Raw genomic sequence first — 72,089 nt, forward strand, 5'->3', positions numbered from 1 at the left:
TTCTGCATGGGAGTAGTGTCCCAAACTGTCAACGCTTTGATAGATTTCTGGGAGCAAAGTAGTAGTTTCCGAAGCACATCTGGAGGCATTCTGTAATCTATGGACATTCAGTATGTTGATGAAACACAGATATTGCATCGGGATTGAATACAATAAGCACCATGCGGACTTTTCTCAATGGGAGTTATGTCTCAAACTGTCTACACTTTGGTCTATTCCTGGGAGACCGTTAGTAGTTTCCGAAGCACATCTGGAGGCATTCAGTAATCTGTGGACATTCAGAGTGTTGATGAAACTCAGAAATTGAATCGGCATTGATTACAACAGGGACCTTGCGGACTGTGCTCCATGGGAGTAATGTCTCAAACTGTCTACGCTCTGATCTTTCCCTGGGAGACCGGTAGTGGAATCCGAAGCACATCTGGAGGCTTCCTGTAATCTGTGGACGTTCAGAGTGTTGATGAAACACAGATATTGCATCGGGATTGAATACAACAGTCACCATGTGGACTTTTCACCATGGGTGTAATGTCTCAAACGGTCTACGATTTGATTGTTTCCTGGGAGACCGGTAGTGGAATCCGAAGCACATCTGGAGGCCTCCTGTAATCTGTGGACGTTCAGAGTGTTAATGAAACACTGAAATTACATCGGGATTGAATATAACAGACACCATGAAAACTTTTGTCATAGTGAGTAATGTCTCAAACTCTCAACGCTTTTATCGATTCCTGGGAGACAGTAGTAGTTTCCACAGCACATCTGGAGGCATTCTGTAATCTGTGGAAGTTCAGAGTGTTGATGAAACACAGAAATTGCATCGGGATTGAATACAAAGTGCACCATGCAAACTTTTCACTTTAAGAGTAATGTCTCAAACTGTGTACGCTTTAATCGTACCCTGGTAGAACAGTAGTACTTTAGGAAACACATCTGGAGGCTTGCTGTAATCTGTAGATGTTCAGAGTGTTGATGAAACACAGAGATTGCATCGGGATTGAATACAACAGGGCAAATGCGCACTTTTCTCATTGGGAGTTATGTCTCAAACTGTCTACACTTTGGTCGATTCCTGGGAGACCATTAGTAGGTTCCGAAGCACATCTGGAGGCATTCTGTAATCTGTGGACATTCAGAGTGTTGATGAAACACAGAGATTGCATTGGGATTGAATACAACATGGCAAATGCGGACATTTCTCCATGGGAGTAATGTCTCAAACTGTCTGCGATTTGAATGATTCCTGGGAGACCAGTAATAGTTTCCGAAGCACATCTGGGGAGCATTCTGTAATCGGTGACTTTTCAGAGTGTTGGTGAAATACAGAAATACCATAGGGATGGAATACAACAGTCATCTTGATTACTTTTCTCCATGGGAGTAATGTCTCAAACTGTCTACGCTTTGAACGTTCCCTGGAAGATCAGTAGTAGTTTAAGAAGCACATCTGGAGGCTTTATGTAATTTGTGGACGTTCAGAGTATGGTTGAAACACAGAAAATTCATCGTAATTCAATAGAGCAGGCCAAATGCGGACTTTTAACCATGGGAGTAATTTCTCAAACTGTCTACCATTTGACCGATGCCTGGGAGACCAGTAGTAGTTTCCGAAGCACATCTGGAGGATTAATGTAATCTGTGGACATTCAGAGTGTTGATAAAACACAGAAATTTCTTCGGGATTGAATACAACAGGCACCATGCAGACTTTTCTCCATGGGAGTAATGTCTCAAACTGTCTACGTTTTGATCGACTCCTGGGATACCAGTAGTTGTTTCCGAAGCACAACTGGAGGCTTCATGTAATCTGTGGACGATCAGAGCGTTCATGAAGCACAGAAATTGTATCGGGATTGAATACAACAGGCACCATGCGGACTTTTCTCCATGGGAGTAATGTCTCAAACTGTCTACGCGTTGATCGATTAATGGGAGACCAGAAGCAGCTTCCCATGCACATCTGGAGCATCCTGTAATCTGTGGTCCTTCTCAGTGTTGATAAAAAACAGAAATTGCATCGGGATTGAATACAAGCACTATACGGACATTTATAAATGGGAGTAATGTCTCAAACGGTCTACGCTTTGATCGATTCCTGGGAGATCATTAGTAGTTTCCGAAGCACATCTGGAAGCTTCCTGTAATCTGTGGGCGTTTAGAGTGTTGATGAAACACAGAAATTGCATCGGGTTTGAATACAAGCACTATGCGGATATTGCTAAATGGGAGTAATGTCTCAAACTGTCTACACTTTGATCGATTCCTGGGAGACCAGTAGTAGATTTCGCACCACATCTGGCAGCTTCCTGTAATCTGTGGCTCTTCAGAGTGTTGATGAAACACAGAAATTGCATCGGGATTGAATACAACAGGCACTATGCGGACTTTTCTCCATGGGAGTAATGTCTCAAACTGTCTACGCTTTGATCGTACAATGGTAGACCAGTAGTATTCTAAGAAACACATCTGGAGGCTCGCTGTAATCTGTAGATGTTCAGAGTGTTGATGAAACACAGAAATTACACCGGCATTGAATACAACAGCCACTATGCGGACATTTCTCCATGGGAGTAATGTCTCAAACTGTCTACGCTTTGATCGATTCCTGGGAGGCCAGTAGTAGTTTCCGAAGGACATCTGGGAGCTTCATGTAATCTGTGGACGTTCAGCGTGTTGATGAAACACAGAAATTGGTTCGGGATTGAATACAACAGGCACCATGCGGAAATTTCTGCATGGGAGTAGTGTCCCAAACTGTCAACGCTTTGATAGATTTCTGGGAGCAAAGTAGTAGTTTCCGAAGCACATCTGGAGGCATTCTGTAATCTATGGACATTCAGTATGTTGATGAAACACAGATATTGCATCGGGATTGAATACAATAAGCACCATGCGGACTTTTCTCAATGGGAGTTATGTCTCAAACTGTCTACACTTTGGTCTATTCCTGGGAGACCGTTAGTAGTTTCCGAAGCACATCTGGAGGCATTCAGTAATCTGTGGACATTCAGAGTGTTGATGAAACTCAGAAATTGAATCGGCATTGATTACAACAGGGACCTTGCGGACTGTGCTCCATGGGAGTAATGTCTCAAACTGTCTACGCTCTGATCTTTCCCTGGGAGACCGGTAGTGGAATCCGAAGCACATCTGGAGGCTTCCTGTAATCTGTGGACGTTCAGAGTGTTGATGAAACACAGATATTGCATCGGGATTGAATACAACAGTCACCATGTGGACTTTTCACCATGGGTGTAATGTCTCAAACGGTCTACGATTTGATTGTTTCCTGGGAGACCGGTAGTGGAATCCGAAGCACATCTGGAGGCCTCCTGTAATCTGTGGACGTTCAGAGTGTTAATGAAACACTGAAATTACATCGGGATTGAATATAACAGACACCATGAAAACTTTTGTCATAGTGAGTAATGTCTCAAACTCTCAACGCTTTTATCGATTCCTGGGAGACAGTAGTAGTTTCCACAGCACATCTGGAGGCATTCTGTAATCTGTGGAAGTTCAGAGTGTTGATGAAACACAGAAATTGCATCGGGATTGAATACAAAGTGCACCATGCAAACTTTTCACTTTAAGAGTAATGTCTCAAACTGTGTACGCTTTAATCGTACCCTGGTAGAACAGTAGTACTTTAGGAAACACATCTGGAGGCTTGCTGTAATCTGTAGATGTTCAGAGTGTTGATGAAACACAGAGATTGCATCGGGATTGAATACAACAGGGCAAATGCGCACTTTTCTCATTGGGAGTTATGTCTCAAACTGTCTACACTTTGGTCGATTCCTGGGAGACCATTAGTAGGTTCCGAAGCACATCTGGAGGCATTCTGTAATCTGTGGACATTCAGAGTGTTGATGAAACACAGAGATTGCATCGGGAATGAATACAACAGGGCAAATGCGCACTCTCCTCCACGGGAGTAATGTCTCAAACTGTCTACGATTTGATCGATTCCTGGGAGACCAGTAATAGATTCCGAAGCACATCTGGGGGGCATTCTGTAATCGGGGGACTTTCAGAGTGTTGATGAAATACAGAAATTCCATAGGGATTGAATACAACAGGCATCATGATTACTTTTCTCCATGGGAGTCATGTCTCAAACTGTCGACGCTTTGAACGTTTCCTGGAAGATCAGTAGTAGTTTAAGAAGTACATGTGGAGGCTTCATGTAATCTGTGGACGTTCAGAGTATGGTTGAAACACAGAAAATTCATCGTAATTGAATAGAGCAGTCCAAATGCGGACTTTTAACCATGGGAGTAATTTCTCAAACTGTCTACCAATTGTTCGATTCCTGGGAGACCAGTAGTAGTTTCCGAAACACATCTGGAGTCCTAATGTAATCTGTGGACATTCAGAGTGTTGATAAAACACAGAATTTGCTTCGGGATTGAATACAACAGGCACCATGCAGACTTTTCTCCATGGAAGTAATGTCTCAAATTGTCTACGCTTTGATCGTTCCCTGGGAGACCGATAGTGGGATCCGAAGAACAACTGGAGGCTTCATGTAATCTGTGGACGATCAGAGCGTTCATGAAGCACAGAAATTGAATCGGGATTGAATACAACAGGCACCATGCGGACTTTCCTCCATGGGAGTAATGTCTCAAACGGTCTACGCTTTGATCGATTCCTGGGAGACCAGTAGTAGTTTCCGAAGCACATCTGGAAGCTTCCTGTAATCTTTGGGCGTTTAGAGTGTTCATGAAACACAGAAATTGCATCGGGGTTGAATACAAGCACTATGCGGACATTACTAAATGGGAGTAATGTCTCAAACTCACTACGCTTTCATCGATTCCTGGGAGACCAGTAGTAGATTTCGCAGCATATCTGGCAGCTTCCTGTAATCTGTGGACCTTCAGAGTGTTGATGAAACACAGTAATTGCATCGGGATTGAATACAACAGGATTGATGCGGTCTTTTCTCAATTCTAGTAATGTCTCAAACAGTCTACGCTTTTATCGATTCCTGGGAGACCAGTAGCAGTTTCCCAAGCACATCTGGAGGCATTCTGTAATCAGTGGACGTTCACAGTGTTGATGAAACACATAAATTGCATCGGGATTGAATAGAAACACTATGCGTACATTTCTAAATGGGAGTAATGTCTCAAACTGTCTACGCTTTGATCGTACCCTGGTAGAAAAGTAGTATTTAGGAAACACATCTGGAGGCTTGCTGTAATCTGTAGATGTTCAGAGTGTTGATGAAACACAGAGATTGCATCGGGATTGAATACAACAGGGAAAATGCGGACTTTTCTCCATAGGAGTAATGTCTCAAACTGTCTACGATTTGATCGATTCCTAGGAGACCAGTAATAGTATCCGAGGCACATCTGGGGGGCATTCTGCAATCGGTGGACTTTCAGAGTGTTGATGAAATACAGAAATTCCATAGTGATTGAATACAACAGGCACATAATTACTTTTCTCCATGGGAGTAATGTCTCAAACTGTCTACGCTTTGAACGTTCCCTGGAAGATCATTACTAGTTTAAGAAGCACATCTGGAGGCTTCAGGTAATCTGTGGACGTTCAGAGTATGGTTGAAACACAGAAAATTTATCGTAATTGGATAGAGCAGGCCAAATGCGGACTTTTAACCATGGGAGTAATTTCTCATCTCTCTACCATTTGATCGATTCCTGGGAGACCAGTAGTAGTTTCTGAAGCACATCTGGAGGCTTAATGTAATCTGTGGACATTCAGAGTGTTGATAAAACACAGAAATTTCTTCGGGATTCAATACAACAGGCACCATGCAGACTTTTCTCCATGGGAGTAATGTCTCAAACTGTCTACGATTTGATTGACTCCTGGGATACCAGTAGTTGTTTCCGAAACACAACTGGAGGCTTCATGTAATCTGTGGACGATCAGAGCGTTCATGAAGCACAGAAATTGTATCGGGATTGAATACAACAGGCACCATGCGGACTTTTCTCCGTGAGAGTAATGTCTCAAACTGTCTACGAGTTGATCGATTAATGGGAGACCAGTAGCAGCTTCCCAAGCACATCTGGAGGCATCCTGTAATCTGTGGTCTCTCTCAGTGTTGAAAAAAAAAATTGCATCGGGATTGAATACAACAGGCACCTAGGGGACTTTTCTCCATGGGAGTAATGTCTCAAACTGTCTACGATTTGATCGACTCCTGGGATACCAGTAGTTGTTTCCGAAGCACAACTGGAGGCTTCATGTAATCTGTGGACGATCAGAGCGTTCATAAAGCACAGAAATTGTATCGGGATTGAATACAACAGGCACCCTGCGGACTTTTCTCCATGGGAGTAATATCTCAAACTGTCTACGCGTTGATCGATTAATGGGAGACCAGTAGTAGTTTCCGAAGCACATCTGGAGGCTTAATTTAATCTGTGGACATTCAGATTGTTGATAAAACACAGAAATTGCTTCGGGATTGAATACAACAGGCACCATGCAGACTTTTCTCCATGGGAGTAATGTCTCAAACTGTCTACGATTTGATCGACTCCTGAGATACCAGTAGTTGTTTCAGAAGCACAACTGGAGGCTTCATGTAATCTGTGGACGATCAGAGCGTTCATGAAGCACAGAAATTGTATCGGGATTGAATACAACAGGCACCATGCGGACTTTTCTCCGTGAGAGTAATGTCTCAAACTGTCTACGAGTTGATCGATTAATGGGAGACCAGTAGCAGCTTCCCAAGCACATCTGGAGGCATCCTGTAATCTGTGGTCTCTCTCAGTGTTGAAAAAAAAAAAAAACAGAAATTGCATCGGGATTGAATACAACAGGCACCTAGGGGACTTTTCTCCATGGGAGTAATGTCTCAAACTGTCTACGATTTGATCGACTCCTGGGATACCAGTAGTTGTTTCCGAAGCACAACTGGAGGCTTCATGTAATCTGTGGACGATCAGAGCGTTCATGAAGCACAGAAATTGTATCGGGATTGAATACAACAGGCACCATGCAGACTTTTCTCCATGGGAGTAATGTCTCAAACTGTCTACGATTTGATCGACTCCTGAGATACCAGTAGTTGTTTCAGAAGCACAACTGGAGGATTCGTGTAATCTGTGGACGATCAGAGTGTTGATGAAACACAGAAATTGACCCGCCATTGAATACAAGAGCCGCTATGCGGAGATTTCTCCATGGGAGTAATGTCTCAAACCGTCTAAGCTTTGTTCGATTTCTGGGAGACCAGTAGTAATTTCCAAAGCACATATGGAGGCATTCTGTAAACTGTGAACGTTCAGAGTGTAGATGAAACACAGAAATTGCATCTTGATTGAATACAACAGGCACCTAGGGGACTTTTCTCCACGGAATAAGGTCTCAAACTGTCTACGCTTTTAAACTTCTTGGCTGATTAAAACTGTGTGCTCGTTCGAAACTTGAACTCGGAACCTTTGCCTTTCGCGGGCGAGTGCTCTACCATCTGAGCTACCGAACCACGACTCCCGCCCAGTACTCAGATTTTAACTTGTGCCAGTATCTCATCTCCTATCTTCCAAACTTTACAGAAGCTCTAATGCGAAACTTGCAGATCTATCACCCCTGACAGAAAGGATATAGCGGAGACATGGCTTGGCCACAGCCTGGGGGAAGTTTCCAGAATTAGAGCATCTGTAAAGTTTGGAAGGTAGGAGACTAGATAGTGGCTGGAGTAAAGCTTTGGGTACCGGGCGTGAGTCGGGCTTCGGTAGCTCAGATGGTAGAGCACTTGCCCGCAAAAGGCAAATGTCCCTAGTTTGAGTCTCGGTCGGGCACACAGTTGTAATCCGCCAGGATGATTCATATCAGCGCACACTCCGCTGAAGAGTGAAAATCTCATTGTGTCTACGCTTTGATCGTACCCTAGGAGACCAGTAGTAGTTTCCAAAGCACATCTGAAGGCTTCCTGTAATCTATGGACGTTCAGAGTGCTGATGAAGCACAGAACTTGCATCGAGATTGAATACAACAGGCACCATGGGGAAATTTCTGCATAGCAGTAATGTCCCAAACTGTCTACGCTTTGATAGATTCCTTTGAGACCAGTAGTAGTTTCCGAAGCACATCTGGAGGCATTCTGAATCTATGGACGTTCAGAGTGTTGATGAAACACGGAAACTGCAACGGGATTGAATACAACAGGCACCATGTGGACTGTTCTCAATGGGAGTTACGTCTCAAACTGTCTACGCTTTGGTAGATTCCTGGGAGACCAGTAGTAGTTTCCGAAGCACAACTGGAATCATTCTGTAATCTGTGGACATTCAGAGTGTTGATGAACCACTGAAATTGCATCGGGATTTAATACAACACGCTAAATGCGGACTTTTGTCCATGGGAGTAATGTCTCAAACTGTCTACGCTTTGTTTGTTTACTGGGAGACCAGTACTAGTTTCCGAAGCACATCTGGAGGCAATCTGTAATCTGTGGACCTTCAGAGTGTTGATGAAACACAGAAATTGCATTGGGATTGAATACAACAGCACCATGTTGACTGTGCTCAATGGGAGTAACGTCTCAAACTGTCTACGTTTTGATCGATTCCTGGGAGACCAGTAGTAGTTTACGAAGCACATCTTGGGGCATTCTGTAATCTGTGTACGTCTAGAGTGTTGGTGAAACAAACATATTGCAACGGGATTGAATACAGCAGTCACCATGAGGACTATACTCCATGGGAGTAATGTCTCAAACTGTCTATGCTTTGATTGTTCCCTGGGAGACCAGTAGTAGTTACCGAAGTGCATCTGGAGGCATTCTGTATTCCATGAACGTTCAGTGTGTTGATAAACACAGAATGCGCATCGGGATTGAATACAACAGTGACTATGCGGACTTTTCTCAATGGGAGTTATGTCTCACACTTTCTACACTTTGTTCGATTCCTGGGAGACCATTAGTAGGGTAGTAGGTTACGAAGCACACCTGGAGGTTTCCTGTAGTCTGTAGACGTTCAGAGTGTCAATGAAACACTGAAATTGCATCGGGATTGAATACAACAGGCACCATGCGGACTTTTCTCCATGGGAGTAATGTCTCTAAATGTCTACGATTTGATCGACGCCTGAGATACCAGTAGTAGTTTCCGAAGCACAACTGGAGGCTTCATGTAATCTGTGGACGATCTGAGCGTTGATGAAGCACAGAAATTGAATCGGGATTGAATACAACAGGCACCATGCGGACTTTTCTCCATAGAAGTAATGTCTCTAACTGTTTAAATTGATCGTTCCCTGGGAGACCAGTAGTAGTTTCCGAAGCACATCTGAAGGCTTCCTGTAATCTGTGTACGTTCTGAGTGTTGATGAAACACAGAAATTGAATCGGAATTGCATACAACAGGCACCATGAGGACTTTTATCCGTGGGAGTACTGTCTCAAATTGTCTGTGCTTTGTTCGATTCCTGGGAGACCAGTAGTACGCTCCCAAGCACATCTGGAGGCATCCTGTAATCTGTGGTCCTTCAGAGTGCTGATGAAACACAGAAATTGCATCGGGATTGATTACAAGCACTATGCGGATATTTCTAAATGGGAGTAATGTCTCAAACTGTCTACGCTTTGATCAAAACCTGGGAGACCAGTAGTAGTTTCCGCTTCACATTACGAAGCTTCCTGTAATCTGTGGACGTTCAGAGTGTTGATGAAACACAGAAATTGCATCGGGATTGAATACAACAGACACCATGTAGACTCTTGTCAGGTCGAGTAATGTCTCAAACTCTCTACTGTTTAATCGATTCCTGGGAGACCAGTAGTAGTTTCCGAAGCATATCTGGAATTATTCTGTAATATATGGACGTTCAGTGTGTTGAAGAAACGTAGATATTGCATCGGGATTGAATACAACGGGCACTATGCGGACTTTTCTCAATGGGAGTAATGTCTCAAACTGTCTACACTTTGGTCGATTCCTAGGAGACCAGCACTAGGTTCCGAAGCACATCGGGAGGCATTCTGTAATCTGTGGACATGCAGAGTGTTTATGAAACACACAGATAGCATCGGGACTCAATACAACACCCCAAATGCGGAATTTTCGAAATTTGACTAATGTCTCAAACTGTCTATGCTTTGATCGTTCCCTGGGATACCAGTAGTAGTTTCCGAAGCACATCTGTAGGCTTTCTGTGATCTTTGGACGTTCAGTGTGTTGATTAAACACAGAAATTGCATCGGGATTGAATACAACAGGCACCATGCGGACTTTTCTCAATGGGAGTTATGTCTCAAACTTTCTACACTTTGGTCGATTCCTGGGAGACCAGTAGTAGTTTCCGAAGCACAACTGGAGGCTTCATGTAATCTGTGGAGGATCAGAGTGTTGATGAAGCACAGAAATTGAATCGGGATCGAATACAACAGGCACCATGCGGTTTTTTCACAATGGGAGTAATGTCTCAAACTGTCTACGCTTTGATCGTACCCTGGGCGACCAGTAGTATTTTAGGTAACACATCTGAGGGCTTGCTGTAATCTGTGGACGTTCAGAGAGTTGATGAAACACAGAAATTGCATCGGGATTGAATACAACAGTCACTATGCGGACATATCTCCATGGGAGTAATGTCTCTAACTTTCTAAGGTTTGATTGATTCCTGGGAGACCAGTAGTAGTTTCCGAAGCACATCTGGAGGCAATCTGTAATCTGTGGACCTTCAGAGTGTTGATGAAACACAGAAATTGCATTGGGATTGAATACAAGAGCACCATGCGGACTTTGCTCAATGGGAGTAATGTCTCAAACTTTCTACGCTTTGATAGATTCCTGGGAGACCAGCAGTAGTTTCCGAGGCACATCTGAAGGCTTCATATAAACTATGCACGTTCAGAGAGTTAATTAATCACAGAAATTGCATCGGGATTGAATACAACAGGCACCATGCGGACCTTTCTCCATGGGAGTAATGTCTCAACCTGTCTACAATTTTATCGTTTCCTGGGAAACCTGTTACAGTTTCCGGAGCACATCTGAAGGCTTCCTGTAATCTGTGGACGTTCAGAGTGTTAATAAATCACAGAAATTGCATCGGGATTGAATACAACAGACACCATGCGACTTTTCTCCATGGGAGTAATGTCTCAAACTGTCTACACTTTTATCGTTCCCTGGGAAACCAGTAGTAGCTTCCGAAGCACATCTGAAGGCTTCCTGTAATCTGTGGACGTTCAGAGTGTTGATGAAACACAGAAATTGAATCGGGATTGAAAACAAAGGGCCAAATGCGGACTTTTCTCCAGGGGAGTAATGTCTCAATCAGTCTACGCTTTGATCGATTCCTGGGAGACCAGTAGTAGTTTTCGAAGCACATCTGGAGTCATTATGTAATCTGTGGACCTAAAGAGTGTTGATGAAAGACAGAAATTGCATCGGTATTAAATACAACAGCCACCATGCGGACATTGCTCAATTGGACTAATGTCTCAAACTATCTACGCTTTGATCGATTCCTGGGAGACTAGTAGTAGCTTCCCAAGCGTATTTCATTGGGATTGAATACAACAGGCACCATGCGGTCTTTTTCCAATGGGAGTTACGTTTCAAACTGTCTACACTTTGGTCGATACCTGGGAGGCCAGTAGTAGCTTCAGAAGCACATCTGGGATCATCTTGTAACCTGTTGTTGTTTGGAATATCGATGTAACACAGAAATTGAATCGGGATTGAAAACAAAAGGACAAATGATGATTTTTCTCCATATGGTTTCATCGATTCCTGGGAGACCAGTAGTAGTTTTCGAAGCACATCTGTAGGAATGCTGTAATCTGTGGACCTAAAGAGTGTTGATGAAAGACAGAAATTGCATCGGGATTGAATACAACAGGCACAATGGGGACTTTTCTCCATGGCAGTAGTGTCTCAAACTGTCTACGCTTTGATTGTTCCCTTTGAGACCACAAGTAGTTTCTGAAGCAAATCTGGAGGCATCCTATAATCTGTCGACGTTCAGAGTGTTGATTAAAACAAAAATTGCATCGGGATTGAATAGAATAGGCACCATGCGAACGTTTCCCTATGGGAGTAATGTCACGAGCTGTCTACGCTTAGATCGTCGTTTGGGAGACCAGTTGAAGTTTCCAAAGCACATCGGGAGGCTTCCTGTAATCTGTGGACGTGCAGAGTGTTGATGAAACACCGAAATGGCATCGGGATTGAATACAAGCACTATGCGGATATTTCTAAATGGGAGTAATGTCTCAAACTGTCTACGCTTTGATCGACTCCTCGAAGACCAGTAGTAGTTTCCGCAGCACATCTCGAAGCTTCCTGTAATCTGTGCACGTTCAGAGTGTTGGTGAAACACAGAGATTGCATCGAGATTGAATACAACAGACACAATGAAGACTTTTGTCATAGGGAGTAAAGTCGCAAACTCTCCACCCTTTAATCCAAACCTCGGAGAACAGTAGTACTTTCCGAAGCATATCTGGTGGCATTGTGTAATATATGGACGAACAGTGTGTTGATGAAACACAGATATTTCATCGGGATTGAATACAACCGGCACCATGCGGTCTTTTCCCAATAGGAGTTACGTTTCAAACACTTTAGTCGATACCTGGGAGACCAGTAGTAGCTTCCGAAGCACATCTGGGATCTTCTTGTAATCTGTGGACGTTTGGAATATAGATGAAACACAGAAATTGAATCGGGATTGAAAACAAAAGGTCAAATGATGACTTTTCTCCATGGGAGTAATGTCCCAAACAGTCTATGGATTCATAGATTCCTGGGAAACCAGTAGTAGTTTTCGAAGCACATGGGGAGGCTTCCTGTAATCTGTTGAAGTTCAGAGTGTGGATGAAACACAGAAATTTCATCGGCATTGTTTACAAAACTTACCATGCGGACTTTTCGCCATGGGAGTAATGTCTCAAACTGCCAACGCTTTGATCGTTCCCTGGGAGACCAGTAGTAGTTTCTGAGGCATATCTGGAGGCTTTCTGTAATCTGTGGACGTTTAGAATATTGATGAAACACAGAAATTGAATCGGGATTGAAACCAAAGGGCCAAATGCGGACTTTTCTCCATGGGAGTAATGTCTCAAACAGTCTACGCTTTGATCGATTCCTGGGAGACCAGTAGTAGTTTTCGAAGCACATCTGGAGGCATTATGTAATATGTGGACCTAAATAGTGTTGATGAAAGACAGAAATTGCATCGGGATTAAATACTACAGGCTCCATGCGGATATTGCTCAATGGGACTAATGTCTCAAACTGTCTACACTTTGATCGATTCTTGGGAGACTAGTAGTAGCTTCCCAAGCACATCTGGAGGGATCCTGCAATCTGTGGTCCTTCACAGTGTTGATGAAACACAGAAATTGCATCGGGATTAAATACAAGCACTATGCGGACATTTCTAAATGGGAGTAATGTCGCAAACTGTCTACGCTTTGACCGTACCCTGGGAGACCAGTAGTATTTTAAGTAACAAATCTGGGAGCTTGCTGTAATCTGTGGACGTTCAGAGTGATGATGAAACACAGAATTTGCATCGGGATTGAATACAACAGGCCTAATGCGTACTTTTCTCCATGGGAGTAATGTCTCAAACTGTCTAAGCTTTGATCGATTCCTGGGAGACATGTAGTGGTTTCCGAAGCACATATGGAGGCATTCGGTAATCTGTGGATGTTCAGGGTGTAGATGAAACACAGAAATTGCGGCGGGATTGAATACAACAGTCACCATGCGGACTATCCTGCACGGGAATAAAGTCTCAAACTGTCTACACTTTGAAACTTCCTGGCAGATTAAAACTGTATGCCCGACCGTAACTCGAACTCGGGACCTTTGCCTTTCGCGGGCAAGTGCTCTACCATCTGAGCTACCGAAGCACAACTCATGCCCGGTACTCATTGCTTTACTTCTGCCAGTATCTCGTCTCCTACCTTCCAAACTTTACAGAAACTCTAATGCGAAACTTGCAGATCTAACACCCCTGAAAGAAAGGATGTAGCCGAGACATGGCTTAGCCACAGCCTGGGGGATGTTTCCAGAATTAGAGCTTCTGTAAGGTTTGGAAGGTAGGAGACGAGATACTGGCAGAAGTAAAGCTGTGAGTACCGGGCGAGAGTCGTGCTTCGGTAGCTCAGATGGTAGAGCACTTGCCCGCAAAAGGCAAATGTCCCTAGTTCGAGTCTCGGTCGGGCACACAGTTGTAATCCGCCAGGAAAATTCATATCAGCGCACAATCCGCAGCAGAGTGAAAATCTCATTCTGTCTACGCTTTGATCGTTCCCTGGAAGACCAGTAGTAGTTTCCAAAGCACATATGAAGGCTTCCTGTAATCTGTGGACGTTCAGAATATTGACGAAACAGAGAAATTTCATCGGGATTGAATACAATAGGCACCATGCGGAAATTTCTGCATGGGAGTAATATCCTAAACTGTCTACGCTTTGATAGATTCCTGGGAGACCAGCAGTAGTTTCCGAAGCACATCTGGATGCTTCATATAAACTATGGACGTTCAGAGTGATAATTAATCACAGAAATTGCATCGGGATTGAATACAACAGGCACTATGCGGACTTTTCTCCATTGGAGTAATGTCTCAAAATGTCTACACTTTTATCGTTCCCTGGGAAACCTGTTACAGTTTCCGAAGCACATCTGAAGGCTTCCTTTAATCTGTCTACGTGCAGAGTGTTGATGAGTCACAGAAATTGAATCGGGATTGAATACAACAGGCACTATGCGGTCTTTTCTCAATGGGAGTTACGTTTCAAACTGTCTCCAATTTGGTCGATTCCTGGGAGACCAGTACTAGATTCCGAAGCACATCTGGAAGCATTCTGTAATCTGTGGACATTCAGAGTGTTTATGAAAAAAAGAGATTGCATCGGGATTGAATACAACACGCCAATTGCGGACTTTTCTCCTTGGCAGTAATGTCTCAAACTTTCTACGATTTGATCGTTCCCTGGGAGACCAGCAGTAGTTTCCGAAGCACATCTGGAGGCTTCCTGTGATCTGTGGACGTTCAGAGTGTTGATGAAGCACAGAAATTGCATCGGGATTGAATGCAACAAGCACCATGCAGTCTTTTCTCCATGGGAGTAATGTCTCAAACTGTCTACGCTTTGATCGTTCCATGGGGGACCAGTATTACTTTCCGAATGACATCTGGTGGCTTCATGTAATCTGTGGACGTTCCGAATGTTGATAAAACACAGAAATTGCATCGGGATTGAATACAACAGGCATCATGCGGACTTTTCTCCATGTCTATACTTCGATCGTTCCCTGGAATACCAGTAGTAGTTTCCGAAGCACATCTGAAGCTTCCTGTAATCTGTGGACGTTCAGAGTGTTGATCAAACACAGAAATTGCATCGGGATTGAATACAACAGGCACCATGCTGACTTTTCTCCATGGGAGTAATGTCTCTAACTGTATACGATTTGATCGACGCCTGAGATACCAGTAGTAGTTTCCGAAGCACAACTGGAGGCTTCATGTAATCTGTGGACGATCAGAGCGTTGATGAAGCACAGAAATTGAATCGGGATTGAATACAACAGGCACCATGCGGACTTTTCTCCATAGAAGTAATGTCTCTAACTGTTTAAATTGATCGTTCCCTGGGAGACCAGTAGTAGTTTCCGAAGCACATCTGAAGGCTTCCTGTAATCTGTGTACGTTCTGAGTGTTGATGAAACACAGAAATTGAATCGGAATTGCATACAACAGGCACCATGAGGACTTTTATCCGTGGGAGTACTGTCTCAAATTGTCTGTGCTTTGTTCGATTCCTGGGAGACCAGTAGTACGCTCCCAAGCACATCTGGAGGCATCCTGTAATCTGTGGTCCTTCAGAGTGTTGATGAAACACAGAAATTGCATCGGGAGTGAATACAAGCACTATGCGGATATTTCTAAATGGGAGTAATGTATCAAACTGTCTACGCTTTGATCAAAACCTGGGAGACCAGTAGTAGTTTCCGCAGCACATTTCGAAGCTTCCTGTAATCTGTGGACGTTCAGAGTGTTGATGAAACACTGAAATTGCATCGGGATTGAATTCAACAGACACCATGTAGACTCTTGTCAGGTCGAGTAATGTCTCAAACTCTCTACTGTTTAATCGATTCCTGGGAGACCAGTAGTAGTTTCCGAAGCATATCTGGAATTATTCTGTAATATATGGACGTTCAGTGTGTTGATGAAACGTAGATATTGCATCGGGATTGAATACAACGGGCACTATGCGGACTTTTCTCAATGGGAGTAATGCCTCAAACTGTCTACACTTTGGTCGATTCCTAGGAGACCAGCACTAGGTTCCGAAGCACATCGGGAGGCATTCTGTAAACTGTGGACATGCAGAGTGTTTATGAAACACACAGATTGCATCGGGACTCAATACAACACCCCAAATGCGGAATTTTCGAAATTTGACTAATGTCTCAAACTGTCTATGCTTTGATCGTTCCCTGGGATACCAGTAGTAGTTTCCGAAGCACATCTGTAGGCTTCCTGTGATCTTTGGACGTTCAGTGTGTTGATGAAACACAGAAATTGCATCGGGATTGAATACAACAGGCACCATGCGGACTTTTCTCAATGGGAGTTATGTCTCAAACTTTCTACACTTTGGTCGATTCCTGGGAGACCAGTAGTAGTTTCCGAAGCACAACTGGAGGCTTCATGTAATCTGTGGAGGATCAGAGTGTTGATGAAGCACAGAAATTGAATCGGGATCGAATACAACAGGCACCATGCGGTTTTTTCACAATGGGAGTAATGTCTCAAACTGTCTACGCTTTGATCGTACCCTGGGCAACCAGTAGTATTTTAGGTAACACATCTGAGGGCTTGCTGTAATCTGTGGACGTTCAGAGAGTTGATGAAACACAGAAATTGCATCGGGATTGAATACAACAGTCACTATGCGGACATATCTCCATGGGAGTAATGTCTCTAACTTTCTAAGGTTTGATTGATTCCTGGGAGACCAGTAGTAGTTTCCGAAGCACATCTGGAGGCAATCTGTAATCTGTGGACCTTCAGAGTGTTGATGAAACACAGAAATTGCATTGGGATTGAATACAAGAGCACCATGCGGACTTTGCTCAATGGGAGTAATGTCTCAAACTTTCTACGCTTTGATAGATTCCTGGGAGACCAGCAGTAGTTTCCGAGGCACATCTGAAGGCTTCATATAAACTATGCACGTTCAGAGAGTTAATTAATCACAGAAATTGCATCGGGATTGAATACAACAGGCACCATGCGGACCTTTCTCCATGGGAGTAATGTCTCAACCTGTCTACAATTTTATCGTTTCCTGGGAAACCTGTTACAGTTTCCGGAGCACATCTGAAGGCTTCCTGTAATCTGTGGACGTTCAGAGTGTTAATAAATCACAGAAATTGCATCGGGATTGAATACAACAGACACCATGCGACTTTTCTCCATGGGAGTAATGTCTCAAACTGTCTACACTTTTATCGTTCCCTGGGAAACCAGTAGTAGCTTCCGAAGCACATCTGAAGGCTTCCTGTAATCTGTGGACGTTCAGAGTGTTGATGAAACACAGAAATTGAATCGGAATTGAAAACAAAGGGCCAAATGCGGACTCTTCTCCAGGGGAGTAATGTCTCAATCAGTCTACGCTTTGATCGATTCCTGGGAGACCAGTAGTAGTTTTCGAAGCACATCTGGAGTCATTATGTAATCTGTGGACCTAAAGAGTGTTGATGAAAGACAGAAATTGCATCGGTATTAAATACAACAGCCACCATGCGGACATTGCTCAATTGGACTAATGTCTCAAACTATCTACGCTTTGATCGATTCCTGGGAGACTAGTAGTAGCTTCCCAAGCGTATTTCATCGGGATTGAATACAACAGGCACCATGCGGTCTTTTTCCAATGGAAGTTACGTTTCAAACTGTCTACACTTTGGTCGATACCTGGGAGGCCAGTAGTAGCTTCAGAAGCACATCTGGGATCATCCTGTAATCTGTAGATGTTTGGAATATCGATGTAACACAGAAATTGAATCGGGATTGAAAACAAAAGGACAAATGATGATTTTTCTCCATATGGTTTCATCGATTCCTGGGAGACCAGTAGTAGTTTTCGAAGCACATCTGTAGGAATGCTGTAATCTGTGGACCTAAAGAGTGTTGATGAAAGACAGAAATTGCATCGGGATTGAATACAACAGGCACAATGGGGACTTTTCTCCATTGCAGTAGTGTCTCAAACTGTCTACGCTTTGATTGTTCCCTTTGAGACCACAAGTAGTTTCTGAAGCAAATCTGGAGGCATCCTATAATCTGTCGACGTTCAGAGTGTTGATTAAACACAAAAATTGCATCGGGATTGAATAGAATAGGCACCATGCGAACGTTTCCCTATGGGAGTAATGTCACGAGCTGTCTACGCTTAGATCGTCGTTTGGGAGACCAGTTGAAGTTTCCAAAGCACATCGGGAGGCTTCCTGTAATCTGTGGACGTGCAGAGTGTTGATGAAACACCGAAATGGCATCGGGATTGAATACAAGCACTATGCGGATATTTCTAAATGGGAGTAATGGCTCAAACTGTCTACGCTTTGATCGACTCCTCGAAGACCAGTAGTAGTTTCCGCAGCACATCTCGAAGCTTCCTGTAATCTGTGAACGTTCAGAGTGTTGGTGAAACACAGAGATTGCATCGAGATTGAATACAACAGACACAATGAAGACTTTTGTCATAGGGAGTAAAGTCACAAACTCTCCACCCTTTAATCCAAACCTCGGAGAACAGTAGTACTTTCCGAAGCATATCTGGTGGCATTGTGTAATATATGGACGAACAGTGTGTTGATGAAACACAGATATTTCATCGGGATTGAATACAACCGGCACCATGCGGTCTTTTCCCAATAGGAGTTACGTTTCAAACACTTTAGTCGATACCTGGGAGACCAGTAGTAGCTTCCGAAGCACATCTGGGATCTTCTTGTAATCTGTGGACGTTTGGAATATAGATGAAACACAGAAATTGAATCGGGATTGAAAACAAAAGGTCAAATGATGTCTTTTCTCCATGGGAGTAATGTCCCAAACAGTCTATGGATTCATAGATTCCTGGGAAACCAGTAGCAGTTTTCGAAGCACATGGGGAGGCTTCCTGTAATCTGTTGAAGTTCAGAGTGTGGATGAAACACAGAAATTTCATCGGCATTGTTTACAAAACTAACCATGCGGACTTTTCGCCATGGGAGTAATGTCTCAAACTGTCAACGCTTTGATCGTTCCCTGGGAGACCAGTAGTAGTTTCTGAGGCATATCTGGAGGCTTTCTGTAATCTGTGGACGTTTAGAATATTGATGAAACACAGAAATTGAATCGGGATTGAAACCAAAGGGCCAAATGCGGACTTTTCTCCATGGGAGTAATGTCTCAAACAGTCTACGCTTTGATCGATTCCTGGGAGACCAGTAGTAGTTTTCGAAGCACATCTGGAGGCATTATGTAATATGTGGACCTAAATAGTGTTGATGAAAGACAGAAATTGCATCGGGATTAAATACTACAGGCTCCATGCGGATATTGCTCAATGGGACTAATGTCTCAAACTGTCTACACTTTGATCGATTCTTGGGAGACTAGTAGTAGCTTCCCAAGCACATCTGGAGGGATCCTGCAATCTGTGGTCCTTCACAGTGTTGATGAAACACAGAAATTGCATCGGGATTAAATACAAGCACTATGCGGACATTTCTAAATGGGAGTAATGTCGCAAACTGTCTACGCTTTGACCGTACCCTGGGAGACCAGTAGTATTTTAAGTAACAAATCTGGGAGCTTGCTGTAATCTGTGGACGTTCAGAGTGATGATGAAACACAGAATTTGCATCGGGATTGAATACAACAGGCCTAATGCGTACTTTTCTCCATGGGAGTAATGTCTCAAACTGTCTAAGCTTTGATCGATTCCTGGGAGACATGTAGTGGTTTCCGAAGCACATATGGAGGCATTCGGTAATCTGTGGATGTTCAGGGTGTAGATGAAACACAGAAATTGCGGCGGGATTGAATACAACAGTCACCATGCGGACTATCCTGCACGGGAATAAAGTCTCAAACTGTCTACACTTTGAAACTTCCTGGCAGATTAAAACTGTATGCCCGACCGTAACTCGAACTCGGGACCTTTGCCTTTCGCGGGCAAGTGCTCTACCATCTGAGCTACCGAAGCACAACTCATGCCCGGTACTCATTGCTTTACTTCTGCCAGTATCTCGTCTCCTACCCTCCAAACTTTACAGAAACTCTAATGCGAAACTTGCAGATCTAACACCCCTGAAAGAAAGGATGTAGCCGAGACATGGCTTAGCCACAGCCTGGGGGATGTTTCCAGAATTAGAGCTTCTGTAAGGTTTGGAAGGTAGGAGACGAGATACTGGCAGAAGTAAAGCTGTGAGTACCGGGCGAGAGTCGTGCTTCGGTAGCTCAGATGGTAGAGCACTTGCCCGCAAAAGGCAAATGTCCCTAGTTCGAGTCTCGGTCGGGCACACAGTTGTAATCCGCCAGGAAAATTCATATCAGCGCACAATCCGCAGCAGAGTGAAAATCTCATTCTGTCTACGCTTTGATCGTTCCCTGGAAGACCAGTAGTAGTTTCCAAAGCACATATGAAGGCTTCCTGTAATCTGTGGACGTTCAGAATATTGACGAAACAGAGAAATTTCATCGGGATTGAATACAATAGGCACCATGCGGAAATTTCTGCATGGGAGTAATATCCTAAACTGTCTACGCTTTGATAGATTCCTGGGAGACCAGCAGTAGTTTCCGAAGCACATCTGGATGCTTCATATAAACTATGGACGTTCAGAGTGATAATTAATCACAGAAATTGCATCGGGATTGAATACAACAGGCACTATGCGGACTTTTCTCCATTGGAGTAATGTCTCAAAATGTCTACACTTTTATCGTTCCCTGGGAAACCTGTTACAGTTTCCGAAGCACATCTGAAGGCTTCCTTTAATCTGTCTACGTGCAGAGTGTTGATGAATCACAGAAATTGAATCGGGATTGAATACAACAGGCACTATGCGGTCTTTTCTCAATGGGAGTTACGTTTCAAACTGTCTCCAATTTGGTCGATTCCTGGGAGACCAGTACTAGATTCCGAAGCACATCTGGAAGCATTCTGTAATCTGTGGACATTCAGAGTGTTTATGAAAAAAAGAGATTGCATCGGGATTGAATACAACACGCCAATTGCGGACTTTTCTCCTTGGCAGTAATGTCTCAAACTTTCTACGACTTGATCGTTCCCTGGGAGACCAGCAGTAGTTTCCGAAGCACATCTGGAGGCTTCCTGTGATCTGTGGACGTTCAGAGTGTTGATGAAGCACAGAAATTGCATCGGGATTGAATGCAACAAGCACCATGCAGTCTTTTCTCCATGGGAGTAATGTCTCAAACTGTCTACGCTTTGATCGTTCCATGGGGGACCAGTATTACTTTCCGAATGACATCTGGTGGCTTCATGTAATCTGTGGACGTTCCGAATGTTGATAAAACACAGAAATTGCATCGGGATTGAATACAACAGGCATCATGCGGACTTTTCTCCATGTCTATACTTCGATCGTTCCCTGGAATACCAGTAGTAGTTTCCGAAGCACATCTGAAGCTTCCTGTAATCTGTGGACGTTCAGAGTGTTGATCAAACACAGAAATTGCATCGGGATTGAATACAACAGGCACCATGCTGACTTTTCTCCATGGGAGTAATGTCTCTAACTGTATACGATTTGATCGACGCCTGAGATACCAGTAGTAGTTTCCGAAGCACAACTGGAGGCTTCATGTAATCTGTGGACGATCAGAGCGTTGATGAAGCACAGAAATTGAATCGGGATTGAATACAACAGGCACCATGCGGACTTTTCTCCATAGAAGTAATGTCTCTAACTGTTTAAATTGATCGTTCCCTGGGAGACCAGTAGTAGTTTCCGAAGCACATCTGAAGGCTTCCTGTAATCTGTGTACGTTCTGAGTGTCGATGAAACACAGAAATTGAATCGGAATTGCATACAACAGGCACCATGAGGACTTTTATCCGTGGGAGTACTGTCTCAAATTGTCTGTGCTTTGTTCGATTCCTGGGAGACCAGTAGTACGCTCCCAAGCACATCTGGAGGCATCCTGTAATCTGTGGTCCTTCAGAGTGTTGATGAAACACAGAAATTGCATCGGGAGTGAATACAAGCACTATGCGGATATTTCTAAATGGGAGTAATGTATCAAACTGTCTACGCTTTGATCAAAACCTGGGAGACCAGTAGTAGTTTCCGCAGCACATTTCGAAGCTTCCTGTAATCTGTGGACGTTCAGAGTGTTGATGAAACACAGAAATTGCATCGGGATTGAATTCAACAGACACCATGTAGACTCTTGTCAGGTCGAGTAATGTCTCAAACTCTCTACTGTTTAATCGATTCCTGGGAGACCAGTAGTAGTTTCCGAAGCATATCTGGAATTATTCTGTAATATATGGACGTTCAGTGTGTTGATGAAACGTAGATATTGCATCGGGATTGAATACAACGGGCACTATGCGGACTTTTCTCAATGGGAGTAATGCCTCAAACTGTCTACACTTTGGTCGATTCCTAGGAGACCAGCACTAGGTTCCGAAGCACATCGGGAGGCATTCTGTAATCTGTGGACATGCAGAGTGTTTATGAAACACACAGATTGCATCGGGACTCAATACAACACACCAAATGCGGAATTTTCGAAATTTGACTAATGTCTCAAACTGTCTATGCTTTGATCGTTCCCTGGGATACCAGTAGTAGTTTCCGAAGCACATCTGTAGGCTTCCTGTGATCTTTGGACGTTCAGTGTGTTGATGAAACACAGAAATTGCATCGGGATTGAATACAACAGGCACCATGCGGACTTTTCTCAATGGGAGTTATGTCTCAAACTTTCTACACTTTGGTCGATTCCTGGGAGACCAGTAGTAGTTTCCGAAGCACAACTGGAGGCTTCATGTAATCTGTGGAGGATCAGAGTGTTGATGAAGCACAGAAATTGAATCGGGATCGAATACAACAGGCACCATGCGGTTTTTTCACAATGGGAGTAATGTCTCAAACTGTCTACGCTTTGATCGTACCCTGGGCGACCAGTAGTATTTTAGGTAACACATCTGAGGGCTTGCTGTAATCTGTGGACGTTCAGAGAGTTGATGAAACACAGAAATTGCATCGGGATTGAATACAACAGTCACTATGCGGACATATCTCCATGGGAGTAATGTCTCTAACTTTCTAAGGTTTGATTGATTCCTGGGAGACCAGTAGTAGTTTCCGAAGCACATCTGGAGGCAATCTGTAATCTGTGGACCTTCAGAGTGTTGATGAAACACAGAAATTGCATTGGGATTGAATACAAGAGCACCATGCGGACTTTGCTCAATGGGAGTAATGTCTCAAACTTTCTACGCTTTGATAGATTCCTGGGAGACCAGCAGTAGTTTCCGAGGCACATCTGAAGGCTTCATATAAACTATGCACGTTCAGAGAGTTAATTAATCACAGAAATTGCATCGGGATTGAATACAACAGGCACCATGCGGACCTTTCTCCATGGGAGTAATGTCTCAACCTGTCTACAATTTTATCGTTTCCTGGGAAACCTGTTACAGTTTCCGGAGCACATCTGAAGGCTTCCTGTAATCTGTGGACGTTCAGAGTGTTAATAAATCACAGAAATTGCATCGGGATTGAATACAACAGACACCATGCGACTTTTCTCCATGGGAGTAATGTCTCAAACTGTCTACACTTTTATCGTTCCCTGGGAAACCAGTAGTAGCTTCCGAAGCACATCTGAAGGCTTCCTGTAATCTGTGGACGTTCAGAGTGTTGATGAAACACAGAAATTGAATCGGAATTGAAAACAAAGGGCCAAATGCGGACTCTTCTCCAGGGGAGTAATGTCTCAATCAGTCTACGCTTTGATCGATTCCTGGGAGACCAGTAGTAGTTTTCGAAGCACATCTGGAGTCATTATGTAATCTGTGGACCTAAAGAGTGTTGATGAAAGACAGAAATTGCATCGGTATTAAATACAACAGCCACCATGCGGACATTGCTCAATTGGATTAATGTCTCAAACTATCTACGCTTTGATCGATTCCTGGGAGACTAGTAGTAGCTTCCCAAGCGTATTTCATCGGGATTGAATACAACAGGCACCATGCGGTCTTTTTCCAATGGAAGTTACGTTTCAAACTGTCTACACTTTGGTCGATACCTGGGAGGCCAGTAGTAGCTTCAGAAGCACATCTGGGATCATCCTGTAATCTGTAGATGTTTGGAATATCGATGTAACACAGAAATTGAATCGGGATTGAAAACAAAAGGACAAATGATGATTTTTCTCCATATGGTTTCATCGATTCCTGGGAGACCAGTAGTAGTTTTCGAAGCACATCTGTAGGAATGCTGTAATCTGTGGACCTAAAGAGTGTTGATGAAAGACAGAAATTGCATCGGGACTGAATACAACAGGCACAATGGGGACTTTTCTCCATTGCAGTAGTGTCTCAAACTGTCTACGCTTTGATTGTTCCCTTTGAGACCACAAGTAGTTTCTGAAGCAAATCTGGAGGCATCCTATAATCTGTCGACGTTCAGAGTGTTGATTAAACACAAAAATTGCATCGGGATTGAATAGAATAGGCACCATGCGAACGTTTCCCTATGGGAGTAATGTCACGAGCTGTCTACGCTTAGATCGTCGTTTGGGAGACCAGTTGAAGTTTCCAAAGCACATCGGGAGGCTTCCTGTAATCTGTGGACGTGCAGAGTGTTGATGAAACACCGAAATGGCATCGGGATTGAATACAAGCACTATGCGGATATTTCTAAATGGGAGTAATGGCTCAAACTGTCTACGCTTTGATCGACTCCTCGAAGACCAGTAGTAGTTTCCGCAGCACATCTCGAAGCTTCCTGTAATCTGTGCACGTTCAGAGTGTTGGTGAAACACAGAGATTGCATCGAGATTGAATACAACAGACACAATGAAGACTTTTGTCATAGGGAGTAAAGTCACAAACTCTCCACCCTTTAATCCAAACCTCGGAGAACAGTAGTACTTTCCGAAGCATATCTGGTGGCATTGTGTAATATATGGACGAACAGTGTGTTGATGAAACACAGATATTTCATCGGGATTGAATACAACCGGCACCATGCGGTCTTTTCCCAATAGGAGTTACGTTTCAAACACTTTAGTCGATACCTGGGAGACCAGTAGTAGCTTCCGAAGCACATCTGGGATCTTCTTGTAATCTGTGGACGTTTGGAATATAGATGAAACACAGAAATTGAATCGGGATTGAAAACAAAAGGTCAAATGATGACTTTTCTCCATGGGAGTAATGTCCCAAACAGTCTATGGATTCATAGATTCCTGGGAAACCAGTAGCAGTTTTCGAAGCACATGGGGAGGCTTCCTGTAATCTGTTGAAGTTCAGAGTGTGGATGAAACACAGAAATTTCATCGGCATTGTTTACAAAACTAACCATGCGGACTTTTCGCCATGGGAGTAATGTCTCAAACTGTCAACGCTTTGATCGTTCCCTGGGAGACCAGTAGTAGTTTCTGAGGCATATCTGGAGGCTTTCTGTAATCTGTGGACGTTTAGAATATTGATGAAACACAGAAATTGAATCGGGATTGAAACCAAAGGGCCAAATGCGGACTTTTCTCCATGGGAGTAATGTCTCAAACAGTCTACGCTTTGATCGATTCCTGGGAGACCAGTAGTAGTTTTCGAAGCACATCTGGAGGCATTATGTAATATGTGGACCTAAATAGTGTTGATGAAAGACAGAAATTGCATCGGGATTAAATACTACAGGCTCCATGCGGATATTGCTCAATGGGACTAATGTCTCAAACTGTCTACACTTTGATCGATTCTTGGGAGACTAGTAGTAGCTTCCCAAGCACATCTGGAGGGATCCTGCAATCTGTGGTCCTTCACAGTGTTGATGAAACACAGAAATTGCATCGGGATTAAATACAAGCACTATGCGGACATTTCTAAATGGGAGTAATGTCGCAAACTGTCTACGCTTTGACCGTACCCTGGGAGACCAGTAGTATTTTAAGTAACAAATCTGGGAGCTTGCTGTAATCTGTGGACGTTCAGAGTGATGATGAAACACAGAATTTGCATCGGGATTGAATACAACAGGCCTAATGCGTACTTTTCTCCATGGGAGTAATGTCTCAAACTGTCTAAGCTTTGATCGATTCCTGGGAGACATGTAGTGGTTTCCGAAGCACATATGGAGGCATTCGGTAATCTGTGGATGTTCAGGGTGTAGATGAAACACAGAAATTGCGGCGGGATTGAATACAACAGTCACCATGCGGACTATCCTGCACGGGAATAAAGTCTCAAACTGTCTACACTTTGAAACTTCCTGGCAGATTAAAACTGTATGCCCGACCGTAACTCGAACTCGGGACCTTTGCCTTTCGCGGGCAAGTGCTCTACCATCTGAGCTACCGAAGCACAACTCATGCCCGGTACTCATTGCTTTACTTCTGCCAGTATCTCGTCTCCTACCTTCCAAACTTTACAGAAACTCTAATGCGAAACTTGCAGATCTAACACCCCTGAAAGAAAGGATGTAGCCGAGACATGGCTTAGCCACAGCCTGGGGGATGTTTCCAGAATTAGAGCTTCTGTAAGGTTTGGAAGGTAGGAGACGAGATACTGGCAGAAGTAAAGCTGTGAGTACCGGGCGAGAGTCGTGCTTCGGTAGCTCAGATGGTAGAGCACTTGCCCGCAAAAGGCAAATGTCCCTAGTTCGAGTCTCGGTCGGGCACACAGTTGTAATCCGCCAGGAAAATTCATATCAGCGCACAATCCGCAGCAGAGTGAAAATCTCATTCTGTCTACGCTTTGATCGTTCCCTGGAAGACCAGTAGTAGTTTCCAAAGCACATATGAAGGCTTCCTGTAATCTGTGGACGTTCAGAATATTGACGAAACAGAGAAATTTCATCGGGATTGAATACAATAGGCACCATGCGGAAATTTCTGCATGGGAGTAATATCCTAAACTGTCTACGCTTTGATAGATTCCTGGGAGACCAGCAGTAGTTTCCGAAGCACATCTGGATGCTTCATATAAACTATGGACGTTCAGAGTGATAATTAATCACAGAAATTGCATCGGGATTGAATACAACAGGCACTATGCGGACTTTTCTCCATTGGAGTAATGTCTCAAAATGTCTACACTTTTATCGTTCCCTGGGAAACCTGTTACAGTTTCCGAAGCACATCTGAAGGCTTCCTTTAATCTGTCTACGTGCAGAGTGTTGATGAATCACAGAAATTGAATCGGGATTGAATACAACAGGCACTATGCGGTCTTTTCTCAATGGGAGTTACGTTTCAAACTGTCTCCAATTTGGTCGATTCCTGGGAGACCAGTACTAGATTCCGAAGCACATCTGGAAGCATTCTGTAATCTGTGGACATTCAGAGTGTTTATGAAAAAAAGAGATTGCATCGGGATTGAATACAACACGCCAATTGCGGACTTTTCTCCTTGGCAGTAATGTCTCAAACTTTCTACGATTTGATCGTTCCCTGGGAGACCAGCAGTAGTTTCCGAAGCACATCTGGAGGCTTCCTGTGATCTGTGGACGTTCAGAGTGTTGATGAAGCACAGAAATTGCATCGGGATTGAATGCAACAAGCACCATGCTGACTTTTCTCCATGGGAGTAATGTCTCTAACTGTATACGATTTGATCGACGCCTGAGATACCAGTAGTAGTTTCCGAAGCACAACTGGAGGCTTCATGTAATCTGTGGACGATCAGAGCGTTGATGAAGCACAGAAATTGAATCGGGATTGAATACAACAGGCACCATGCGGACTTTTCTCCATAGAAGTAATGTCTCTAACTGTTTAAATTGATCGTTCCCTGGGAGACCAGTAGTAGTTTCCGAAGCACATCTGAAGGCTTCCTGTAATCTGTGTACGTTCTGAGTGTTGATGAAACACAGAAATTGAATCGGAATTGCATACAACAGGCACCATGAGGACTTTTATCCGTGGGAGTACTGTCTCAAATTGTCTGTGCTTTGTTCGATTCCTGGGAGACCAGTAGTACGCTCCCAAGCACATCTGGAGGCATCCTGTAATCTGTGGTCCTTCAGAGTGTTGATGAAACACAGAAATTGCATCGGGATTGAATACAAGCACTATGCGGATATTTCTAAATGGGAGTAATGTATCAAACTGTCTACGCTTTGATCAAAACCTGGGAGACCAGTAGTAGTTTCCGCAGCACATTTCGAAGCTTCCTGTAATCTGTGGACGTTCAGAGTGTTGATGAAACACAGAAATTGCATCGGGATTGAATTCAACAGACACCATGTAGACTCTTGTCAGGTCGAGTAATGTCTCAAACTCTCTACTGTTTAATCGATTCCTGGGAGACCAGTAGTAGTTTCCGAAGCATATCTGGAATTATTCTGTAATATATGGACGTTCAGTGTGTTGATAAAACGTAGATATTGCATCGGGATTGAATACAACGGGCGCTATGCGGACTTTTCTCAATGGGAGTAATGTCTCAAACTGTCTACACTTTGGTCGATTCCTAGGAGACCAGCACTAGGTTCCGAAGCACATCGGGAGGCATTCTGTAATCTGTGGACATGCAGAGTGTTTATGAAACACACAGATTGCATCGGGACTGAATACAACACGCAAAATGCGGAATTTTCGAAATTTGACTAATGTCTCAAACTGTCTATGCTTTGATCGTTCCCTGGGAGACCAGTAGTAGTTTCCGAAGCACATCTGGAGGCAATCTGTAATCTGTGGACCTTCAGAGTGTTGATGAAACACAGAAATTGCATTGGGATTGAATACAAGATCACCATGCGGACTTTGCTCAATGGGAGTAATGTCTCAAACTTTCTACGCTTTGATAGATTCCTGGAAGACCAGCAGTAGTTTCCGAGGCACATCTGAAGGCTTCATATAAACTATGGACGTTCAGAGAGTTAATTAATCACAGAAATTGCATCGGGATTGAATACAACAGTCACCATGCTGACTTTTCTCCATGGGAGTAATGTCTCTAACTGTATACGATTTGATCGACGCCTGAGATACCAGTAGTAGTTTCCGAAGCACAACTGGAGGCTTCATGTAATCTGTGGACGATCAGAGCGTTGATGAAGCACAGAAATTGAATCGGGATTGAATACAACAGGCACCATGCGGACTTTTCTCCATAGAAGTAATGTCTCTAACTGTTTAAATTGATCGTTCCCTGGGAGACCAGTAGTAGTTTCCGAAGCACATCTGAAGGCTTCCTGTAATCTGTGTACGTTCTGAGTGTTGATGAAACACAGAAATTGAATCGGAATTGCATACAACAGGCACCATGAGGACTTTTATCCGTGGGAGTACTGTCTCAAATTGTCTGTGCTTTGTTCGATTCCTGGGAGACCAGTAGTACGCTCCCAAGCACATCTGGAGGCATCCTGTAATCTGTGGTCCTTCAGAGTGTTGATGAAACACAGAAATTGCATCGGGATTGAATACAAGCACTATGCGGATATTTCTAAATGGGAGTAATGTATCAAACTGTCTACGCTTTGATCAAAACCTGGGAGACCAGTAGTAGTTTCCGCAGCACATTTCGAAGCTTCCTGTAATCTGTGGACGTTCAGAGTGTTGATGAAACACAGAAATTGCATCGGGATTGAATTCAACAGACACCATGTAGACTCTTGTCAGGTCGAGTAATGTCTCAAACTCTCTACTGTTTAATCGATTCCTGGGAGACCAGTAGTAGTTTCCGAAGCATATCTGGAATTATTCTGTAATATATGGACGTTCAGTGTGTTGATGAAACGTAGATATTGCATCAGGATTGAATACAACGGGCGCTATGCGGACTTTTCTCAATGGGAGTAATGTCTCAAACTGTCTACACTTTGGTCGATTCCTAGGAGACCAGCACTAGGTTCCGAAGCACATCGGGAGGCATTCTATAATCTGTGGACATGCAGAGTGTTTATGAAACACACAGATTGCATCGGGACTCAATACAACACGCAAAATGCGGAATTTTCGAAATTTGACTAATGTCTCAAACTGTCTATGCTTTGATCGTTCCCTGGGAGACCAGTAGTAGTTTCCGAAGCACATCTGGAGGCAATCTGTAATCTGTGGACCTTCAGAGTGTTGATGAAACACAGAAATTGCATTGGGATTGAATACAAGATCACCATGCGGACTTTGCTCAATGGGAGTAATGTCTCAAACTTTCTACGCTTTGATAGATTCCTGGAAGACCAGCAGTAGTTTCCGAGGCACATCTGAAGGCTTCATATAAACTATGGACGTTCAGAGAGTTAATTAATCACAGAAATTGCATCGGGATTGAATACAACAGGCACCATGCGGACCTTTCTCCATGGGAGTAATGTCTCAACCTGTCTACAATTTTATCGTTTCCTGGGAAACCTGTTACAGTTTCCGGAGCACATCTGAAGGCTTCCTGTAATCTGTGGACGTTCAGAGTGTTGATGAATCACAGAAATTGAATCAGGATTGAATACGACAGGCACTATGCGGTCTTTTCTCAATTTGAGTTACGTTTCAAAGTTTCTACACTTTGGTTGATTCTGGGAGATCAGTACTAGGTTCCGAAGCACGTCTGGAGGCATTCTGTAATCTGTGGACATTCATAGTGTTTATGAAACACAGAGATTGCATCGGGATTAAATACAACACGCCAAATGCGGACTTTTCTCCATGGCAGTAATGTGTCAGACTGTCTACGATTTGATCGTTCCCTGGGAGACCAGCAGTAGTTTCCGAAGCACATCTGAAGGCTTCCTGTGATCTGTTGACGTTTAAAGTGTTGATGAAACACAGAAATTGCATCGGGATTGAGTGCAACAGCCACCATGCAGTCTTTTCTCCATGGGAGTAATGTCTCAAACTGTCTACGCTTTAATCGTTCCCTGGGAGACCAGTAGTAGTTTCCGAAGCACTTCTGGTGGCTTCATGTAATCTGTGGACGTTCAGAATGTTGATGAAACACAGAAATCGCATCGGGATTGAATACAAGAGGCACCATGCGGAAATTTCTGCATGGGAGTAATGTCCCAAACTGTCTACGCTTTGAGACCAGTAGTAGTTTCTGAAGCAAATCAGGAGGCATCCTGTAATCTGTCGACTTTTAGAGTGTTGATGAAACACAAAAATTGCATCGGGATTGAATACAACAGTCACCATGCGGACCATCCTCCACGGGAATAAAGTCTCAAACTGTCTACACTTTGAAACTTCCTGGCAGATTAAAAGTGTGTGCCCGACCGAAAGTTGAACTCGGGACCTTTGCGTTTCGCGGGCAAGTGCTCTACCATCTGAGCTACCGAAGCACAACTCACGATCGGTACTCATTGCTTTACTTCTGCCAGTATCTCGTCTCCTACCTTCCAAACTTTACAGAAGCTCTAAAGAGAAACTTGCAGATCTTGCACCCCTGAAAGAAAGGATATAGCCGCTACATGGCTTAGCCACAGCTTAGGGGATGTTTAAAGAATTAGAGCTTCTGTAAAGTTTGGAAGGTAGGACACAAGATTCTGGCAGAAGTAACGCTGTGAGTAACGGGCGAGAGTCGTGCTTCGGTAGCTCAGATGGTAGAGCACTTGCCCGCAAAAGCCAAATGTCCCTAGTACGAGTCTCTGTCAGGCACACGGTTGTAATCTGCCAGGAAAATTCGTATCAGCGCACAATCCTGCAGAGTGAAAATCTCATTCTGTCTACGATTTGATCGTTCCCTGAGAGACCAGTAGTAGTTTCCAAAGCACATCTGAATTCTTCCTGTAATCTGTGGACGTCCTGAATGTTGATGCAACACAGAAATTGCATCGGGATTGAATACAACAGGCACCATGCGGAAATTTCTGAATTTGAGTAATGTCCGAAACTGTCTACGCTTTGATACATTCCTGGGAGACTAGCAGTAGTTTCCGAAGCACTTCTGGAGGCTTCATATAATCTATGGACGTTCAGAGTGTTAATAAATCACAGAAATTGCATCGGGATTGAATACAACAGACACCATGCGGACTTTTCTCCATGGGAGTAATGTCTCAAACTGTCTAGACTTTTATCGTTCCCTGGGAAACCAGTAGTAGCTTCCGAAGCACATCTGAAGGCTTCCTGTAATCTGTGGACGTTCAGAGTGTTGATGAAACACAGAAATTGAATCGGGATTGAAAACAAAGGGCCAAATGCGGACTTTTCTCCAGGGGAGTAATGTCTCAATCAGTCTACGCTTTGATCGATTCCTGGGAGACCAGTAGTAGTTTTCGAAGCACATCTGGAGTCATTATGTAATCTGTGGACCTAAAGAGTGTTGATGAAAGACAGAAATTGCATCGGTATTAAATACAACAGCCACCATGCGGACATTGCTCAATTGGACTAATGTCTCAAACTATCTACGCTTTGATCGATTCCTGGGAGACTAGTAGTAGCTTCCCAAGCATATTTCATCGGGATTGAATACAACAGGCACCATGCGGTCTTTTTCCAATGGGAGTTACGTTTCAAACTGTCTACACTTTGGTCGATACCTGGGAGACCAGTAGTAGCTTCCGAAGCACATCTGTGATCATCTTGTAATCTGTGGATGTTTGGAATATCGATGTAACACAGAAATTGAATCGGGATTGAAAACAAAAGGACAAATGATGATTTTTCTCCATATGGTTTCATCGATTCCTGGGAGACCAGTAGTAGTTTTCGAAGCACATCTGTAGGAATGCTGTAATCTGTGGACCTAAAGAGTGTTGATGAAAGACAGAAATTGCATCGGGATTGAATACAACAGGCACAATGGGGAGTTTTCTCCATGGCAGTAGTGTCTCAAACTGTCTACGCTTTGATTGTTCCCTTTGAGACCACAAGTAGTTTCTGAAGCAAATCTGGAGGCATCCTATAATCTGTCGACGTTCAGAGTGTTGATTAAACACAAAAATTGCATCGGGATTGAATAGAATAGGCACCATGCGAACGTTTCCCTGTGGGAGTAATGTCACGAGCTGTCTACGCTTAGATCGTCGTTTGGGAGACCAGTTGAAGTTTCCAAAGCACATCGGGAGGCTTCCTGTAATCTGTGGACGTGCAGAGTGTTGATGAAACACCGAAATGGCATCGGGATTGAATACAAGCACTATGCGGATATTTCTAAATGGGAGTAATGTCTCAAACTGTCTACGCTTTGATCGACTCCTCGAAGACCAGTAGTAGTTTCCGCAGCACATCTCGAAGCTTTCTGTTATCTGTGCACGTTCAGAGTGTTGGTGAAACACAGAGATTGCATCGAGATTGAATACAACAGACACAATGAAGACTTTTGTCATAGGGAGTAAAGTCACAAACTCTCCACGCTTTAATCCAATCCTCGGAGAACAGTAGTACTTTCCGAAGCATATCTGGTGGCATTGTGTAATATATGGACGTTCAGTGTGTTGATGAAACACAGATATTTCATCGGGATTGAATACAACCGGCACCATGCGGTCTTTTCCCAATGGGAGTTACGTTTCAAACTGTCTACACTTTAGTCGATACCTGGGAGACCAGTAGTAGCTTCCGAAGCACATCTGGGATCTTCTTGTAATCTGTGGACGTTTGGAATATAGATGAAACACAGAAATTGAATCGGGATTGAAAACAAAAGGTCAAATGATGACTTTTCTCCATGGGAGTAATGTCCCAAACAGTCTATGGATTCATAGATTCCTGGGAAACCAGTAGTAGTTTTCGAAGCACATGGGGAGGCTTCCTGTAATCTGTTGAATTTCAGAGTGTTAATGAAACACAGAAATTTCATCGGCACTGTTTACAAAACTAACCATGCGGACTTTTCGCCATGGGAGTAATGTCTCAAACTGTCAACGCTTTGATCGTTCCCTGGGAGACAAGTAGTAGTTTCCGAGGCATATCTGGAGGCTTTCTGTAATCTGTGGACGTTTAGAATATTGATGAAACACAGAAATTGAATCGGGATTGAAACCAAAGGGCCAAATGCGGACTTTTCTCCATGGGAGTAATGTCTCAAACAGTCTACGCTTTGATCGATTCCTGGGAGACCAGTAGTAGTTTTCGAAGCACATCTGGAGGCATTATGTAATCTGTGGACCTAAATAGTGTTGATGAAAGACAGAAATTGCATCGGGATTAAATACTACAGGCTCCATGCGGATATTGCTCAATGGGACTAATGTCTCAAACTGTCTACGCTTTGATCGATACCTGGGAGACAAGAAGTAGTTTCCGAAGTACATCTGGAGTCTTCCTGTAATCTGTGGACGTTCAGAGTGTTGATGGAACAAAGAAATTACATCGGGAATGAATACAACAGCCACCATGAAAACTTTTGTCATAGGGAGTAATGTCTCAAACGCTCTACGCTTTGATCGATTCCTGGGAGACCAGTAGTATACTCCGAAGCACATCTGGAAGCTTCGTGTAATGTCTGGGCGTTTAGAGTGTTGATGAAACACAGAAATTGGATCGGGGTTGAATACAAGCACTATGAGGACATTACTATATGGGAGTAATGAATCAAACTGTCTACGGTTTCATCGATTCCTGGGAGACCAGTAGTGGATTTCGCAGCACATCTGGCAGCTTCCTGTAATCTGTGGACCTTCAGAGTGTTGATGAAACACAGAAATTGCATCGGGATTGAATACAACAGGATTCTTGCGGACTTTTCTCAATTCGAGTAATGTCTCAAACAGTCTACGATTTGATCGATTCCTGGGAGACCAGTAGCAGTTTCCCAAGCACATCTGGAGGCATTCTGTAATCAGTGGACGTTCACAGTGTTGATGAAACACATAAATTGCATCGGGATTGAATAGAAGCACAATGCGGACATCTCTAAATGGGAGTAATGTCTCATACTGTCTACGCTTTGATCGTACCCTGGTAGAACAGTAGTATTTTAAGAAACACATCTGGAGGCTTGCTGTAGTCTGTAGATGTACAGAGTGTTGATGGAACACAGAGATTGTATCGGGATTGAATACAACAGGGCAAATGCGGACATTTCTCCATGGGAGTAATATCTCAAACTGTCTACGATTTGATCGATTCCTGGGAGACCAGTATTATACTCCGAAGCACATCTGGAAGCTTCCTGTAATCTGTGGGCGTTTAGAGTGTTGATGAAACACAGAAATTGGATCGGGGTTGAATACAAGCACTATGAGGACATTACTAAATGGGAGTAATGTCTCAAACTGTCTACGCTTTCATCGATTCCTGGGAGACCAGTAGTAGATTTCGCAGCACATCTGGCAGCTTCCTGTAATCTGTGGACCTTCAGAGTGTTGATGAAACACAGAAATTGCATCGGGATTGAATACAACAGGATTCATGCGGACTTTTCTCAATTCGAGTAATGTCTCAAACAGTCTTCGATTTGATCGATTCCTGGGAGACCAGTAGCAGTTTCCCAAGCACATCTGGAGGCATTCTGTAATCAGTGGACGTTCACAGTGTTGATGAAACACATAAATTGCATCGGGATTGAATAGAAGCACAATGCGGACATTTCTAAATGGGAGTAATGTCTCAAACTTTCTACGATTTGATCGTTCCCTGGGAGACCAGCAGTAGTTTCCGAAGCACATCTGGAGGCTTCCTGTGATCTGTGGACGTTCAGAGTGTTGATGAAGCACAGAAATTGCATCGGGATTGAATGCAACAAGCACCATGCAGTCTTTTCTCCATGGGAGTAATGTCTCAAACTGTCTACGCTTTGATCGTTCCATGGGGGACCAGTATTACTTTCCGAATGACATCTGGTGGCTTCATGTAATCTGTGGACGTTCCGAATGTTGATAAAACACAGAAATTGCATCGGGATTGAATACAACAGGCATCTTGCGGACTTTTCTCCATGTCTATACTTCGATCGTTCCCTGGAATACCAGTAGTAGTTTCCGAAGCACATCTGAAGCTTCCTGTAATCTGTGGACGTTCAGAGTGTTGATCAAACACAGAAATTGCATCGGGATTGTATACAACAGGCACCATGCTGACTTTTCTCCATGGGAGTAATGTCTCTAACTGTATACGATTTGATCGACGCCTGAGATACCAGTAGTAGTTTCCGAAGCACAACTGGAGGCTTCATGTAATCTGTGGACGATCAGAGCGTTGATGAAGCACAGAAATTGAATCGGGATTGAATACAACAGGCACCATGCGGACTTTTCTCCATAAAAGTAATGTCTCTAACTGTTTAAATTGATCGTTCCCTGGGAGACCAGTAGTAGTTTCCGAAGCACATCTGAAGGCTTCCTGTAATCTGTGTACGTTCTGAGTGTTGATGAAACACAGAAATTGAATCGGAATTGCATACAACAGGCACCATGAGGACTTTTATCCGTGGGAGTACTGTCTCAAATTGTCTGTGCTTTGTTCGATTCCTGGGAGACCAGTAGTACGCTCCCAAGCACATCTGGAGGCATCCTGTAATCTGTGGTCCTTCAGAGTGTTGATGAAACACAGAAATTGCATCGGGATTGAATACAAGCACTATGCGGATATTTCTAAATGGGAGTAATGTCTCAAACTGTCTACGCTTTGATCAAAACCTGGGAGACCAGTAGTAGTTTCCGCAGCACATTTCGAAGCTTCCTGTAATCTGTGGACGTTCAGAGTGTTGATGAAACGTAGATATTGCATTGGGATTGAATACAACGGGCACTATGCGGACTTTTCTCAATGGGAGTAATGTCTCAAACTGTCTACACTTTGGTCGATTCCTAGGAGACCAGCACTAGGTTCCGAAGCACATCGGGAGGCATTCCGTAATCTGTGGACATGCAGAGTGTTTATGAAACACACAGATTGCATCGGGACTCAATACAACACGCAAAATGCGGAATTTTCGAAATTTGACTAATGTCTCAAACTGTCTATGCTTTGATCGTTCCCTGGGAGACCAGTAGTAGTTTCCGAAGCACATCTGGAGGCAATCTGTAATCTGTGGACCTTCAGAGTGTTGATGAAACACAGAAATTGCATTGGGATTGAATACAAGATCACCATGCGGACTTTGCTCAATGGGAGTAATGTCTCAAACTTTCTACGCTTTGATAGATTCCTGGAAGACCAGCAGTAGTTTCCGAGGCACATCTGAAGGCTTCATATAAACTATGGACGTTCAGAGAGTTAATTAATCACAGAAATTGCATCGGGATTGAATACAACAGGCACCATGCGGACCTTTCTCCATGGGAGTAATGTCTCAACCTGTCTACAATTTTATCGTTTCCTGGGAAACCTGTTACAGTTTCCGGAGCACATCTGAAGGCTTCCTGTAATCTGTGGACGTTCAGAGTGTTGATGAATCACAGAAATTGAATCAGGATTGAATACGACAGGCACTATGCGGTCTTTTCTCAATTTGAGTTACGTTTCAAAGTTTCTACACTTTGGTTGATTCTGGGAGATCAGTACTAGGTTCCGAAGCACGTCTGGAGGCATTCTGTAATCTGTGGACATTCAGAGTGTTTATGAAACACAGAGATTGCATCGGGATTAAATACAACACGCCAAATACGGACTTTTCTCCATGGCAGTAATGTGTCAGACTGTCTACGATTTGATCGTTCCCTGGGAGACCAGAAGTAGTTTCCGAAGCACATCTGAAGACTTCCTGTGATCTGTTGACGTTTAAAGTGTTGATGATACACAGAAATTGCATCGGGATTGAGTGCAACAGCCACCATGCAGTCTTTTCTCCATGGGAGTAATGTCTCAAACTGTCTACGCTTTGATCGTTCCCTGGGAGACCAGTAGTAGTTTCCGAAGCACTTCTGGTGGCTTCATGTAATCTGTGGACGTTCAGAATGTTGATGAAACACAGAAATTGCATCGGGATTGAATACGAGAGGCACCATGCGGAAATTTCTGCATGGGAGTAATGTCCCAAACTGTCTACGCTTTGAGACCAGTAGTAGTTTCTGAAGCAAATCAGGAGGCATCCTGTAATCTGTCGACTTTTAGAGTGTTGATGAAACACAAAAATTGCATCGGTATTGAATACAACAGTCACCATGCGGACCATCCTCCACGGGAATAAAGTCTCAAACTGTCTACACTTTGAAACTTCCTGGCAGATTAAAAGTGTGTGCCCGACCGAAAGTTGAACTCGGGACCTTTGCGTTTCGCGGGCAAGTGCTCTACCATCTGAGCTACCGAAGCACAACTCACGATCGGTACTCATTGCTTTACTTCTGCCAGTATCTCGTCTCCTACCTTCCAAACTTTACAGAAGCTCTAAAGAGAAACTTGCAGATCTTGCACCCCTGAAAGAAAGGATATTGCCGCTACATGGCTTAGCCACAGCTTAGGGGATGTTTAAAGAATTAGAGCTTCTGTAAAGTTTGGAAGGTAGGACACAAGATTCTGGCAGAAGTAACGCTGTGAGTAACGGGCGAGAGTCGTGCTTCGGTAGCTCAGATGGTAGAGCACTTGCCCGCAAAAGCCAAATGTCCCTAGTACGAGTCTCTGTCAGGCACACGGTTGTAATCTGCCAGGAAAATTCGTATCAGCGCACAATCCTGCAGAGTGAAAATCTCATTCTGTCTACGCTTTGATCGTTCCCTGAGAGACCAGTAGTAGTTTCCAAAGCACATCTGAATGCTTCCTGTAATCTGTGGACGTCCTGAATGTTGATGCAACACAGAAATTGCATCGGGATTGAATACAACAGGCAACATGCGGAAATTTCTGAATTTGAGTAATGTCCCAAACTGTCTACGCTTTGATACATTCCTGGGAGACCAGCAGTAGTTTCCGAAGCACTTCTGGAGGCTTCATATAATCTATGGACGTTCAGAGTGTTAATAAATCACAGAAATTGCATCGGGATTGAATACAACAGACACCATGCGGACTTTTCTCCATGGGAGTAATGTCTCAAACTGTCTACACTTTTATCGTTCCCTGGGAAACCAGTAGTAGCTTCCGAAGCACATCTGAAGGCTTCCTGTAATCTGTGGACGTTCAGAGTGTTGATGAAACACAGAAATTGAATCGGGATTGAAAACAAAGGGCCAAATGCGGACTTTTCTCCAGGGGAGTAATGTCTCAATCAGTCTACGCTTTGATCGATTCCTGGGAGACCAGTAGTAGTTTTCGAAGCACATCTGGAGTCATTATGTAATCTGTGGACCTAAAGAGTGTTGATGAAAGACAGAAATTGCATCGGTATTAAATACAACAGCCACCATGCGGACATTGCTCAATTGGACTAATGTCTCAAACTATCTACGCTTTGATCGATTCCTGGGAGACTAGTAGTAGCTTCCCAAGCATATTTCATCGGGATTGAATACAACAGGCACCATGCGGTCTTTTTCCAATGGGAGTTACGTTTCAAACTGTCTACACTTTGGTCGATACCTGGGAGACCAGTAGTAGCTTCCGAAGCACATCTGTGATCATCTTGTAATCTGTGGATGTTTGGAATATCGATGTAACACAGAAATTGAATCGGGATTGAAAACAAAAGGACAAATGATGATTTTTCTCCATATGGTTTCATCGATTCCTGGGAGACCAGTAGTAGTTTTCGAAGCACATCTGTAGGAATGCTGTAATCTGTGGACCTAAAGAGTGTTGATGAAAGACAGAAATTGCATCGGGATTGAATACAACAGGCACAATGGGGACTTTTCTCCATGGCAGTAGTGTCTCAAACTGTCTACGCTTTGATTGTTCCCTTTGAGACCACAAGTAGTTTCTGAAGCAAATCTGGAGGCACCCTATAATCTGTCGACGTTCAGAGTGTTGATTAAACACAAAAATTGCATCGGGATTGAATAGAATAGGCACCATGCGAACGTTTCCCTATGGGAGTAATGTCACGAGCTGTCTACGCTTAGATCGTCGTTTGGGAGACCAGTTGAAGTTTCCAAAGCACATCGGGAGGCTTCCTGTAATCTGTGGACGTGCAGAGTGTTGATGAAACACCGAAATGGCATCGGGATTGAATACAAGCACTATGCGGATATTTCTAAATGGGAGTAATGTCTCAAACTGTCTACGCTTTGATCGACTCCTCGAAGACCAGTAGTAGTTTCCGCAGCACATCTCGAAGCTTCCTGTAATCTGTGCACGTTCAGAGTGTTGGTGAAACACAGAGATTGCATCGAGATTGAATACAACAGACACAATGAAGACTTTTGTCATAGGGAGTAAAGTCACAAACTCTCCACGCTATAATCCAATCCTCGGAGAACAGTAGTACTTTCCGAAGCATATCTGGTGGCATTGTGTAATATATGGACGTTCAGTGTGTTGATGAAACACAGATATTTCATCGGGATTGAATACAACCGGCACCATGCGGTCTTTTCCCAATGGGAGTTACATTTCAAACTGTCTACACTTTAGTCGATACCTGGGAGACCAGTAGTAGCTTCCGAAGCACATCTGGGATCTTCTTGTAATCTGTGGACGTTTGGAATATAGATGAAACACAGAAATTGAATCGGGATTGAAAACAAAAGGTCAAATGATGACTTTTCTCCATGGGAGTAATGTCCCAAACAGTCTATGGATTCATAGATTCCTGGGAAACCAGTAGTAGTTTTCGAAGCACATGGGGAGGCTTCCTGTAATCTGTTGAATTTCAGAGTGTTGATGAAACACAGAAATTTCATCGGCACTGTTTACAAAACTAACCATGCGGACTTTTCGCCATGGGAGTAATGTCTCAAACTGTCAACGCTTTGATCGTTCCCTGGGAGACAAGTAGTAGTTTCCGAGGCATATCTGGAGGCTTTCTGTAATCTGTGGACCTAAATAGTGTTGATGAAAGACAGAAATTGCATCGGGATTGAATACAACAGGATTCATGCGGACTTTTCTCAATTCGAGTAATGTCTCAAACAGTCTTCGATTTGATCGATTCCTGGGAGACCAGTAGCAGTTTCCCAAGCACATCTGGAGGCATTCTGTAATCAGTGGACGTTCACAGTGTTGATGAAACACATAAATTGCATCGGGATTGAATAGAAGCACAATGCGGACATTCCTAAATGGGAGTAATGTCTCAAACTGTCTACGATTTGATCGTACCCTGGTAGAACAGTAGTATTTTAAGAAACACATCTGGAGGCTTGCTGTAATCTGTAGGTGTTCAGAGTGTTGATGAAACACAGAGATTGCATTGGGATTGAATACAACATGGCAAATGCGGACATTTCTCCATGGGAGTAATGTCTCAAACTGTCTGCGATTTGAATGATTCCTGGGAGACCAGTAATAGTTTCCGAAGCACATCTGGGGAGCATTCTGTAATCGGTGACTTTTCAGAGTGTTGGTGAAATACAGAAATACCATAGGGATGGAATACAACAGTCATCTTGATTACTTTTCTCCATGGGAGTAATGTCTCAAACTGTCTACGCTTTGAACGTTCCCTGGAAGATCAGTAGTAGTTTAAGAAGCACATCTGGAGGCTTTATGTAATTTGTGGAAGTTCAGAGTATGGTTGAAACACAGAAAATTCATCGTAATTCAATAGAGCAGGCCAAATGCGGACTTTTAACCATGGGAGTAATTTCTCAAACTGTCTACCATTTGATCGATGCCTGGGAGACCAGTAGTAGTTTCCGAAGCACATCTGGAGGATTAATGTAATCTGTGGACATTCAGAGTGTTGATAAAACACAGAAATTTCTTCGGGATTGAATACAACAGGCACCATGCAGACTTTTCTCCATGGGAGTAATGTCTCAAACTGTCTACGTTTTGATCGACTCCTGGGATACCAGTAGTTGTTTCCGAAGCACAACTGGAGGCTTCATGTAATCTGTGGACGATCAGAGCGTTCATGAAGCACAGAAATTGTATCGGGATTGAATACAACAGGCACCATGCGGACTTTTCTCCATGGGAGTAATGTCTCAAACTGTCTACGCGTTGATCGATTAATGGGAGACCAGAAGCAGCTTCCCATGCACATCTGGAGCATCCTGTAATCTGTGGTCCTTCTCAGTGTTGATAAAAAACAGAAATTGCATCGGGATTGAATGCAAGCACTATACGGACATTTATAAATGGGAGTAATGTCTCAAACGGTCTACGCTTTGATCGATTCCTGGGAGATCATTAGTAGTTTCCGATGCACATCTGGAAGCTTCCTGTAATCTGTGGGCGTTTAGAGTGTTGATGAAACACAGAAATTGCATCGGGTTTGAATACAAGCACTATGCGGATATTGCTAAATGGGAGTAATGTCTCAAACTGTCTACACTTTGATCGATTCCTGGGAGACCAGTAGTAGATTTCGCACCACATCTGGCAGCTTCCTGTAATCTGTGGCTCTTCAGAGTGTTGATGAAACACAGAAATTGCATCGGGATTGAATACAACAGGCACTATGCGGACTTTTCTCCATGGGAGTAATGTCTCAAACTGTCTACGCTTTGATCGTACAATGGTAGACCAGTAGTATTCTAAGAAACACATCTGGAGGCTCGCTGTAATCTGTAGATGTTCAGAGTGTTGATGAAACACAGAAATTACACCGGCATTGAATACAACAGCCACTATGCGGACATTTCTCCATGGGAGTAATGTCTCAAACTGTCTACACTTTGATCGATTCCTGGGAGGCCAGTAGTAGTTTCCGAAGGACATCTGGGAGCTTCATGTAATCTGTGGACGTTCAGCGTGTTGATGAAACACAGAAATTGGTTCGGGATTGAATACAACAGGCACCATGCGGAAATTTCTGCATGGGAGTAGTGTCCCAAACTGTCAACGCTTTGATAGATTTCTGGGAGCAAAGTAGTAGTTTCCGAAGCACATCTGGAGGCATTCTGTAATCTATGGACATTCAGTATGTTGATGAAACACAGATATTGCATCGGGATTGAATACAATAAGCACCATGCGGACTTTTCTCAATGGGAGTTATGTCTCAAACTGTCTACACTTTGGTCTATTCCTGGGAGACCATTAGTAGTTTCCGAAGCACATCTGGAGGCATTCAGTAATCTGTGGACATTCAGAGTGTTGATGAAACTCAGAAATTGAATCGGCATTGATTACAACAGGGACCTTGCGGACTGTGCTCCATGGGAGTAATGTCTCAAACTGTCTACGCTCTGATCTTTCCCTGGGAGACCGGTAGTGGAATCCGAAGCACATCTGGAGGCTTCCTGTAATCTGTGGACGTTCAGAGTGTTGATGAAACACAGATATTGCATCGGGATTGAATACAACAGTCACCATGTGGACTTTTCACCATGGGTGTAATGTCTCAAACGGTCTACGATTTGATTGTTTCCTGGGAGACCGGTAGTGGAATCCGAAGCACATCTGGAGGCCTCCTGTAATCTGTGGACGTTCAGAGTGTTAATGAAACACTGAAATTACATCGGGATTGAATATAACAGACACCATGAAAACTTTTGTCATAGTGAGTAATGTCTCAAACTCTCAACGCTTTTATCGATTCCTGGGAGACAGTAGTAGTTTCCACAGAACATCTGGAGGCATTCTGTAATCTGTGGAAGTTCAGAGTGTTGATGAAACACAGAAATTGCATCGGGATTGAATACAAAGTGCACCATGCGAACTTTTCACTTTAAGAGTAATGTCTCAAACTGTGTACGCTTTAATCGTACCCTGGTAGAACAGTAGTACTTTAGGAAACACATCTGGAGGCTTGCTGTAATCTGTAGATGTTCAGAGTGTTGATGAAACACAGAGATTGCATCGGGATTGAATACAACAGGGCAAATGCGCACTTTTCTCATTGGGAGTTATGTCTCAAACTGTCTACACTTTGGTCGATTCCTGGGAGACCATTAGTAGGTTCCGAAGCACATCTGGAGGCATTCTGTAATCTGTGGACATTCAGAGTGTTGATGAAACACAGAGATTGCATCGGGATTGAATACAACAGGGCAAATGCGCACTCTCCTCCACGGGAGTAATGTCTCAAACTGTCTACGATTTGATCGATTCCTGGGAGACCAGTAATAGATTCCGAAGCACATCTGGGGGGCATTCTGTAATCGGGGGACTTTCAGAGTGTTGATGAAATACAGAAATTCCATAGGGATTGAATACAACAGGCATCATGATTACTTTTCTCCATGGGAGTCATGTCTCAAACTGTCGACGCTTTGAACGTTTCCTGGAAGATCAGTAGTAGTTTAAGAAGTACATGTGGAGGCTTCATGTAATCTGTGGACGTTCAGAGTATGGTTGAAACACAGAAAATTCATCGTAATTGAATAGAGCAGTCCAAATGCGGACTTTTAACCATGGGAGTAATTTCTCAAACTGTCTACCAATTGTTCGATTCCTGGGAGACCAGTAGTAGTTTCCGAAACACATCTGGAGTCCTAATGTAATCTGTGGACATTCAGAGTGTTGATAAAACACAGAATTTGCTTCGGGATTGAATACAACAGGCACCATGCAGACTTTTCTCCATGGAAGTAATGTCTCAAATTGTCTACGCTTTGATCGTTCCCTGGGAGACCGGTAGTGGGATCCGAAGAACAACTGGAGGCTTCATGTAATCTGTGGACGATCAGAGCGTTCATGAAGCACAGAAATTGAATCGGGATTGAATACAACAGGCACCATGCGGACTTTCCTCCATGGGAGTAATGTCTCAAACGGTCTACGCTTTGATCGATTCCTGGGAGACCAGTAGTAGTTTCCGAAGCACATCTGGAAGCTTCCTGTAATCTTTGGGCGTTTAGAGTGTTCATGAAACACAGAAATTGCATCGGGGTTGAATACAAGCACTATGCGGACATTACTAAATGGGAGTAATGTCTCAAACTCACTACGCTTTCATCGATTCCTGGGAGACCAGTAGTAGATTTCGCAGCATATCTGGCAGCTTCCTGTAATCTGTGGACCTTCAGAGTGTTGATGAAACACAGTAATTGCATCGGGATTGAATACAACAGGATTGATGCGGTCTTTTCTCAATTCTAGTAATGTCTCAAACAGTCTACGCTTTTATCGATTCCTGGGAGACCAGTAGCAGTTTCCCAAGCACATCTGGAGGCATTCTGTAATCAGTGGACGTTCACAGTGTTGATGAAACACATAAATTGCATCGGGATTGAATAGAAACACTATGCGTACATTTCTAAATGGGAGTAATGTCTCAAACTGTCTACGCTTTGATCGTACCCTGGTAGAAAAGTAGTATTTAGGAAACACATCTGGAGGCTTGCTGTAATCTGTAGATGTTCAGAGTGTTGATGAAACACAGAGATTGCATCGGGATTGAATACAACAGGGAAAATGCGGACTTTTCTCCATAGGAGTAATGTCTCAAACTGTCTACGATTTGATCGATTCCTAGGAGACCAGTAATAGTATCCGAGGCACATCTGGGGGGCATTCTGCAATCGGTGGACTTTCAGAGTGTTGATGAAATACAGAAATTCCATAGGGATTGAATACAACAGGCACATAATTACTTTTCTCCATGGGAGTAATGTCTCAAACTGTCTACGCTTTGAACGTTCCCTGGAAGATCATTACTAGTTTAAGAAGCACATCTGGAGGCTTCAGGTAATCTGTGGACGTTCAGAGTATGGTTGAAACACAGAAAATTTATCGTAATTGGATAGAGCAGGCCAAATGCGGACTTTTAACCATGGGAGTAATTTCTCATCTCTCTACCATTTGATCGATTCCTGGGAGACCAGTAGTAGTTTCTGAAGCACATCTGGAGGCTTAATGTAATCTGTGGACATTCAGAGTGTTGATAAAACACAGAAATTTCTTCGGGATTCAATACAACAGGCACCATGCAGACTTTTCTCCATGGGAGTAATGTCTCAAACTGTCTACGATTTGATTGACTCCTGGGATACCAGTAGTTGTTTCCGAAACACAACTGGAGGCTTCATGTAATCTGTGGACGATCAGAGCGTTCATGAAGCACAGAAATTGTATCGGGATTGAATACAACAGGCACCATGCGGACTTTTCTCCGTGAGAGTAATGTCTCAAACTGTCTACGAGTTGATCGATTAATGGGAGACCAGTAGCAGCTTCCCAAGCACATCTGGAGGCATCCTGTAATCAGTGGACTCTCTCAGTGTTGAAAAAAAAAATTGCATCGGGATTGAATACAACAGGCACCTAGGGGACTTTTCTCCATGGGAGTAATGTCTCAAACTGTCTACGATTTGATCGACTTATGGGATACCAGTAGTTGTTTCCGAAGCACAACTGGAGGCTTCATGTAATCTGTGGACGATCAGAGCGTTCATGAAGCACAGAAATTGTATCGGGATTGAATACAACAGGCACCCTGCGGACTTTTCTCCATGGGAGTAATATCTCAAACTGTCTACGCGTTGATCGATTAATGGGAGACCAGTAGTAGTTTCCGAAGCACATCTGGAGGCTTAATTTAATCTGTGGACATTCAGATTGTTGATAAAACACAGAAATTGCTTCGGGATTGAATACAACAGGCACCATGCAGACTTTTCTCCATGGGAGTAATGTCTCAAACTGTCTACGATTTGATCGACTCCTGAGATACCAGTAGTTGTTTCAGAAGCACAACTGGAGGCTTCATGTAATCTGTGGACGATCAGAGCGTTCATGAAGCACAGAAATTGTATCGGGATTGAATACAACAGGCACCATGCGGACTTTTCTCCGTGAGAGTAATGTCTCAAACTGTCTACGAGTTGATCGATTAATGGGAGACCAGTAGCAGCTTCCCAAGCACATCTGGAGGCATCCTGTAATCTGTGGTCTCTCTCAGTGTTGAAAAAAAAAAAAACAGAAATTGCATCGGGATTGAATACAACAGGCACCTAGGGGACTTTTCTCCATGGGAGTAATGTCTCAAACTGTCTACGATTTGATCGACTCCTGGGATACCAGTAGTTGTTTCCGAAGCACAACTGGAGGCTTCATGTAATCTGTGGACGATCAGAGCGTTCATGAAGCACAGAAATTGTATCGGGATTGAATACAACAGGCACCATGCAGACTTTTCTCCATGGGAGTAATGTCTCAAACTGTCTACGATTTGATCGACTCCTGAGATACCAGTAGTTGTTTCAGAAGCACAACTGGAGGATTCGTGTAATCTGTGGACGATCAGAGTGTTGATGAAACACAGAAATTGACCCGCCATTGAATACAAAAGCCGCTATGCGGAGATTTCTCCATGGGAGTAATGTCTCAAACCGTCTAAGCTTTGTTCGATTTCTGGGAGACCAGTAGTAATTTCCAAAGCACATATGGAGGCATTCTGTAAACTGTGAACGTTCAGAGTGTAGATGAAACACAGAAATTGCATCTTGATTGAATACAACAGGCACCTAGGGGACTTTTCTCCACGGAATAAGGTCTCAAACTGTCTACGCTTTTAAACTTCTTGGCTGATTAAAACTGTGTGCTCGTTCGAAACTTGAACTCGGAACCTTTGCCTTTCGCGGGCGAGTGCTCTACCATCTGAGCTACCGAACCACGACTCCCGCCCAGTACTCAGATTTTAACTTGTGCCAGTATCTCATCTCCTATCTTCCAAACTTTACAGAAGCTCTAATGCGAAACTTGCAGATCTATCACCCCTGAAAGAAAGGATATAGCGGAGACATGGCTTGGCCACAGCCTGGGGGAAGTTTCCAGAATTAGAGCATCTGTAAAGTTTGGAAGGTAGGAGACTAGATAGTGGCTGGAGTAAAGCTTTGGGTACCGGGCGTGAGTCGGGCTTCGGTAGCTCAGATGGTAGAGCACTTGCCCGCAAAAGGCAAATGTCCCTAGTTTGAGTCTCGGTCGGGCACACAGTTGTAATCCGCCAGGATGATTCATATCAGCGCACACTCCGCTGAAGAGTGAAAATCTCATTGTGTCTACGCTTTGATCGTACCCTAGGAGACCAGTAGTAGTTTCCAAAGCACATCTGAAGGCTTCCTGTAATCTATGGACGTTCAGAGTGCTGATGAAGCACAGAACTTGCATCGAGATTGAATACAACAGGCACCATGGGGAAATTTCTGCATAGCAGTAATGTCCCAAACTGTCTACGCTTTGATAGATTCCTTTGAGACCAGTAGTAGTTTCCGAAGCACATCTGGAGGCATTCTGAATCTATGGACGTTCAGAGTGTTGATGAAACACGGAAATTGCAACGGGATTGAATACAACAGGCACCATGTGGACTGTTCTCAATGGGAGTTACGTCTCAAACTGTCTACGCTTTGGTAGATTCCTGGGAGACCAGTAGTAGTTTCCGAAGCACAACTGGAATCATTCTGTAATCTGTGGACATTCAGAGTGTTGATGAACCACTGAAATTGCATCGGGATTTAATACAACACGCTAAATGCGGACTTTTGTCCATGGGAGTAATGTCTCAAACTGTCTACGCTTTGTTTGTTTACTGGGAGACCAGTACTAGTTTCCGAAGCACATCTGGAGGCAATCTGTAATCTGTGGACCTTCAGAGTGTTGATGAAACACAGAAATTGCATTGGGATTGAATACAACAGCACCATGTTGACTGTGCTCAATGGGAGTAACGTCTCAAACTGTCTACGTTTTGATCGATTCCTGGGAGACCAGTAGTAGTTTACGAAGCACATCTTGGGGCATTCTGTAATCTGTGGACGTCTAGAGTGTTGGTGAAACAAACATATTGCAACGGGATTGAATACAGCAGTCACCATGAGGACTATACTCCATGGGAGTAATGTCTCAAACTGTCTATGCTTTGATTGTTCCCTGGGAGACCAGTAGTAGTTACCGAAGTGCATCTGGAGGCATTCTGTATTCCATGAACGTTCAGTGTGTTGATAAACACAGAATGCGCATCGGGATTGAATACAACAGTGACTATGCGGACTTTTCTCAATGGGAGTTATGTCTCACACTTTCTACACTTTGTTCGATTCCTGGGAGACCATTAGTAGGGTAGTAGGTTACGAAGCATACCTGGAGGTTTCCTGTAGTCTGTAGACGTTCAGAGTGTCAATGAAACACTGAAATTGCATCGGGATTGAATACAACAGGCACCATGCGGACTTTTCTCCATGGGAGTAATGTCTCTAAATGTCTACGATTTGATCGACGCCTGAGATACCAGTAGTAGTTTCCGAAGCACAACTGGAGGCTTCATGTAATCTGTGGACGATCTGAGCGTTGATGAAGCACAGAAATTGAATCGGGATTGAATACAACAGGCACCATGCGGACTTTTCTCCATAGAAGTAATGTCTCTAACTGTTTAAATTGATCGTTCCCTGGGAGACCAGTAGTAGTTTCCGAAGCACATCTGAAGGCTTCCTGTAATCTGTGTACGTTCTGAGTGTTGATGAAACACAGAAATTGAATCGGAATTGCATACAACAGGCACCATGAGGACTTTTATCCGTGGGAGTACTGTCTCAAATTGTCTGTGCTTTGTTCGATTCCTGGGAGACCAGTAGTACGCTCCCAAGCACATCTGGAGGCATCCTGTAATCTGTGGTCCTTCAGAGTGCTGATGAAACACAGAAATTGCATCGGGATTGATTACAAGCACTATGCGGATATTTCTAAATGGGAGTAATGTCTCAAACTGTCTACGCTTTGATCAAAACCTGGGAGACCAGTAGTAGTTTCCGCTTCACATTACGAAGCTTCCTGTAATCTGTGGACGTTCAGAGTGTTGATGAAACACAGAAATTGCATCGGGATTGAATACAACAGACACCATGTAGACTCTTGTCAGGTCGAGTAATGTCTCAAACTCTCTACTGTTTAATCGATTCCTGGGAGACCAGTAGTAGTTTCCGAAGCATATCTGGAATTATTCTGTAATATATGGACGTTCAGTGTGTTGAAGAAACGTAGATATTGCATCGGGATTGAATACAACGGGCACTATGCGGACTTTTCTCAATGGGAGTAATGTCTCAAACTGTCTACACCTTGGTCGATTCCTAGGAGACCAGCACTAGGTTCCGAAGCACATCGGGAGGCATTCTGTAATCTGTGGACATGCAGAGTGTTTATGAAACACACAGATAGCATCGGGACTCAATACAACACCCCAAATGCGGAATTTTCGAAATTTGACTAATGTCTCAAACTGTCTATGCTTTGATCGTTCCCTGGGATACCAGTAGTAGTTTCCGAAGCACATCTGTAGGCTTTCTGTGATCTTTGGACGTTCAGTGTGTTGATTAAACACAGAAATTGCATCGGGATTGAATACAACAGGCACCATGCGGACTTTTCTCAATGGGAGTTATGTCTCAAACTTTCTACACTTTGGTCGATTCCTGGGAGACCAGTAGTAGTTTCCGAAGCACAACTGGAGGCTTCATGTAATCTGTGGATGATCAGAGTGTTGATGAAGCACAGAAATTGAATCGGGATCGAATACAACAGGCACCATGCGGTTTTTTCACAATGGGAGTAATGTCTCAAACTGTCTACGCTTTGATCGTACCCTGGGCGACCAGTAGTATTTTAGGTAACACATCTGAGGGCTTGCTGTAATCTGTGGACGTTCAGAGAGTTGATGAAACACAGAAATTGCATCGGGATTGAATACAACAGTCACTATGCGGACATATCTCCATGGGAGTAATGTCACTAACTTTCTAAGGTTTGATTGATTCCTGGGAGACCAGTAGTAGTTTCCGAAGCACATCTGGAGGCAATCTGTAATTTGTGGACCTTCAGAGTGTTGATGAAACACAGAAATTGCATTGGGATTGAATACAAGAGCACCATGCGGACTTTGCTCAATGGGAGTAATGTCTCAAACTTTCTACGCTTTGATAGATTCCTGGGAGACCAGCAGTAGTTTCCGAGGCACATCTGAAGGCTTCATATAAACTATGCACGTTCAGAGAGTTAATTAATCACAGAAATTGCATCGGGATTGAATACAACAGGCACCATGCGGACCTTTCTCCATGGGAGTAATGTCTCAACCTGTCTACAATTTTATCGTTTCCTGGGAAACCTGTTACAGTTTCCGGAGCACATCTGAAGGCTTCCTGTAATCTGTGGACGTTCAGAGTGTTAATAAATCACAGAAATTGCATCGGGATTGAATACAACAGACACCATGCGACTTTTCTCCATGGGAGTAATGTCTCAAACTGTCTACACTTTTATCGTTCCCTGGGAAACCAGTAGTAGCTTCCGAAGCACATCTGAAGGCTTCCTGTAATCTGTGGACGTTCAGAGTGTTGATGAAACACAGAAATTGAATCGGGATTGAAAACAAAGGGCCAAATGCGGACTTTTCTCCAGGGGAGTAATGTCTCAATCAGTCTACGCTTTGATCGATTCCTGGGAGACCAGTAGTAGTTTTCGAAGCACATCTGGAGTCATTATGTAATCTGTGGACCTAAAGAGTGTTGATGAAAGACAGAAATTGCATCGGTATTAAATACAACAGCCACCATGCGGACATTGCTCAATTGGACTAATGTCTCAAACTATCTACGCTTTGATCGATTCCTGGGAGACTAGTAGTAGCTTCCCAAGCGTATTTCATTGGGATTGAATACAACAGGCACCATGCGGTCTTTTTCCAATGGGAGTTACGTTTCAAACTGTCTACACTTTGGTCGATACCTGGGAGGCCAGTAGTAGCTTCAGAAGCACATCTGGGATCATCTTGTAACCTGTTGTTGTTTGGAATATCGATGTAACACAGAAATTGAATCGGGATTGAAAACAAAAGGACAAATGATGATTTTTCTCCATATGGTTTCATCGATTCCTGGGAGACCAGTAGTAGTTTTCGAAGCACATCTGTAGGAATGCTGTAATCTGTGGACCTAAAGAGTGTTGATGAAAGACAGAAATTGCATCGGGATTGAATACAACAGGCACAATGGGGACTTTTCTCCATGGCAGTAGTGTCTCAAACTGTCTACGCTTTGATTGTTCCCTTTGAGACCACAAGTAGTTTCTGAAGCAAATCTGGAGGCATCCTATAATCTGTCGACGTTCAGAGTGTTGATTAAACACAAAAATTGCATCGGGATTGAATAGAATAGGCACCATGCGAACGTTTCCCTATGGGAGTAATGTCACGAGCTGTCTACGCTTAGATCGTCATTTGGGAGACCAGTTGAAGTTTCCAAAGCACATCGGGAGGCTTCCTGTAATCTGTGGACGTGCAGAGTGTTGATGAAACACCGAAATGGCATCGGGATTGAATACAAGCACTATGCGGATATTTCTAAATGGGAGTAATGTCTCAAACTGTCTACGCTTTGATCGACTCCTCGAAGACCAGTAGTAGTTTCCGCAGCACATCTCGAAGCTTCCTGTAATCTGTGCACGTTCAGAGTGTTGGTGAAACACAGAGATTGCATCGAGATTGAATACAACAGACACAATGAAGACTTTTGTCATAGGGAGTAAAGTCACAAACTCTCCACGCTTTAATCCAAACCTCGGAGAACAGTAGTACTTTCCGAAGCATATCTGGTGGCATTGTGTAATATATGGACGAACAGTGTGTTGATGAAACACAGATATTTCATCGGGATTGAATACAACCGGCACCATGCGGTCTTTTCCCAATAGGAGTTACGTTTCAAACTGTCTACACTTTAGTCGATACCAGGGAGACCAGTAGTAGCTTCCGAAGCACATCTGGGATCTTCTTGTAATCTGTGGACGTTTGGAATATAGATGAAACACAGAAATTGAATCGGGATTGAAATCAAAAGGTCAAATGATGACTTTTCTCCATGGGAGTAATGTCCCAAACAGTCTATGGATTCATAGATTCCTGGGAAACCAGTAGTAGTTTTCGAAGCACATGGGGAGGCTTCCTGTAATCTGTTGAAGTTCAGAGTATGGATGAAACACAGAAATTTCATCGGCATTGTTTACAAAACTAACCATGCGGACTTTTCGCCATGGGAGTAATGTCTCAAACTGTCAACGCTTTGATCGTTCCCTGGGAGACCAGTAGTAGTTTCCGAGGCATATCTGGAGGCTTTCTGTAATCTGTGGACGTTTAGAATATTGATGAAACACAGAAATTGAATCTGGATTGAAACCAAAGTTCCAAATGCGGACTTTTCTCCATGGGAGTAATGTCTCAAACAGTCTACGCTTTGATCGATTCCTGGGAGACCAGTAGTAGTTTTCGAAGCACATCTGGAGGCATTATGTAATCTGTGGACCTAAATAGTGTTGATGAAAGACAGAAATTGCATCGGGATTAAATACTACAGGCTCCATGCGGATATTGCTCAATGGGACTAATGTCTCAAACTGTCTACACTTTGATCGATTCTTGGGAGACTAGTAGTAGCTTCCCAAGCACATCTGGAGGGATCCTGCAATCTGTGGTCCTTCACAGTGTTGATGAAACACAGAAATTGAATCGGGATTAAATACAAGCACTATGCGGACATTTCTAAATGGGAGTAATGTCGCAAACTGTCTACGCTTTGACCGTACCCTGGGAGACCAGTAGTATTTTAAGTAACAAATCTGGGAGCTTGCTGTAATCTGTGGACGTTCAGAGTGATGATGAAACACAGAATTTGCATCGGGATTGAATACAACAGGCCTAATGCGTACTTTTCTCCATGGGAGTAATGTCTCAAACTGTCTAAGCTTTGATCGATTCCTGGGAGACATGTAGTGGTTTCCGAAGCACATATGGAGGCATTCGGTAATCTGTGGATGTTCAGGGTGTAGATGAAACACAGAAATTGCGGCGGGATTGAATACAACAGTCACCATGCGGACTATCCTGCACGGGAATAAAGTCTCAAACTGTCTACACTTGGAAACTTCCTGGCAGATTAAAACTGTATGCCCGACCGTAACTCGAACTCGGGACCTTTGCCTTTCGCGGGCAAGTGCTCTACCATCTGAGCAACCGAAGCACAACTCATGCCCGGTACTCATTGCTATACTTGTGCCAGTATCTCGTCTCCTACCTTCCAAACTTTACAGAAACTCTAATGCGAAACTTGCAGATCTAGCACCCCTGAAAGAAAGGATGTAGCCGAGACATGGCTTAGCCACAGCCTGGGGGATGTTTCCAGAATTAGAGCTTCTGTAAGGTTTGGAAGGTAGGAGACGAGATACTGGCAGAAGTAAAGCTGTGAGTACCGGGCGAGAGTCGTGCTTCGGTAGCTCAGATGGTAGAGCACTTGCCCGCAAAAGGCAAATGTCCCTAGTTCGAGTCTCGGTCGGGCACACAGTTGTAATCCGCCAGGAAAATTCATTTCAGCGCACAATCCGCAGCAGAGTGAAAATCTCATTCTGTCTACGCTTTGATCGTTCCCTGGAAGACCAGTAGTAGTTTCCAAAGCACATATGAAGGCTTCCTGTAATCTGTGGACGTTCAGAATATTGACGAAACAGAGAAATTTCATCGGGATTGAATACAATAGGCACCATGCGGAAATTTCTGCATGGGAGTAATATCCTAAACTGTCTACGCTTTGATAGATTCCTGGGAGACCAGCAGTAGTTTCCGAAGCACATCTGGATGCTTCATATAAACTATGGACGTTCAGAGTGATAATTAATCACAGAAATAGCATCGGGATTGAATACAACAGGCACTATGCGGACTTTTCTCCATTGGAGTAATGTCTCAAAATGTCTACACTTTTATCGTTCCCTGGGAAACCTGTTACAGTTTCCGAAGCACATCTGAAGGCTTCCTTTAATCTGTCTACGTGCAGAGTGTTGATGAATCACAGAAATTGAATCGGGATTGAATACAACAGGCACTATGCGGTCTTTTCTCAATGGGAGTTACGTTTCAAACTGTCTCCAATTTGGTCGATTCCTGGGAGACCAGTACTAGATTCCGAAGCACATCTGGAAGCATTCTGTAATCTGTGGACATTCAGAGTGTTTATGAAAAACAGAGATTGCATCGGGATTGAATACAACACGCCAATTGCGGACTTTTCTCCTTGGCAGTAATGTCTCAAACTTTCTACGATTTGATCGTTCCCTGGGAGACCAGCAGTAGTTTCCGAAGCACATCTGGAGGCTTCCTGTGATCTGTGGACGTTCAGAGTGTTGATGAAGCACAGAAATTGCATCGGGATTGAATGCAACAAGCACCATGCAGTCTTTTCTCCATGGGAGTAATGTCTCAAACTGTCTACGCTTTGATCGTTCCATGGGGGACCAGTATTACTTTCCGAATGACATCTGGTGACTTCATGTAATCTGTGGACGTTCCGAATGTTGATAAAACACAGAAATTGCATCGGGATTGAATACAACAGGCATCATGCGGACTTTTCTCCATGTCTATTCTTCGATCGTTCCCTGGAATACCAGTAGTAGTTTCCGAAGCACATCTGAAGCTTCCTGTAATCTGTGGACGTTCAGAGTGTTGATCAAACACAGAAATTGCATCGGGATTGAATACAACAGGCACCATGCTGACTTTTCTCCATAGGAGTAATGTCTCTAACTGTATACGATTTGATCGACGCCTGAGATACCAGTAGTAGTTTCCGAAGCACAACTGGAGGCTTCATGTAATCTGTGGACGATCAGAGCGTTGATGAAGCACAGAAATTGAATCGGGATTGAATACAACAGGCACCATGCGGACTTTTCTCCATAGAAGTAATGTCTCTAACTGTTTAAATTGATCGTTCCCTGGGAGACCAGTAGTAGTTTCCGAAGCACATCTGAAGGCTTCCTGTAATCTGTGTACGTTCTGAGTGTTGATGAAACACAGAAATTGAATCGGAATTGCATACAACAGGCACCATGAGGACTTTTATCCGTGGGAGTACTGTCTCAAATTGTCTGTGCTTTGTTCGATTCCTGGGAGACCAGTAGTACGCTCCCAAGCACATCTGGAGGCATCCTGTAATCTGTGGTCCTTCAGAGTGTTGATGAAACACAGAAATTGCATCGGGATTGAATACAAGCACTATGCGGATATTTCTAAATGGGAGTAATGTCTCAAACTGTCTACGCTTTGATCAAAACCTGGGAGACCAGTAGTAGTTTCCGCAGCACATTTCGAAGCTTCCTGTAATCTGTGGACGTTCAGAGTGTTGATGAAACACAGAAATTGCATCGGGATTGAATTCTACAGACACCATGTAGACTCTTGTCAGGTCGAGTAATGTCTCAATCTCTCTACTGTTTAATCGATTCCTGGGAGACCAGTAGTAGTTTCCGAAGCATATCTGGAATTATTCTGTAATATATGGACGTTCAGTGTGTTGATGAAACGTAGATATTGCATCGGGATTGAATACAACGGGCACTATGCGGACTTTTCTCAATGGGAGTAATGTCTCAAACTGTCTACACTTTGGTCGATTCCTAGGAGACCAGCACTAGGTTCCGAAGCACATCGGGAGGCATTCTGTAATCTGTGGACATGCAGAGTGTTTATGAAACACACAGATTGCATCGGGACTCAATACAACACGCAAAATGCGGAATTTTCGAAATTTGACTAATGTCTCAAACTGTCTATGCTTTGATCGTTCCCTGGGATACCAGTAGTAGTTTCCGAAGCACATCTGGATGCTTCATATAAACTATGGACGTTCAGAGTGATAATTAATCACAGAAATAGCATCGGGATTGAATACAACAGGCACTATGCGGACTTTTCTCAATGGGAGTTACGTTTCAAACTGTCTCCAATTTGGTCGATTCCTGGGAGACCAGTACTAGATTCCGAAGCACATCTGGAAGCATTCTGTAATCTGTGGACATTCAGAGTGTTTATGAAAAACAGAGATTGCATCGGGATTGAATACAACACGCCAATTGCGGACTTTTCTCCTTGGCAGTAATGTCTCAAACTTTCTACGATTTGATCGTTCCCTGGGAGACCAGCAGTAGTTTCCGAAGCACATCTGGAGGCTTCCTGTGATCTGTGGACGTTCAGAGTGTTGATGAAGCACAGAAATTGCATCGGGATTGAATGCAACAAGCACCATGCAGTCTTTTCTCCATGGGAGTAATGTCTCAAACTGTCTACGCTTTGATCGTTCCATGGGGGACCAGTATTACTTTCCGAATGACATCTGGTGACTTCATGTAATCTGTGGACGTTCCGAATGTTGATAAAACACAGAAATTGCATCGGGATTGAATACAACAGGCATCATGCGGACTTTTCTCCATGTCTATTCTTCGATCGTTCCCTGGAATACCAGTAGTAGTTTCCGAAGCACATCTGAAGCTTCCTGTAATCTGTGGACGTTCAGAGTGTTGATCAAACACAGAAATTGCATCGGGATTGAATACAACAGGCACCATGCTGACTTTTCTCCATGGGAGTAATGTCTCTAACTGTATACGATTTGATCGACGCCTGAGATACCAGTAGTAGTTTCCGAAGCACAACTGGAGGCTTCATGTAATCTGTGGACGATCAGAGCGTTGATGAAGCACAGAAATTGAATCGGGATTGAATACAACAGGCACCATGCGGACTTTTCTCCATAGAAGTAATGTCTCTAACTGTTTAAATTGATCGTTCCCTGGGAGACCAGTAGTAGTTTCCGAAGCACATCTGAAGGCTTCCTGTAATCTGTGTACGTTCTGAGTGTTGATGAAACACAGAAATTGAATCGGAATTGCATACAACAGGCACCATGAGGACTTTTATCCGTGGGAGTACTGTCTCAAATTGTCTGTGCTTTGTTCGATTCCTGGGAGACCAGTAGTACGCTCCCAAGCACATCTGGAGGCATCCTGTAATCTGTGGTCCTTCAGAGTGTTGATGAAACACAGAAATTGCATCGGGATTGAATACAAGCACTATGCGGATATTTCTAAATGGGAGTAATGTCTCAAACTGTCTACGCTTTGATCAAAACCTGGGAGACCAGTAGTAGTTTCCGCAGCACATTTCGAAGCTTCCTGTAATCTGTGGACGTTCAGAGTGTTGATGAAACACAGAAATTGCATCGGGATTGAATTCTACAGACACCATGTAGACTCTTGTCAGGTCGAGTAATGTCTCAAACTCTCTACTGTTTAATCGATTCCTGGGAGACCAGTAGTAGTTTCCGAAGCATATCTGGAATTATTCTGTAATATATGGACGTTCAGTGTGTTGATGAAACGTAGATATTGCATCGGGATTGAATACAACGGGCACTATGCGGACTTTTCTCAATGGGAGTAATGTCTCAAACTGTCTACACTTTGGTCGATTCCTAGGAGACCAGCACTAGGTTCCGAAGCACATCGGGAGGCATTCTGTAATCTGTGGACATGCAGAGTGTTTATGAAACACACAGATTGCATCGGGACTCAATACAACACGCAAAATGCGGAATTTTCGAAATTTGACTAATGTCTCAAACTGTCTATGCTTTGATCGTTCCCTGGGATACCAGTAGTAGTTTCCGAAGCACATCTGGATGCTTCATATAAACTATGGACGTTCAGAGTGATAATTAATCACAGAAATAGCATCGGGATTGAATACAACAGGCACTATGCGGACTTTTCTCCATTGGAGTAATGTCTCAAAATGTCTACACTTTTATCGTTCCCTGGGAAACCTGTTACAGTTTCCGAAGCACATCTGAAGGCTTACTTTAATCTGTCTACGTGCAGAGTGTTGATGAATCACAGAAATTGAATCGGGATTGAATACAACAGGCACTATGCGGTCTTTTCTCAATGGGAGTTACGTTTCAAACTGTCTCCAATTTGGTAGATTCCTGGGAGACCAGTACTAGATTCCGAAGCACATCTGGAAGCATTCTGTAATCTGTGGACATTCAGAGTGTTTATGAAAAACAGAGATTGCATCGGGATTGAATACAACACGCTAATTGCGGACTTTTCTCCTTGGCAGTAATGTCTCAAACTTTCTACGATTTGATCGTTCCCTGGGAGACCAGCAGTAGTTTCCGAAGCACATCTGGAGGCTTCCTGTGATCTGTGGACGTTCAGAGTGTTGATGAAGCACAGAAATTGCATCGGGATTGAATGCAACAAGCACCATGCAGTCTTTTCTCCATGGGAGTAATGTCTCAAACTGTCTACGCTTTGATCGTTCCATGGGGGACCAGTATTACTTTCCGAATGACATCTGGTGACTTCATGTAATCTGTGGACGTTCCGAATGTTGATAAAACACAGAAATTGCATCGGGATTGAATACAACAGGCATCATGCGGACTTTTCTCCATGTCTATTCTTCGATCGTTCCCTGGAATACCAGTAGTAGTTTCCGAAGCACATCTGAAGCTTCCTGTAATCTGTGGACGTTCAGAGTGTTGATCAAACACAGAAATTGCATCGGGATTGAATACAACAGGCACCATGCTGACTTTTCTCCATGGGAGTAATGTCTCTAACTGTATACGATTTGATCGACGCCTGAGATACCAGTAGTAGTTTCCGAAGCACAACTGGAGGCTTCATGTAATCTGTGGACGATCAGAGCGTTGATGAAGCACAGAAATTGAATCGGGATTGAATACAACAGGCACCATGCGGACTTTTCTCCATAGAAGTAATGTCTCTAACTGTTTAAATTGATCGTTCCCTGGGAGACCAGTAGTAGTTTCCGAAGCACATCTGAAGGCTTCCTGTAATCTGTGTACGTTCTGAGTGTTGATGAAACACAGAAATTGAATCGGAATTGCATACAACAGGCACCATGAGGACTTTTATCCGTGGGAGTACTGTCTCAAATTGTCTGTGCTTTGTTCGATTCCTGGGAGACCAGTAGTACGCTCCCAAGCACATCTGGAGGCATCCTGTAATCTGTGGTCCTTCAGAGTGTTGATGAAACACAGAAATTGCATCGGGATTGAATACAAGCACTATGCGGATATTTCTAAATGGGAGTAATGTCTCAAACTGTCTACGCTTTGATCAAAACCTGGGAGACCAGTAGTAGTTTCCGCAGCACATTTCGAAGCTTCCTGTAATCTGTGGACGTTCAGAGTGTTGATGAAACACAGAAATTGCATCGGGATTGAATTCTACAGACACCATGTAGACTATTGTCAGGTCGAGTAATGTCTCAAACTCTCTACTGTTTAATCGATTCCTGGGAGACCAGTAGTAGTTTCCGAAGCATATCTGGAATTATTCTGTAATATATGGACGTTCAGTGTGTTGATGAAACGTAGATATTGCATCGGGATTGAATACAACGGGCACTATGCGGACTTTTCTCAATGGGAGTAATGTCTCAAACTGTCTACACTTTGGTCGATTCCTAGGAGACCAGCACTAGGTTCCGAAGCACATCGGGAGGCATTCTGTAATCTGTGGACATGCAGAGTGTTTATGAAACACACAGATTGCATCGGGACTCAATACAACACGCAAAATGCGGAATTTTCGAAATTTGACTAATGTCTCAAACTGTCTATGCTTTGATCGTTCCCTGGGATACCAGTAGTAGTTTCCGAAGCACACCTGGATGCTTCATATAAACTATGGACGTTCAGAGTGATAATTAATCACAGAAATAGCATCGGGATTGAATACAACAGGCACTATGCGGACTTTTCTCCATTGGAGTAATGTCTCAAAATGTCTACACTTTTATCGTTCCCTGGGAAACCTGTTACAGTTTCCGAAGCACATCTGAAGGCTTACTTTAATCTGTCTACGTGCAGAGTGTTGATGAATCACAGAAATTGAATCGGGATTGAATACAACAGGCACTATGCGGTCTTTTCTCAATGGGAGTTACGTTTCAAACTGTCTCCAATTTGGTAGATTCCTGGGAGACCAGTACTAGATTCCGAAGCACATCTGGAAGCATTCTGTAATCTGTGGACATTCAGAGTGTTTATGAAAAACAGAGATTGCATCGGGATTGAATACAACACGCCAATTGCGGACTTTTCTCCTTGGCAGTAATGTCTCAAACTTTCTACGATTTGATCGTTCCCTGGGAGACCAGCAGTAGTTTCCGAAGCACATCTGGAGGCGTCCTGTGATCTGTGGACTTTCAGAGTGTTGATGAAGCACAGAAATTGCATCGGGATTGAATGCAACAAGCACCATGCAGTCTTTTCTCCATGGGAGTAATGTCTCAAACTGTCTACGCTTTGATCGTTCCATGGGGGACCAGTATTACTTTCCGAATGACATCTGGTGACTTCATGTAATCTGTGGACGTTCCGAATGTTGATAAAACACAGAAATTGCATCGGGATTGAATACAACAGGCATCATGCGGACTTTTCTCCATGTCTATTCTTCGATCGTTCCCTGGAATACCAGTAGTAGTTTCCGAAGCACATCTGAAGCTTCCTGTAATCTGTGGACGTTCAGAGTGTTGATCAAACACAGAAATTGCATCGGGATTGAATACAACAGGCACCATGCTGACTTTTCTCCATGGGAGTAATGTCTCTAACTGTATACGATTTGATCGACGCCTGAGATACCAGTAGTAGTTTCCGAAGCACAACTGGAGGCTTCATGTAATCTGTGGACGATCAGAGCGTTGATGAAGCACAGAAATTGAATCGGGATTGAATACAACAGGCACCATGCGGACTTTTCTCCATAGAAGTAATGTCTCTAACTGTTTAAATTGATCGTTCCCTGGGAGACCAGTAGTAGTTTCCGAAGCACATCTGAAGGCTTCCTGTAATCTGTGTACGTTCTGAGTGTTGATGAAACACAGAAATTGAATCGGAATTGCATACAACAGGCACCATGAGGACTTTTATCCGTGGGAGTACTGTCTCAAATTGTCTGTGCTTTGTTCGATTCCTGGGAGACCAGTAGTACGCTCCCAAGCACATCTGGAGGCATCCTGTAATCTGTGGTCCTTCAGAGTGTTGATGAAACACAGAAATTGCATCGGGATTGAATACAAGCACTATGCGGATATTTCTAAATGGGAGTAATGTCTCAAACTGTCTACGCTTTGATCAAAACCTGGGAGACCAGTAGTAGTTTCCGCAGCACATTTCGAAGCTTCCTGTAATCTGTGGACGTTCAGAGTGTTGATGAAACACAGAAATTGCATCGGGATTGAATTCTACAGACACCATGTAGACTCTTGTCAGGTCGAGTAATGTCTCAAACTCTCTACTGTTTAATCGATTCCTGGGAGACCAGTAGTAGTTTCCGAAGCATATCTGGAATTATTCTGTAATATATGGACGTTCAGTGTGTTGATGAAACGTAGATATTGCATCGGGATTGAATACAACGGGCACTATGCGGACTTTTCTCAATGGGAGTAATGTCTCAAACTGTCTACACTTTGGTCGATTCCTAGGAGACCAGCACTAGGTTCCGAAGCACATCGGGAGGCATTCTGTAATCTGTGGACATGCAGAGTGTTTATGAAACACACAGATTGCATCGGGACTCAATACAACACGCAAAATGCGGAATTTTCGAAATTTGACTAATGTCTCAAACTGTCTATGCTTTGATCGTTCCCTGGGATACCAGTAGTAGTTTCCGAAGCACATCTGGATGCTTCATATAAACTATGGACGTTCAGAGTGATAATTAATCACAGAAATAGCATCGGGATTGAATACAACAGGCACTATGCGGACTTTTCTCCATTGGAGTAATGTCTCAAAATGTCTACACTTTTATCGTTCCCTGGGAAACCTGTTACAGTTTCCGAAGCACATCTGAAGGCTTACTTTAATCTGTCTACGTGCAGAGTGTTGATGAATCACAGAAATTGAATCGGGATTGAATACAACAGGCACTATGCGGTCTTTTCTCAATGGGAGTTACGTTTCAAACTGTCTCCAATTTGGTAGATTCCTGGGAGACCAGTACTAGATTCCGAAGCACATCTGGAAGCATTCTGTAATCTGTGGACATTCAGAGTGTTTATGAAAAACAGAGATTGCATCGGGATTGAATACAACACGCCAATTGCGGACTTTTCTCCTTGGCAGTAATGTCTCAAACTTTCTACGATTTGATCGTTCCCTGGGAGACCAGCAGTAGTTTCCGAAGCACATCTGGAGGCTTCCTGTGATCTGTGGACGTTCAGAGTGTTGATGAAGCACAGAAATTGCATCGGGATTGAATGCAACAAGCACCATGCAGTCTTTTCTCCATGGGAGTAATGTCTCAAACTGTCTACGCTTTGATCGTTCCATGGGGGACCAGTATTACTTTCCGAATGACATCTGGTGACTTCATGTAATCTGTGGACGTTCCGAATGTTGATAAAACACAGAAATTGCATCGGGATTGAATACAACAGGCATCATGCGGACTTTTCTCCATGTCTATTCTTCGATCGTTCCCTGGAATACCAGTAGTAGTTTCCGAAGCACATCTGAAGCTTCCTGTAATCTGTGGACGTTCAGAGTGTTGATCAAACACAGAAATTGCATCGGGATTGAATACAACAGGCACCATGCTGACTTTTCTCCATGGGAGTAATGTCTCTAACTGTATACGATTTGATCGACGCCTGAGATACCAGTAGTAGTTTCCGAAGCACAACTGGAGGCTTCATGTAATCTGTGGACGATCAGAGCGTTGATGAAGCACAGAAATTGAATCGGGATTGAATACAACAGGCACCATGCGGACTTTTCTCCATAGAAGTAATGTCTCTAACTGTTTAAATTGATCGTTCCCTGGGAGACCAGTAGTAGTTTCCGAAGCACATCTGAAGGCTTCCTGTAATCTGTGTACGTTCTGAGTGTTGATGAAACACAGAAATTGAATCGGAATTGCATACAACAGGCACCATGAGGACTTTTATCCGTGGGAGTACTGTCTCAAATTGTCTGTGCTTTGTTCGATTCCTGGGAGACCAGTAGTACGCTCCCAAGCACATCTGGAGGCATCCTGTAATCTGTGGTCCTTCAGAGTGTTGATGAAACACAGAAATTGCATCGGGATTGAATACAAGCACTATGCGGATATTTCTAAATGGGAGTAATGTCTCAAACTGTCTACGCTTTGATCAAAACCTGGGAGACCAGTAGTAGTTTCCGCAGCACATTTCGAAGCTTCCTGTAATCTGTGGACGTTCAGAGTGTTGATGAAACACAGAAATTGCATCGGGATTGAATTCTACAGACACCATGTAGACTCTTGTCAGGTCGAGTAATGTCTCAAACTCTCTACTGTTTAATCGATTCCTGGGAGACCAGTAGTAGTTTCCGAAGCATATCTGGAATTATTCTGTAATATATGGACGTTCAGTGTGTTGATGAAACGTAGATATTGCATCGGGATTGAATACAACGGGCACTATGCGGACTTTTCTCAATGGGAGTAATGTCTCAAACTGTCTACACTTTGGTCGATTCCTAGGAGACCAGCACTAGGTTCCGAAGCACATCGGGAGGCATTCTGTAATCTGTGGACATGCAGAGTGTTTATGAAACACACAGATTGCATCGGGACTCAATACAACACGCAAAATGCGGAATTTTCGAAATTTGACTAATGTCTCAAACTGTCTATGCTTTGATCGTTCCCTGGGATACCAGTAGTAGTTTCCGAAGCACATCTGGATGCTTCATATAAACTATGGACGTTCAGAGTGATAATTAATCACAGAAATAGCATCGGGATTGAATACAACAGGCACTATGCGGACTTTTCTCCATTGGAGTAATGTCTCAAAATGTCTACACTTTTATCGTTCCCTGGGAAACCTGTTACAGTTTCCGAAGCACATCTGAAGGCTTACTTTAATCTGTCTACGTGCAGAGTGTTGATGAATCACAGAAATTGAATCGGGATTGAATACAACAGGCACTATGCGGTCTTTTCTCAATGGGAGTTACGTTTCAAACTGTCTCCAATTTGGTAGATTCCTGGGAGACCAGTACTAGATTCCGAAGCACATCTGGAAGCATTCTGTAATCTGTGGACATTCAGAGTGTTTATGAAAAACAGAGATTGCATCGGGATTGAATACAACACGCCAATTGCGGACTTTTCTCCTTGGCAGTAATGTCTCAAACTTTCTACGATTTGATCGTTCCCTGGGAGACCAGCAGTAGTTTCCGAAGCACATCTGGAGGCTTCCTGTGATCTGTGGACGTTCAGAGTGTTGATGAAGCACAGAAATTGCATCGGGATTGAATGCAACAAGCACCATGCAGTCTTTTCTCCATGGGAGTAATGTCTCAAACTGTCTACGCTTTGATCGTTCCATGGGGGACCAGTATTACTTTCCGAATGACATCTGGTGACTTCATGTAATCTGTGGACGTTCCGAATGTTGATAAAACACAGAAATTGCATCGGGATTGAATACAACAGGCATCATGCGGACTTTTCTCCATGTCTATTCTTCGATCGTTCCCTGGAATACCAGTAGTAGTTTCCGAAGCACATCTGAAGCTTCCTGTAATCTGTGGACGTTCAGAGTGTTGATCAAACACAGAAATTGCATCGGGATTGAATACAACAGGCACCATGCTGACTTTTCTCCATGGGAGTAATGTCTCTAACTGTATACGATTTGATCGACGCCTGAGATACCAGTAGTAGTTTCCGAAGCACAACTGGAGGCTTCATGTAATCTGTGGACGATCAGAGCGTTGATGAAGCACAGAAATTGAATCGGGATTGAATACAACAGGCACCATGCGGACTTTTCTCCATAGAAGTAATGTCTCTAACTGTTTAAATTGATCGTTCCCTGGGAGACCAGTAGTAGTTTCCGAAGCACATCTGAAGGCTTCCTGTAATCTGTGTACGTTCTGAGTGTTGATGAAACACAGAAATTGAATCGGAATTGCATACAACAGGCACCATGAGGACTTTTATCCGTGGGAGTACTGTCTCAAATTGTCTGTGCTTTGTTCGATTCCTGGGAGACCAGTAGTACGCTCCCAAGCACATCTGGAGGCATCCTGTAATCTGTGGTCCTTCAGAGTGTTGATGAAACACAGAAATTGCATCGGGATTGAATACAAGCACTATGCGGATATTTCTAAATGGGAGTAATGTCTCAAACTGTCTACGCTTTGATCAAAACCTGGGAGACCAGTAGTAGTTTCCGCAGCACATTTCGAAGCTTCCTGTAATCTGTGGACGTTCAGAGTGTTGATGAAACACAGAAATTGCATCGGGATTGAATTCTACAGACACCATGTAGACTCTTGTCAGGTCGAGTAATGTCTCAAACTCTCTACTGTTTAATCGATTCCTGGGAGACCAGTAGTAGTTTCCGAAGCATATCTGGAATTATTCTGTAATATATGGACGTTCAGTGTGTTGATGAAACGTAGATATTGCATCGGGATTGAATACAACGGGCACTATGCGGACTTTTCTCAATGGGAGTAATGTCTCAAACTGTCTACACTTTGGTCGATTCCTAGGAGACCAGCACTAGGTTCCGAAGCACATCGGGAGGCATTCTGTAATCTGTGGACATGCAGAGTGTTTATGAAACACACAGATTGCATCGGGACTCAATACAACACGCAAAATGCGGAATTTTCGAAATTTGACTAATGTCTCAAACTGTCTATGCTTTGATCGTTCCCTGGGATACCAGTAGTAGTTTCCGAAGCACATCTGTAGGCTTCCTGTGATCTTTGGACGTTCAGTGTGTTGATGAAACACAGAAATTGCATCGGGATTGAATACAACAGGCACCATGCGGACTTTTCTCAATGGGAGTTATGTCTCAAACTTTCTACACTTTGGTCGATTCCTGGGAGACCAGTAGTAGTTTCCGAAGCACAACTGGAGGCTTCATGTAATCTGTGGAGGATCAGAGTGTTGATGAAGCACAGAAATTGAATCGGGATCGAATACAACAGGCACCATGCGGTTTTTTCACAATGGGAGTAATGTCTCAAACTGTCTACGCTTTGATCGTACCCTGGGCGACCAGTAGTATTTTAGGTAACACATCTGAGGGCTTGCTGTAATCTGTGGACGTTCAGAGAGTTGATGAAACACAGAAATTGCATCGGGATTGAATACAACAGTCACTATGCGGACATATCTCCATGGGAGTAATGTCTCTAACTTTCTAAGGTTTGATTGATTCCTGGGAGACCAGTAGTAGTTTCCGAAGCACATCTGGAGGCAATCTGTAATCTGTGGACCTTCAGAGTGTTGATGAAACACAGAAATTGCATTGGGATTGAATACAAGAGCACCATGCGGACTTTGCTCAATGGGAGTAATGTCTCAAACTTTCTACGCTTTGATAGATTCCTGGAAGACCAGCAGTAGTTTACGAGGCACATCTGAAGGCTTCATATAAACTATGGACGATCAGAGAGTTAATTAATCACAGAAATTGCATCGGGATTGAATACAACAGGCACCATGCGGACCTTTCTCCATGGGAGTAATGTCTCAACCTGTCTACAATTTTATCGTTTCCTGGGAAACCTGTTACAGTTTCCGGAGCACATCTGAAGGCTTCCTGTAATCTGTGGACGTTCAGAGTGTTGATGAATCACAGAAATTGAATCAGGATTGAATACAACAGGCACTATGCGGTCTTTTCTCAATTTGAGTTACGTTTCAAAGTTTCTACACTTTGGTTGATTCTGGGAGATCAGTACTAGGTTCCGAAGCACATCTGGAGGCATTCTGTAATCTGTGGACATTCAGAGTGTTTATGAAACACAGAGATTGCATCGGGATTAAATACAACACGCCAAATGCGGACTTTTCTCCATGGCAGTAATGTGTCAGACTGTGAACGATTTGATCGTTCCCTGGGAGAGCAGCAGTAGTTTCCGAAGCACATCTGGAGGCTTCCTGTGATCTGTTGACGTTCAAAGTGTTGATGAAACACAGAAATTGCATCGGGATTGAGTGCAACAGCCACCATGCAGTCTTTTCTCCATGGGAGTAATGTCTCAAACTGTCTACGCTTTGATCGTTCCCTGGGAGACCAGTAGTAGTTTCCGAAGCACTTCTGGTGGCTTCATGTAATCTGTGGACGTTCAGAATGTTGATGAAACACAGAAATTGCATCGGGATTGAATACAAGAGGCACCATGCGGAAATTTCTGCATAGGAGTAATGTCCCAAACTGTCTACGCTTTGAGACCAGTAGTAGTTTCTGAAGCAAATAATCTGGAGGCATCCTGTAATCTGTCGACTTTTAGAGTGTTGATGAAACACAAAAATTGCATCGGGATTGAATACAACAGTCACCATGCGGACCATCCTCCACGGGAATAAAGTCTCAAACTGTCTACACTTTGAAACTTCCTGGCAGATTAAAAGTGTGTGCCCGACCGAAAGTTGAACTCGGGACCTTTGCGTTTCGCGGGAAAGTGCTCTACCATCTGAGCTACCGAAGCACAACTCACGATCGGTATTCATTGCTTTACTTCTGCCAGTATCTCGTCTCCTACCTTCCAAACTTTACAGAAGCTCTAAAGAGAATCTTGCAGATCTTGCACCCCTGAAAGAAAGGATATAGCCGCTACATGGCTTAGCCACAGCTTAGGGGATGTTTAAAGAATTAGAGCTTCTGTAAAGTTTGGAAGGTAGGACACAAGATTCTGGCAGAAGTAACGCTGTGAGTAACGGGCGAGAGTCGTGCTTCGGTAGCTCAGATGGTAGAGCACTTGCCCGCAAAACCCAAATGTCCCTAGTACGAGTCTCTGTCAGGCACACGGTTGTAATCTGCCAGGAAAATTCGTATCAGCGCACAATCCTGCAGAGTGAAAATCTCATTCTGTCTATGCTTTGATCGTTCCCTGAGAGACCAGTAGTAGTTTCCAAAGCACATCTGAATGCTTCCTGTAATCTGTGGACGTCCTGAATGTTGATGCAACACAGAAATTGCATCGGGATTGAATACAACAGGCACCATGTGGAAATATCTGAATTTGAGTAATGTCCGAAACTGTCTACGCTTTGATACATTCCTGGGAGACCAGCAGTAGTTTCCGAAACACTTCTGGAGGCTTCATATAATCTATGGACGTTCAGAGTGTTAATAAATCACAGAAATTGCATCGGGATTGAATACAACAGACACCATGCGGACTTTTCTCCATGGGAGTAATGTCTCAAACTGTCTACACTTTTATCGTTCCCTGGGAAACCAGTAGTAGCTTCCGAAGCACATCTGAAGGCTTCCTGTAATCTGTGGACGTTCAGAGTGTTGATGAAACACAGAAATTGAATCGGGATTGAAAACAAAGGGCCAAATGCGGACTTTTCTCCAGGGGAGTAATGTCTCAATCAGTCTACGCTTTGATCGATTCCTGGGAGACCAGTAGTAGTTTTCGAAGCACATCTGGAGTCATTATGTAATCTGTGGACCTAAAGAGTGTTGATGAAAGACAGAAATTGCATCGGGATTGAATACAACAGGCACAATGGGGAGTTTTCTCCATGGCAGTAGTGTCTCAAACTGTCTACGCTTTGATTGTTCCCTTTGAGACCACAAGTAGTTTCTGAAGCAAATCTGGAGGCATCCTATAATCTGTCGACGTTCAGAGTGTTGATTAAACACAAAAATTGCATCGGGATTGAATAGAATAGGCACCATGCGAACGTTTCCCTATGGGAGTAATGTCACGAGCTTTCTACGCTTAGATCGTCGTTTGGGAGACCAGTTGAAGTTTCCAAAGCACATCGGGAGGCTTCCTGTAATCTGTGGACGTGCAGAGTGTTGATGAAACACCGAAATGGCATCGGGATTGAATACAAGCACTATGCGGATATTTCTAAATGGGAGTAATGTCTCAAACTGTCTACGCTTTGATCGACTCCTCGAAGACCAGTAGTAGTTTCCGCAGCACATCTCGAAGCTTTCTGTAATCTGTGCACGTTCAGAGTGTTGGTGAAACACAGAGATTGCATCGAGATTGAATACAACAGACACAATGAAGACTTTTGTCATAGGGAGTAAAGTCACAAACTCTCCACGCTTTAATCCAATCCTCGGAGAACAGTAGTACTTTCCGAAGCATATCTGGTGGCATTGTGTAATATATGGACGTTCAGTGTGTTGATGAAACACAGATATTTCATCGGGATTGAATACAACCGGCACCATGCGGTCTTTTCCCAATGGGAGTTACGTTTCAAACTGTCTACACTTTAGTCGATACCTGGGAGACCAGTAGTAGCTTCCGAAGCACATCTGGGATCTTCTTGTAATCTGTGGACGTTTGGAATATAGATGAAACACAGAAATTGAATCGGGATTGAAAACAAAAGGTCAAATGATGACTTTTCTCCATGGGAGTAATGTCCCAAACAGTCTATGGATTCATAGATTCCTGGGAAACCAGTAGTAGTTTTCGAAGCACATGGGGAGGCTTCCTGTAATCTGTTGAATTTCAGAGTGTTGATGAAACACAGAAATTTCATCGGCACTGTTTACAAAACTAACCATGCGGACTTTTCGCCATGGGAGTAATGTCTCAAACTGTCAACGCTTTGATCGTTCCCTGGGAGACAAGTAGTAGTTTCCGAGGCATATCTGGAGGCTTTCTGTAATCTGTGGACGTTTAGAATATTGATGAAACACAGAAATTGAATCGGGATTGAAACCAAAGGGCCAAATGCGGACTTTTCTCCATGGGAGTAATGTCTCAAACAGTCTACGCTTTGATTGATTCCTGGGAGACCAGTAGTAGTTTTCGAAGCACATCTGGAGGCATTATGTAATCTGTGGACCTAAATAGTGTTGATGAAAGACAGAAATTGCATCGGGATTAAATACTACAGGCTCCATGCGGATATTGCTCAATGGGACTAATGTCTCAAACTGTCTACACTTTGATCGATTCTTGGGAGACTGGTAGTAGCTTCCCAAGCACATCTGGAGGGATCCTGCAATCTGTGGTCCTTCACAGTGTTGATGAAACACAGAAATTGCATCGGGATTAAATACAAGCACTATGCGGACATTTCTAAATGGGAGTAATGTCGCAAACTGTCTACGCTTTGACCGTACCCTGGGAGACCATTAGTATTTTAAGTAACAAATCTGGGACCTTGCTGTAATCTGTGGACGTTCAGAGTGATGATGAAACACAGAATTTGCATCGGGATTGAATACAACAGGCCTAATGCGTACTTTTCTCCATGGGAGTAATGTCTCAAACTGTCTACGATTTGATCGATTCCTTGGAGATCGGTAGTAGGTTCCGAAGCACTTCTAGAGGCATCCTGTAATCTGTGGACCTTCAGAGTGCTGATGAAACACAGAAATTGCATCTGGATTGAATACAACAGGCACTATGCGGACATTTCTCCATATGAGTAATGTCTCAAACTGTCTAAGCTTTGATCGATTCCTGGGAGACATGTAGTGGTTTCCGAAGCACATATGGAGGCATTCGGTAATCTGTGGATGTTCAGGGTGTAGATGAAACACAGAAATTGCGGCGGGATTGAATACAACAGTCACCATGCGGACTATCCTGCACGGGAATGAAGTCTCAAACTGTCTACACTTTGAAACTTCCTCTCAGATTAAAACTGTATGCCCGACCGTAACTCGAACTCGGGACCTTTGCCTTTCGCGGGCAAGTGCTCTACCATCTGAGCTACCGAAGCACAACTCATGCCCGGTACTCATTGCTTTACTTCTGCCAGTATCTCGTCTCCTACCTTCCAAACTTTACAGAAGCTCTAATGCGAAACTTGCTGATCTAGCACCCCTGAAAGAAAGGATGTAGCCGAGACATGGCTTAGCCACAGCCTGGGGGATGTTTCCAGAATTAGAGCTTCTGTAAGGTTTGGAAGGTAAGAGACGAGATACTGGCAGAAGTAAAGCTGTGTGTACCGGGCGAGAGTCGTGCTTCGGTAGCTCAGATGGTAGAGCACTTGCCCGCAAAAGGCAAATGTCCCTAGTTCGAGTCTCGGTCGGGCACACAGTTGTAATCCGCCAGGAAAATTCATATCAGCGCACAATCCGCAGCAGAGTGAAAATCTCATTCTGTCTACGCTTTGATCGTTCCCTGGGAGACCAGTAGTAGTTTCCAAAGCACATATGAAGGCTTCCTGTAATCTGTGGACGT

Source organism: Schistocerca gregaria, unplaced genomic scaffold (assembly GCF_023897955.1).
Source record: "Schistocerca gregaria isolate iqSchGreg1 unplaced genomic scaffold, iqSchGreg1.2 ptg000169l, whole genome shotgun sequence".
In the NCBI taxonomy this organism is placed as follows: domain Eukaryota; kingdom Metazoa; phylum Arthropoda; class Insecta; order Orthoptera; family Acrididae; genus Schistocerca; species Schistocerca gregaria.